Source organism: Jaculus jaculus, chromosome 20, assembly GCF_020740685.1.
Source record: "Jaculus jaculus isolate mJacJac1 chromosome 20, mJacJac1.mat.Y.cur, whole genome shotgun sequence".
Classification (NCBI taxonomy): domain Eukaryota; kingdom Metazoa; phylum Chordata; class Mammalia; order Rodentia; family Dipodidae; genus Jaculus; species Jaculus jaculus.
The window spans coordinates 16,648,021-16,720,109 of NC_059121.1; the positions used below are offsets into that span (position 1 = coordinate 16,648,021).

Consider the following 72,089-nt stretch of genomic DNA (forward strand, 5'->3'; position numbering starts at 1 on the left):
GCCCTTTCTCTAAACCAGAGTCGGGGCATTGACGTCTCACATGTGCGTGCTCTGGAGCCCATCGCGAGCCCAGGAGCCCTACGTGCGAGGGACTGCTTCAGGTGCCCCGTTCCCCACCTCCTACCCCAGAGGCAGCAGGGAAGAGATCATTGTTTGGGAAATAAAGCCAGACATGTATATCCATGCTGGCTGGGCAAAGTCCTCATCTGGTGGAGTTCCTGACCCAGCAGCGTAGCAAAGGAATCATACCACAGTCCCAGGTTAATGTCAGGGACTGTTCTTTTCTTTTTTTTTTTTTTTCTTTCTTTCTTTCTCTTTTAGTTACTCAAGGATCAAGGGGAAATTATTCAATAAAAAAAAACTTAGAGGGGACTTCTGTGCCCACATAAACCTTAATCAAAAACACTTGTTCGAAGGCACCTTCCCCTGACCTTGCTTTTTCATATCACCTTTCTAGTTCTTACACGCATTTGTGATTAAAATCAGGATTTTTTTCTCCATCACAATTCAGTGTTCCCCTCTCCTGGCTGACCAGAATTTCACAAAGGTGACATGACAGCTTGTTGCTAAGGAACGGAAGACAATGTCACAATGCTGGCATTCTGCTGATGAAGAGCATGTACATACTTCCTGGCGGACTGGGTGGTGGGTCTAAGCAAGCATCGAGTCGTGCACATGCGCGTGCGGTGGGGTACACCTGACAGCGAGGGGGAGCGCACGCGCGCCGACACTTCTGCAAAAGCTTCTCTTCAATAACCTTCAACCACGCGCGCACTTGAACTTTTCACTTGGGCTTGTTTTGCTCCTGTGCCTTCCCTCCGCGCAGTCAGAGATTGATCACGCCGTGACCTTCACCACATGCCCCTCTGAAAAGAGTCGAGCACAAACTTTACAAAGTCTCTCATATTCTAGGTGTTCAGCAGGGGAGACCGGAACATGAAATTCCTCCCACTTGAAGCACACCCACATTGAAGCTTTCTCTGAAATCACCAGATCTTAGTCACGACCTGTACGCATGAATAGAATGTGGTGAATGTTCCTTGTGTTCCTGTGCGCCTGAGCACTGCGTATAGTTAGAATTTTATACAGCTGCAATTTCTAGGGAGGACAGTCACTTCACAGTTTTTTTTAAGAACTGTTTGAGAAGCTGAACCATTTTCAAAATGTATCCTTTCTGTTTTGAACTATTATTTAAAAAAAAATCTTTGGTGGGGGGCTGGAGAGAGGGCTCAGCAGTTAAGGCACTTGCCTGCAAAGCCTAACAACCCAAGTTTGATTCCCCAGTACCCACGTAAAGCCAGATACATGGGGCAGTGCATGAGCTGGCGTCTATGTGCAGTGGCTGGAGGCCCTGGCATGCCCATTCTCTCTGTCTCTCTTCTATCTCTGCTTGCAAATAAATAAAAATATATTTTTTTAAAATCTTTGCATCTCAGATTCCCCAGCTGTTCATGTTGCTGATTTTATGGTTGTTAGATTAAATATAAATGAAAGATCTTACAGCAGATAACCTCAGAAATAAATGTTGCACACACAATATTAGATAAGCAATAAATGGTGCATATACAATAATAGATAAATGTGTATAAATAGAAGAGGAAATGGATATATGCAAAAGAGGAAGGAGAGGGCCTTTGAAAATGGAAGATAAGAGTTTAATTACTTGCATAGAAAAGCACAGGAAAATGTGATCTGAATTTGATTGAAGGAAAGTACGCTTCGTGGTCTAATCTTTGGACAATGGGCCAACATTTTTGCTTGAACTCTTGTCTGTCTCTACCGCAGCATGGGGAAACTTGGAGTAATGCTTGTTTATTCTGTCTAATTGAGGAGGTTGCACACTAATGAGTTTTCTGAACACTGCAAAGAAGAATGTTGCATATAAAAGGAGAGTCAAAGGGTATATGAAAATGGAGAGAGAAAAAAGAGAGAGAGAGAGAGACCTACTGGGAACATAGGAAAGCTCATTTTGGTGGGATGGGAGAAGTCCAAACAAAATTGGTTTCAGAAAGAGGTGATGTGGATTAAAAAGACACTCACCAGGCTGGTGCTTGCCTATGAAGCCTAAGGACCCCGGTTCAAGGCTCAATTCCACAGGACCCATATTAGCCAGATGCACAAGGGGGCACACGCATCTGGAGTTTGTTTGCAGTGGCTGGAGGCCCTGGCGCACCCATTCTCTCTCTCTCCCTCTTTCTCTCTCTGTCTGTCAATCTCAAATAAATAAAAAAATTTACAAAAGACACTCACCAAAGCTTAAACCGAACCACAGATGCATACTTTGCCTCTGGCCTCCCATAAATGATGTCAACATGGATTGACAAAGAAACATGTATGTTAAATTTGGTCCACAATGAAGTATATCAAAGATCTTTTTTCTTTGGTTTATGGCTTTGGGCTCTTCTGTTTTTGTTTCTCACACAAGATCTTGCTAAGTAATCCAAGATGGCCTTCACCTCACTAGGTAGCGCAGGCTGGTCTTGAATCTGTGGTCCTCTTGCTTCAGCCTCTCAAGATCTAGGACTACAGTTGCGTACCACCACAGGTGCTGTATGAAGTTCCTTCTTACGCTCCTTGAGATTATTTTTTCCCCAATTACCCTAAAAACATAAAACCTACACATGCACCCAATCTGAGAATAAAGTACTTCAAAATCGAAAATAACTGATCAGAAATGCATAACTGAAAACAAACCTTCTGCCAGTGCCAGGAATGCTGGGATGAACATTCAACTAAACCCAGTTTTATGGGAGGAAGGGATTTATTTCAAGCTTATAGATCCAGGAGAAGTTCCATCAATGATGGGGAATGCTGGTTTCCATTCATAAATCCAAGCAGAGAGAGACGCCACCACCACCAACCAGCAAACACAAATGAGCAGCAAGCATGAACCAGCAGCAAGCTGGACACCAAGATCTCAAACCAGTTCTCTGTGCACCTTTGGGCTGGAATTCAGATCTGCTCCCAGGGTCACCTCCCTGAGCCAGGCTACTGGAGGTCCAAGTTACAAATTCAATTTTAACACATGAGTCAACGGGGTTGGGGGGGGACATACATTCAAACTATCACAAGTAATAGGGTCTAAATTAGGAGCCTGGACACATGTTGAATCCCATCTTTCCAGGGATCTGCCAAGACCCCCCTCCCCGAAAAAAAAGAAGCAAAGAATAGGGTCTGCCCTTCTATTTTGCTCATAGTTTTTTCTTCCTTTGTAATTCTGGAGGGACTAAGCTGGGTGGTTTATCTTGGATCCACGAGTACAAAGTATGCAGTGGGCCTGAAGATGGCTTCTTCATTGATAAGTTTGAATGTTTAGAGCCTATACTTACTTACTTTCTCTCTCTCTCTTCTTTCTTCCCTCCCTCCACCCCCTGTCCCCTTCCTTCCTTTATCCTGTGGTGATTTGAAAGTAAAATGCTCCCAGTAGCATCATATGTTCATTATCAAGCCTCATCCTTAATCCCTGGCTGATGGAGCCTTGCTGGAGGATGTGCGTCACTATGGAGCAGACCTTGGGATTGTGTAATCGAGCCCTGATTGCCAGCAAACTACTTCTTGCTGCCTCCTCCCAGCTGCTGTGACAAGATGTGGAACCTGATGGTGAAACTTCCCCTCACAACTAATCTAAAAACAAACCCTTTCCTTGCACAAGCTGCTTCTGGTTGATGTTTTATCCCCACCGTGAGAAGCTAACTGCTATGCCTCCCATCTCCTCACTTGCTTCTCCTCTTTTTACATCCTCTCTCTATGCTCCATCACGTCTTTGGCTCCTGATAGCGTGGTAGCTTCATAATAGCTCAATTTCTTACTGGGCAGCTTAGGGTTCCAGGAGGATATTCCCAGGGTCGCAGGTAGAAGTTACAAGGCTTCCTGTGACCTATCCTTGGAAGAGCCAAACATCCCATTTAAGGTATTTTAACATTACAGCAGCAGATCACAGAGGTCAGCCCATATTCAAGTACAGCCCACCTTAAACCACCACAGGCAGCGATGAGGAAAGCAGAATTGGTTTTGGGGGCTGGAGAGAATATGGGTAGTCACAGCAATGGGGCAGAAGCTGAGAACAGCTTTTGAGAGTCAGGGTGAGGCCTTGTGGAACTACAAGAGTCAAGTACGGTGACCTTCCGGGGCTCCCAGGTGTTGAACCAGATGGACTGGTGAGAGCACATTCCCACTGTCATCTCCCTATGGTAGGAAACTTTTCCAGGCAAGGCACCAGTGATTTTGAAGAAGAGAAACTCACTCAAGCCAGTCTGGAAGAATCAGAGGACCATAAAAGCCAAGCAGAAGAGCATCTTAACCAGTAGGGGAGCTGCTGGGTCCCAGGAAATCTGATAAGCCTAACACTGTAGACCTCAGAGGCAGCGTTAACCCCGTACCTGATGGGAGCCTGAGGTCTCTGCCATCTCACTGACTTTGGTCTCTTGTTCTCTTCGCAGATGGGTTTTCTCCTCTGGCTCAACAACGAATACAAGTCTGAAAATGGCAGCCCCCGGCCTGTTGCAGCCTGATTCCCGCATGACTGATAGACTTTTCATTCCGGGCAGACAGTGTCTCTTGGCTTGATTTCTAGAGAAGAGGCATCTAGTGACATGAGACCAGCCTCTGAGCTGGTTTCCCTGGAGTCAGATGTTCATTCTCAAAGCAATCAGTGATGGCTGCAGGGTAGCTTAGACTATTTTTTAAGATCTTATGCATTTATTTGCAAGGAGAGAGAGAGAATAAATGAGTGAATGAATGAATGGGGGCTCCATGACCTCTTGCCACTGCAGATGGATTCCAGATACATGTGCCACTTTGTGCATCTGGCTTCATGTGGGTGCTTGGGAATCAAACCTGAGCCACCAGGCTTTGCAAGCAAGTGCCTTTAACTGCTCAGCCATCTCTTTAGCCCCAGATTTTCTTTGTAGGTTACCTAAACGTTACGTTTAAAGTAACTCGGCTTCTCCCGCCATCAGAGAGGAGGTATAGGCGAGGAGCAATATGATGGAAAGGGATAAGATGGCTAAGTTATAAAAATAAAAGAGCACATAAAGCTGGGAATGGTGGCGCATGCCTTTAATCCCAGCACTCAGGAGGCAGAGGTAGGAAGATCGCTGTGAGTTCAAGGCCACCTTGAGACTACAGGGTGAATTCCAGATCGGCCTGGACTAGGAGACCCTACCTCAAAAGACAAACAAAAAGACCACATGGGAAACAGGCCAGCCTGGCCCTGGAAACTCTGATAAGAAAAGCACAACTTGGTCCCCAAGCTAAACATTCACATTCCAGACCCCTTCCCTGATGGCATCAGACGCATTGAGCTCTGTCATGGTCGCCTTGATCATGGATGAAGCAGTAAGTAATGGAGGATATCAAAGAAAACCCTTTCTTATCTGGCTCTCACAGAGGATTTTAGTGCTGACAATAGTGTTTACTCGGGGACGTTGGCCCTCTTCCCCCTCATTATTCTCCAGCATGTAGCTCCATACCCACGTCACCAGGGAAAGATTGATGGCATAAGTGTAAGAGCTTTAGTCATTTCCATGAAAATTATTAAACCAAAAATGAATAAGAAAACAAATCCCAGTTGGAAAAAAAAAAGTATTAATGGGACTTCATACTGTCATAGAAAAATGCAAATAAGGATTTTCCTTTACCCTAATTAACACACATAAATCAGGATTAATTCTAAATTGATGAGCACTCTTTCAACACCAGAGAAAGAAGTTGACTTGCTTATGGTTAAATATAAATTACATTTTTAAAAAATCACTATTTTCTCAATAATCAAGTTAACCTTTATAGCAACTTTGGACTATGACATTCCTTCAGAAATGCTATCTGGTGGGCTGGAGAGATAGTTCAGTGGTTAAGGCACTTGCCTGCAAAGCCTGATGACCCTGGTTCTATTCCCCAGCACCCACATAAAGCCAGATGCGCAAAGTGGGGCATGTACCCAGAGTTTGTTTGCCTTAGCTAGAGACCCTGGTGTGCCTACTCTCTGTCTCTGTTTTTTGTCTCTCTCTGCCTGCAAATAATATTTTTTTTTAAGAAAATGCTGTCTGTTCAAAATTCTGCAAACGGCAGCACCGAATGGCATTCTGCTTGGGTAGGAGAAACGTGGCTGAGCAGTCAGAATCAATTTGCTCGTGTGATTGACACCAGGGACTGTGTCAGCCAAGCTCTCTCATACCATCTGTGCTGTGATTGTGATCAATAGGTATTTGTGATACATGCAGGAAGCGTGCCATTTGATTACTTTTACAATGGGAGGGGAGACAATAATGTCTCAACCCTAGAGTTTTCTGATGCAGAGGTAGAAGCCGGCTGATGAATTATTAGAATATAGAGTTTGCACTGATAAACTTTTGAACTTTCATTGAACTTGTAGATTAAGAATAGGCAAGGTTTTTTTTTTTTTTTCCCTCCAAGAGGAAAATTCACCAGACAACCAACAATTTTTCTTTCACATATTTAAGCGAGATGTTCGATCTGGTAAGGAAATAATAGTAATTTATGTCTTTGATAATTGAGAAGGATTATAGTTCTATACACAGAAAAAGCAACCATCACCCAGGCTCCTATGAGTCACAAACCCATTAAAGAATAAGCTTCCAGCTTAAAAGCAAATGCAACCTCCGGATCTGGAGGGCGGGTGTTTTCTAAGAGGGACTGGAGAGAGAGGAAAGAAATCCCCCGTGCTTGTCTGCCTTCCTCCCAAACAACCATAATGACAGTGATCAGATTCATTTTTCTATCTTGTACTAAAAGCGAAGCGTGCATATGCAAACCCGCTTCTCTAAGCGCGCATAGCTCACTTGCCCACACCACCATATCCACACGTGCATTGGCCCCTACTGACCCTCGCGGAAGGGTAACCCTCCAAACAACCAGCAGCCGTGACACTGCGTCCGTCAGTCCGCACAGACTTGTCATTCTGTGAACACAACTTGTCCTCTAAAATGTAGGGAAAGGCTGGAGTGGATTAAAGGTCAAGAGGGAAGATTTCTGTGCACCTGGAAACATGGGTTTGGTACAATGTGCTCACTAAATAAAGTTACTTTACAAGGGCTGGAGAGATGGCTCAGTGGTTGAGGCACTTGCCTGTAAAGCCTAATGATCCAGGTTTGATTTGCCCAGTACCCATACCAGCCAGATGCACAAGGTGGCACATGCATCTGGAGTTCATTTGCAGTGACTGGAGGCCCTGGCATGCCCATACTCTCCTTCTCTCTCTCTCTCTCTCTTTGCTTGCTAATAAATGAATAAAATATTTTGTAAAGTTATTTTAGTGTCAGCTGAGATCAGGTTCCTGAGAGATGCTCATTGCGAATTTTGCTATGACACTGAATAGCTTGTATTTAATACATATATATATACTGGCTTATGGCTCTTTGGTTTGGTCAGTACAATGCACCAGAGCCTTCAACTAAATGCTGGCCGCTCTACAGCTCAGTTGCCTTTATTGATGGCACAGACTTCCTTCCAAGATCTCTTCGCCTTGCTTACTTGGAATTCAATTTGCATCAGTCCTACTGTTATTTTTTTAATGGCTGGATTTTAAAAATATTTTATTTTTTATTTGCAAACAGATACACACATACATACATACCGAGAGGGGGGGGAGGGAGGGAGGGAGAGAAGGAAAGAAAGAAAGAAAGAAAGAAAGAAAGAAAGAAAGAAAGAAAGAAAGAAAGAAAGAAAGAGAGAGAGAGAAAGAGAGAAAGAAAGGGTGTACCAGGGCCTGTAGCCACTACAAATGAACTCCAGATACACATGCCACTTTGTACATCTGGCTTACGTGGGTATTGGGGAATTGAACCCTAGTCGATAGGTTTTGCAGTCAAGCGTCTTAACCACTGAGCAATCTCTCCAGCCCCCTACTATGCACTGTGCTAGATATTCAAAAACAAGAACACCATCTATTATGCTTTGCTAACATCACAGATGTTATTCTATAAGGCTGAGAAGCGAGCAATAAGGAAAAGGTTGCATTCTCACCAAAGAGGCTGAAAGGCAGAGGCAGCTCTATTTGGAGGGGATCCAAAGTAGACTATTTTAGTGGTGAGGAATGGAGACTTGTTTGAGTTTTCAAAAGTCATGGGGATTAGAAGATGTTATCACAGGGATGGAGAGATGGATCCGTGGTTAAAGGCACTTGTTTACAATGCCTAACAGCCCATGGTTCGATTCCCCAGTGCCCACGTAAAGCCAGATGCACAAGGTGGCAATGCGTCTGTAGTTCATTTGTTTGCAGTAGCTGGAGGCCCGGGCATGGCCATTCTCTCTCTTTGTCTGTTTCTTTCTCTCTATTTCAAGTAAATAAGATATTTTTTATCTAGAAATTTATTAAGAAACTTTATTTAGAGATTTAGAAAGAAAACGTTATTAGAGGAACATAGAATGTGGTAGAAGAAAGCGATCTGGAGTCGGTGCAGGTCTGGGGTCCTGGGGTTCTCCCCGACGCTTTCTCGAGCAGCACGTTCGCCACCTCAGCCTGCTCCCGGGCCTCCTGTTGTCACCAGCTTGGCTGACTCTCGGCTTCCTCCTCGTGGCAGTTCTCACATGGCCTCGCGATGACCTTGACTGCCTCCTCTGGTTCGGTTTTAGCCTTCACTGCTCACTGGCCTGTCTGAATTTCCAAATCAGAGAAAGAAGTAATTGACTGGCCAGTCACCAAATAGACTACTTGAAGTGCTGATTTCCCAATCTTGGACCAATCCTCTAAAGCCAAGAGGTCTAGGCTAAAGGGTACAAGTAAAGCTGTCCCTATGGGAAGGGCAGTTCAGCATAAAAAGGCCTCATGGGGCTGGAGAGATGGCTTACTGGGTTCCTGTGAAGCATAAAGTCCCAGGTTCGATTCTCCAATGCTCACATAAGCCAGATGCACGTGATGGCTCATGTGTCTGGAGTTCCTTGCAGTGGCTGGCATGCCCGTTCTCAATCTCTCTCCCTCTGTCTCTCTCTCTTTCTCCCCTTATAAATAAGTAGGTAAATAAATAAATCATATATACACGGCTTGTGGACATTTTAAAAGTTGGTGTCCCTGGTCCATTAGATAAATGGGGACATTTTCATGGAGGAGGTATCAGCTGAGATGATCATAAAAGGATCCTTGAATGGATAGGCAGATGTGGAAGAAAGATGAAGGGAACAGTATTGGCCAGAGCTAGGAAGAGCTAAGTCATAATTGTGTTTATATTTCTGTTTGACCAGAGCAGTACTTCTCAAACTTTTTGTGCCTGTGAATCATCGGAGAATATTGTTACAATATAGTTTTCTTTTTTAAAACGTTTATTCATTTATTTTCAACCGGGGGGTGGGAGTGGGGAGGAGACAGACGGAGAAAGAATGGGCTCACCCGGACCTCTTGCTGCTGCACACAACCTCCAGGGACATGTGCCGCTCTGTGCATCTGGCTTTGTGTGGGTCTTGGGGCATCAAACCCAGGCTATCAGGCACTGCAAACAAGCACCTTAACCACTTAGCAACCTCTCCAGCTCCACAATCCAGGCTCCTACTCCGCAGGGCCCAGGTGGGGCCGGGACATTCTGCATCTCTAACAAGTTCCCAGGAGGGTTCAGACGTGGAGTCACAGGGCTAGAACAAAAAGTCTGACAAAACAACAAACCTTGGGTGCCAGGCTCAGGAAGGGGCACTGACTTGACCTCAACAAGCGCTAAGAACTTTTGCAAAGCTGATAGGATCAGAGTGGTGTTAAGGGACAATTGATTTGACAGTGCTTTGTGGGGCAACTCAGAAGAAAATTGGAAGAGCAGCTAGTTAGCAATTATAAAGGCCAGGGGATGGATAGGGAGTAACTGAGGATGCCCACGGTAGAAGAGGAAAAGATAGCCAATTGGATGTGCCCTTTCCTCTGTCCTTACCCCGTTTTGCCATAGCTGGTTACAGGAACCTTCTACTGACATCATTGTGTGTCCTTTGGAGGATGTCTGCTTTTCATTTCAAATCGCATCTTAAGACCTATGTCCTCTCTTTCTACTCCTCACCCTTCATTTCATTCTCTCTGCCTAACTGCCTGGCTATTGTGTGCAACTTGCTGCATGATTTAACTATATTATAACCATGTAACTGCGTTATTTAGCTATTATTTCATTGTGTACCAGTAACCAAATTCAGCAAGGATATTTGTTCTGCTGGGGAGTTTAGCAGGAAGCGTATCTGAGGGGCACGGGCAATGAAGTCAAGTCTATTACTGCCTTATCACCATCACGAAAATGATCGGCTTGTTTGCGGTTCACTGAAGTACGCAGCAAGGAAATTGAAAGCGAACTCAGGGAGCGGCTGAAGGGAGTCCAGACATGGAGATCGATGGATGCTCGACTCACTATTATACTGTGATTCAAGCTTGCCCCTCAAAAAAAACAGCTAGTCCAATATACCCAGAGAAGTTTCCAGATCATATATGGACACGGGGAAAGAGAGAGGGCAGACAGACCTTATGTTGAAATTCAGGACCTCTGTTTTTAACCCTGGTTTGCTCAGTCCAGCTATACATTTAAACCAAGCCAAAGGTCAGCTTGGTGTTCAAGAAAAATCCCCACTGAAATTTTCTTAAGGCTAAAGGCTTCATAAGATCCTGAGATTATGGGTATAATGGGAGAAATATGTGTTCACCAATTGGATTGTTCATGTCATTTTGAGGGAGACTCTGCTGAACTTTACTTTCTTAAGACCCCCTGTGCATTAGGTTGTTTAAGCACCAAGCGAAACTTTAAATCCAGCCCCTTTTCTCCTAATTGGCTGGGATTTTTGTGCAGATGTGTATGCTCAGAGCTCAGAGCCCAGAGAGTTGTTGTTGATCAATCAATAAACAAAACAACAACTGGTGTGTACATCTGAAAAAGAAAAAAAAGAAGGAAGGAGAAAAAGGGCCTGTCCAGCCCTGGTGTCTAGAGCTGGATCGTACAAGAACACAATGGGGGGAATGTCCCCAGAGGAAATCAAGGGAAGATGCACATTTGAGCCTCTTCCTAGCACCAACCTCCCAAGCCCACAGGTCGCTTTGCTTGACAATGTCACATGGATTCACATTTCACCATGGGCTCTCAACTTCCAAAACTTTAATGCGCTGGCTGGAAGAGGCTGATCACAGTGTGTTCTTCAGACAGAGACGACCTCTGGAGATATCGTTGAGATGCCTTGTTAGTCTAGTGAGTAGACACTTAGGAAGAAAGAATACATGCATATGTATACATACATACATATATGTATATGTTTTACAATTGCTTTCTTATATTATCATATATTCATACATTTTTGTATGTGTATAGCTACTTATATAATATAAGTAAATATATATATATATATATATATTTACAATTGCTTTCTTATATTAGCATATATTCATACACCTTTTGTATAGCTACATATATGTGTGTCCATGTGTACAGGTGTGTGAAGCTGAGTGTGACATTTTTGTAGGGCACTGGAAAGCTATGCTTTGAAGAGGACATGCTTCTGGAAAAGGGTTCTAGGGTAAGAAGGACATGAGAGTGTCCTGCTCTCAGTGAAGGAGACCATAATGGATCAAATGCGTCGGCCTCGGAGGTAAAGTGACCTTCAGGCTGCTAGGCGTTGCAGGGAAAAAGGGAGGATTGTGGGGGAGTGGAAATGACCTGTGGGGGGGGGGGATTAAGCAGGAAAAGAAACCATGATATTGGCCGACCACTTTCTAGCCACTCCACGGTTCCACTGCGTGTTGAGGCTGAGGATCTGGGATACATTTCTGAGTGTCTTGAGGGGGAAATGATCAGAGTTAGTTTAAGTAGAACAGCCTGTTGTGCAGACAACCTGCACCATTTGGGGGCCACTTTCCTCAGTGGCCCCCCTGAAGGAGATACCCCGGAGCCATAAATGCTGCCTCCTGATTGTTTTCTGTCACTTCTGTCCCCAGACCCATCACACCAGAGGAACTGTTTTCATCTTGTGACGTCCTTCCCACAGAGAGGTTAAGTGACTGGGATCTGGTCACACAGCTATTAAGGGGCGATGACAGAAAGAAACCCAGACCCTTTGGTTCCAGATTACTGTGAACTCCTTCCTCCACTGCCTCAGTGGGTAATGTGGCTGTGCTGTGGACACTGAGCTCCTCCCAAGCTCGCAGATGACCACTGGGTGGACACCTCCTATAGACGGCTGAGCCTCCCCTGGCACTTACATGCCAACACTCTATTCTGTCACTCTCTGCAGTGGCATCTGCCAGTCCAGACATGATGGAACCAACTCCTCAGCCCCAGCATTAACTATAAATACCCATTGCCCCTACCAAGGGGCAAGAAGACTGAGACTTAGGTGTCCCAGCTAGATGTAAGTTAGAGTATATTTAACCTTATGAGAATGACAGTGTCGGTTCCTTGAGTTATATTCAGTCTGCCAATGTGCATTGGGAATAAAGCCTTAGAAAAGTACTGTGAAGGAGCCAGGCATGGTGGCACCTGCCTTTAATCCCAGCACTCGGGAGGCAGAGGTAGGAGGATGGCTGTGAGTTCGAGGCTGCCCTGAGACTACAGAGTGAATTCTAGGTCAGCCTGGGGTAGAGTGAGGCTCTACCTTGAAAAAGCAAACGAATAAACAACAACAACAACAAGAAGAAAGTGCAATGAAGGAATTAAAATAATGGTAAAGACTTGGGCGCTTGGGGGTCAGAATTCAGAGGTGGCACGGGGAGGTCTGTGGAGGGTTGGATGGACTCTGACCCCGTGGAAGTCTGCGAGGTGAAGGGGAGAAGATTCAGAGATATGCAAGGCAGGGGTGTTCTGGGGTGCAGGAAGATAAAAAGGGGGGGCTACACGAAGAGCTGTGCTGAGGCGGTGTGCATGCAGAGGCAGCCACCTTACCCAAAGCTAGCATGGGCCACAACTTGGCCAACTGTCAAGCAGAGGAGCCCTTCCCCTCGAGAACCCCAAACACAGGCTGTGCGGAAGGGATACGGAAGGAGCTGGGGACTAGCTTGCTCAGACCCCTTAACATGTGAGACAGGAATTTTGGGCTCCTTGTATGCCAGTGCACCAGTAATTTGGGGTGTTCCTGGACCCTCGACCTATGAATTCAAAGGACAAAATCCACAGACCAGAGGATGGGGTTCAGAAAGATTTTCCTACAGTTGAAAGCTTTAGGGGACAAGAGAAGGTGTCTTAAGCGCGGAACGTAGAGAAGGCAACAAGGTGGAGCGCTTGTCCAGGGAGGCGAGAGGGGCTTTAAGGAGCCCACCTGGAGACTCAGATCTGGGTTCTCGTGGGGAGTGACAATGTGAGGAAGCCCAGGTCAGCAGGTCACCGTGGAAACGACCAGATCTTAGAGCTTTGCCAGTCTTCTTAGGTAAGGATGAGAGTTCCTGTCCTCTAGGAAGGGTGCAGGCTCAATCGAGACACCTTCCCTGGAGGGTGTGGCATCCAGGTTTGCCTAAGCTCCCTGTCGTTTCCTGTTTTTAGCCAAGGAACCATTCACTTTTGGGGTCCTGTTACCCTGACTGCCCAGCAGACACCGTGGGCAATGAGACCCCAAGTTGCCCTTTTTTTCCTGCAGCTAGAGTCCTACCAGCCAAGAGCGCTTGCCCGAGTCCTCTGGGCAGGCTCAGGTGAGTGGGGAAAGACGTAGGGCGTGTCATCGCAGGCCCCGGGCCACAGCACGACAGGACGCTGCAGTGGTCAGGCGCTAACACTGTGTTCTAAGTCCCGGCAGAGATAGTTATTCCAGAACCGGGACTTGTCTCAGGATGTCCAACAGCGGCCAGCTTAGGGCCTCGCCTTTCCAAAATATCAGTGCGCCCATTAAACCCGCTTCTCCGTCCCCTCCTGTGCCCACAAGCGGCAGCGATTTCTGGCGTCTGAATTAGCGCAGGCAATGACCAGCGTCATGTACAGAACATCCCGAACTGATCATTTTTTGTTTCTTGGTTTCTTTTGAACACTCTCTTTTATGTGACAAGGTTATTTTCAGTGATGACTCTGTAATAATGAGTAATCATTCTTCTCAGGATTCACTCATTTGTTTTAAAAGAATACGTTTCAATTTGAAAGATAACATTCGAATCCAATCAATTATCTTATGTGTGGGCTAACAGCCGTACTTACAGAACTTTAACACAAATTAAAATTCTGAGTGGTCATAGGCAATGATAAAGTTAAGTCAGACTGTGTGTCTCGCCTTTTGGTGCCATCATTGATGATTGGATATCTAAATGCAGGCAAACCTGGTATGACCAGGCTGATGCCACCAACTGAGCCGGAAGCAGCCTGGACCAGTTTGAGCCATTCTTTTCCTCAGTGGAATTTCTCATAACGAACTTCTACATAGAATACAACATTTAGCTCTCTCTGGTCGCTTGGGAGCTTCTAGCTGTGGGTGAGGTTTGCCCCTCGGCTGGGCTTGGGCTGGCTCGGCCCAGGCCCAAGCTCAGCCAGGAGGGGCTCGGCCTAGGCTCTCGCCCAGGCCCAGTCAGGAGGCCCCTAGCCCTTACTCTCCGCCTAGGTTCCTCATCCCCTCCAGCTCCCCACATGGCAGGAGCTCCTTGAACTTACCTCTTTTCTTTCCACGCTATTTTTCCAGGCCCTCACTTGGGATCTCTCTAGCTACATGGGTGCCTTTCCTTGGCTCTGTACTTCCCTTAATAAATATAATAACTTAATAATTTTTAAAAAAGAAGCTGGGCGTGGTGGTGTGCACCTTTAATCCCAGCACTTGGGAGGCAGAGGTAGAAGGATGGCTGTGAGTTTGAGGCCACCCTGAGACTCCATGGTGAATTCCAGGTCAGTCTGGGCTAAAACAAAACCCTACCTCAAAAAAAAAAAAAAAAAAAAAAAAAAAAAAAAAAAAAAGAACCACAAAAGACCCACAATATTTATAAAGGATAAGGATTAGAATGGCATTTGCTAATTTGATGAGTACATGTATGTAGAAGCACATATGTAATTGATATCTGACAGTCACCCTGACAGTTGTTTACAACATGGGCCAACAAAGATTTAGGGAAAGGATTATTTTATCACTGACATAGTTTAGAATTGCTGGCCTGGGGATACTAAAAAGCAGACTGACTTACAGTCAATTTTATTATTGGTTTTATTTTATTTTTTTTATGAGAGAGAGGAAGAAAGAGAGAGAGAGAATTGGCGCACCCAGGCCTCCTGTGCAGACGTGGCCATGCACCATGAGCACCAGGGAAGATTATTCCCACTACCCAGGCCCTAATGCCACAGAGCCTAGGCAAGCTTGTGGGGCAGGGGCAGGAAGTGCTCAAATGCCCACACTGAGGGTTCTAGAAGATTCCTGGGTGGGGCCGGCCCAGGTCTTTGTCACCAGGCACCCGTGCTGCACGATCGGCTCTCTGAGTCCCTTGAGTCTGCCGAGATTCTCAAGGGCTCCTGAACCTCAACTCATAACCAAGGTGATGAGAAATCGAAACCCCAAAGCTGTAGAGACCCTGGTGCCCAGTTCTGAGTAGCGCAATGATTCGCCCATCCTGTGTGATGGAAATGCGGTGTGCTTTCACGCTGTTAAAAGTCACTTCGGGGCTGGAAGGGTGGCTCAGCGGTTAAGGCGTTTGCCTGCAAAGCCAAAGGACCCAGGTTCAATTCCCCAGGACCCACGTTAGCCAGATGCACAAGAGGGCACACGTGTCTGGAATTGGTTTGCAGTGGCTGGAGGCCCTGGCGCACCCACTCATTCTCTCTCTCTCTCTTTCTCTCTCCCTCCCTCCCTCCCTCCCTTCCTCCCTGTCAAATAAATAAATAAATAAATAAATAATTTTAAAAGTCACTTTGTGTCATGAAGACACACACAATTAAGTGACTCTGTAAGTATTAACTCTACCAATGCCAAAATTGCACATTCTGCCAGGTGTGGTGGTGCACGCCTTCAATCCCAGCTCTGGGAGGGGTCTGAGGTAGGAGGATGGCTGTGATTTTGAGGCCAGCCTGAGACTACATGGTGAAGTCCAGGTCAGCCTGGGCTAGAGCGAGATCCTACCTCGAAAAACCAAAAATAAATTAAAAATTGCACATTCACCTATGCCCGGGATTCTTCCTTTTGCCGGGAGGCGCACCAGTCGTCTGCAAGGCACAGCAGCCTGGTTGAGGCAGGTTAAATCCCTGCCCTAATCAGAGAGTCTCATGTCCACCCCTGTCCCCACAACACACCCAGTGCCAGCCACCCAGACAGATGTCCAACGTCTTTTTGAGAGCAGAGGCTATATTTATGTCCTGTGTCTTTCTGTGCAGTCAGCCCCATGCTGGTGGGACAACATCCAACCAGACAGTTTATCAGAGGAAAGGGTCCTTTTTCATAGATCCAAGCAGAGAGAAACCACCAAACAGCCAGAGCTCAAAACTGCTCCTCTGCACACCTTTGGGCTGGAATTCAGATCCACCTCTAAACACACCTTAGGGTTAGACTTTAAGATCTGCCCCGCCCCCCGCCCCCAGTGACATGGCCGCCTGCAGCAGGGATCTGCCTGCTAGGGGCTCAGGTAAGAAGTATAATCACAAGTGCCTGCAAAGCCAAAGGAGCCAGATTCAATTTCCCGGGACCCACGTTAGCCAGATGCACAAGGGGGCGCACGCATCTGAAGTTCCTTTGCTGCAGGTGGAGGCCCTGGCACGCCCATTCTCTCTCTCTCATTCTCTCTTAATCTCGCTCTCTCTCAATAGTATTTTTTAATGCCTCAGTCTATGGGGCCATACAAACGATGCCATCAAAACTACCACAGGGCAGGTCTTAGGAGGTCTAATTTCCCAGGTCTGGGAAGAGTTCAGTTTATTCTTTCTCCTCTAGACAAGGGGCCTCTGGCACAAAGGTAGAATGCACACAGGGCAGCTAAAAGCCCAGCCGAATTTGAAGACCCCATGAGCACCCAAGGGAAAGTATCTCCTTGGACAAACAGAAAGGCAGTTACCACTCAGGGCGGGTACTGCACATGGTGACAAGGTCTTTCTCCTCCTAGAGCAACAGGGCAACCGTCTCTCAGCAGGTCCCAAAGATGCGGGCATAGCAGCAGGGATTACATGCCAGCACGTTTACATGGCAGTGCCCAAGGTGCCCAGCACCTCACCCCATGAGGCTGTGGGTTTTGTCCTGCCCTTACACAGGGTCAAGGCAGTCCAGCATAGGGCTCAGGCCTAGTGCAGGTATCTGGGGGCAGAGCACTGGCCTCTGAACCCAGATGCCCATATTCCTGTCAAGTAGTCTTGTATCAAAGAGACTTAGGGCCTCAGTGCCTCCAAGGAACAGCCTGGCAGACAAACTTACAATACCTCCTTTGCTGAGCAGGCCTTTGTCCCAGTGAGGAGAACAGCCCCTGGCATCCCGTACCAGCCATCAGCTCAGCATAGAGATGTCAGTCAGGTATTTTCAGGTGTTGGGCACCTGGCTTTACATGGGTACTGGGGGATTGATCCCCTCTGGTTGTTAGGTTTTGAAGGCTTGTGCCTTAAATGCTGAGCTATCTCTCCAGTCCCTTAGTCAGATTTCTAATTGTTTTTTAATCTTTATTTTTTAGAGAGAGAGAGAGAATTGGCATGCCAGAGCCTCAGCCGCTGCAATGGAACTCCAGATGCTTGTGCCACCTAGTGGGCATGTGCCACCTTGCGCTCGCCTCACCTTTGTGTGGCTGGTTTACTTGGGATCTGGAGGGTTGAACATGGGTCCTTGGGCTTGGCAGGCAAGCGCCTTAAGCACTAAGCCATCTCTCCAGCCCAAGTCAGTTTTTCTTTTTTAAAGTTGTTGTTTCCTCTTCCCTATATCCAGCTTTTGCCATCATATCCTTTTATTTCTATGTTCCCAAGAAAAAGAAAAAAAAATGTTTTTCAGCGTCCAAACCAGTGGCAGGTGATCCAACTTCTCCTCATATACTTCCAGCCCTCTCCAGAGGCCTGCGGTGCAATGACTCAGGGTGACAAGGAAAAGAGCCTTCGGCTGCCCCTCGCCAAGCGCAGGTGCAGAGCTGAAGCAGGCTGCTAAGAGCCTGGCTCTGCGGCCCAGTCAGCATCCCCTCCCTGTGGGCGGGGAGCACGAGTGGCCTTCCCAGCCCACAGCTGCGACCTGGAGCAGGAAGGTCTGGCAGTCTGTCCGGGAGCAATCGCGGGTGGCCAGGTGCCCAGGGCAAGTCAAAGGCCTTCCAGCTCCTCCCTTCCTCTCGGTTGTCACCACCCCTTCCTCGCCTGGGGTTTGTCAACAGTCCATGCCCATTGCAGCGCGGAGACAATAGCAGTTTCAATAGCCAGAGGGACTTCAAAGGGGGTTGACTGTCCCCCAAGAGACTGGCATTTAACAGAGGCAGCCACCAGCTTAGCAAGTGGGATCCTGACCCACCTCTGAACGACAAGAGAGGAGTCAGCGCTGGTGGAAGTCAAAGAGGGAAGCCATGAGGAAATGAAATGAAGGCACGGCCAGCCCCACCCTACCAAGCTCCCCCTCAGCCCACCTCTGGCTTGCATCTACAGGACTGATTCATTTTTTTCTTTTTATTCTCTCTGTCACTTTTTCTATTTCTGTCTCTGTTTTTCTCTCTGTATCTGTCTTTCTTCCTCTCTCACGTGATTTTCTTGATTGTGTCATACAAAGGAAAGTGCTGGATTCAGCGAACAGGAGTGACGTGCAGAGAGCACAGACGGACTCGCCTGCCTCAATCCACTCACTGTCTTGCCTTTCCTGTAACCGCCACCTCCCTTACCCTATCAGAACACGCCCTGTCCGGGTTTGATCCAACACAGAGACACCAGCCCCCGATCTCCAGGACATCATTTCCTCCTTAAGTGCAGCTGCCACCCTGCAGCCCCCAAGCCCGATCTACAACAGCCATCTCTTCTCCCAGTGCAGACAGTGGCCCTCCCCAGAGCTGCGAGCGCAAGCTCTGTGAGATCTCCTCCAAGCTGCTGAATTGCCCACCAGACGTCTCTGCTCTGGATCTGTGGGACCCTCTGAGCAGCCAAGACTGGTCACCCCCACTTCTTGCCTTTGACTGCTCAGCCTTGCCTGGGGGGGGACGGGGGGATAGCTGTGTCCTTCACTTATTGTCTCTTGGATACCTCAGGCTTCCTTCTTTTCGCCTCTTGGTCTGCTAATACCAGTTTAATTAATTCCCTTTATTAGATTTTTTCTGGTAAAATAACCATCGTGACCAACCCCTTCTCGAAATAATGTTCACATGATCAAAAGACATTATGTAGTAGTATTAACTGTTTGGGTGTGCTTGATTACTTTTACTGTATTCAATTTAAATAAACATCTGCTGTATTTTTATTTGCTTTACTTTTATAATCATTAAATATATGGAAATTGATTTAATGGTTACATGATATGTTATGAATATATACATGTCTATACAGTGTTGTCCTGATTAGACTCCATATTAGTTATTTTATACCTTGCTGCAGCAAACTACCAGATAAAAGCAATTTAAGAGCTAAGGAGATTGCTCAGTAGATACAGCACTTGTCCCACAACTCTGTATACCTGAGTTAAAATCCCCAGACCCCACATAAAGGCCAGAAGCTGTGCTGGGCTTCTGTAAATCCATGAGAATTTCCCAGAAGCTATCAAATGGAGCAGGGAATGAGAAAACTTACCTCAAATAGAGTGGAAAGCAAGACCCAACCTCCTGAAAGTTATCCTCTGACCTCTCCACAGGCATACACACATACACGTTAAAAAAAATAAGTCAGGCGTGGTGGCGCACGCCTTTAATCCCAGCACTTGGGAGGCAGAGGTAGGAGGATTGCCATGAGTTCGAGGCCACCCTGAGACTACATAGTGAATTCCAAGTCAGCCTGAGCTAAAGTGAGACCCTACCTCGAAAAAACAAAAAGTTTTTAAAAAAGTTAAATTAATTATGAATAAATTGATTTAAAAATAATTATTTTTTAAAAAAGCATCTTCAGGAAGGACTTTTCTTGTCTCCCAGTTTAGGGTAGAGCCCACCATAGTGGGGAAGGAGGGCTTATGGCAGCTCTCACACGCACTCGGGAGCAGAGAGAAATGAAAGCTTATGCTCAGCTTGCTTTGTCTTGTTGGCTCTGCCCAGGATCCAGCCTATGCCATGGTGCCACCCACAGTTACATGGGTCTGCCCCTCCTAATTAACCAAATCTAGAAAGTCTCTCTTAGACGTGCCCAGAGCTTTATCTCTTAGGTGATTGTAGATCTCGTCAAGTTGACAATCAACGTTCACCGTCACAAACTCCTACCGTCATGGAAGAAGCGAGAGCAGATTTCTGGAGGTTTTGGTGGAGTGGTTCAATTCCTCCTCATCTAGGATGCTGGGGGAGCTGCTCATCTGCCATGGCCTTCGTAAGGCACTGTGATTAAGACCTCATTACAAGTTACCACCCACTAAGCTGTTGAAGCCATTGCCCGCTTCTTACTTAAATTTAGAAGGGTTTTAGGTACCATCAAGCAATGCGGGAACACGTGTCCTTTAAATAGCCAGACATTCTAGAAGAAAGGAAAGAAGGTCTGAGTAAAGGGCAAGAAGAGCCAACTGGAGAAGGGAATGCTACAAAGCTACACACAGAAGGAGTAAGTGTAAGGACCAAAGGGAGGCCATCACACCCGAGCTCGGGAAGAGGAGGACTATTAAAATCACAGGTGGTTGCAATAACCACACATTCATTCAGTGCTGAATTTCCAATCCCCATCTCCTTACTTTGGGAGCAATTAGTCTCGGGTGAAAAATTGCACTGGCAGCTAATTGCACCTGCAATTACCTACTTCCGGGTGCAATTAGCCACTTGAACCTAATTCTGAGTGTGCAAGTGTTTAATTGCCTATGCGAGGAGGTGATTCCAGACACAGTTAGTTGTGCCCTCAGTCTGTGCACCTGCAACTAATTGTGACTAATAAAACAAGTCTTCATACCAGTCAGGTTGAAGGCACACGCGGTGACTCTGTTTGGAAAGCCAAGGGTTGGATTGGTCGGGCTGATGGAAGCATCAGTGTAGCAATGGGAGGGGTTGTCATACTTCAGATGCATGGTGGCATTATCCGCGTCCCCTTCCGACAGTCATGAGCCCCTACACTATGGGATATCAAGTTAGCTGACTAAAGACAGGGACCTCGTCTTGGCTGGATGAAGTATTTGCAAAGATAGCCAGGGGCAGAAACAAAGGCGATGGCCCAGCCAGATCTCCATTGTGTGTGTGTGTGTGTGTGTGTGTGTGTGTGTGTGTGTGTGTGTTTAAGTCTAATAGCATTGTTCCAAACAGGCAATTGGCATTTGTTGAATATTTATGTAATATTATATATCCTTACTATGTACTAAATCATGTAGTAAAATCAGTGATTAAGAGACAAGGCTCTCACCTTCAATTGCATGCAGTTCTAGAAAAACTTTGTAAAATTATTTTTGGCATGTATGTGCATGTGTGTGTGCATGACTGCATGTGTGTGTACGTGTGTGTGACTGCTGCATGGCACATGTGAATGAAGGTCAGGTCAGAGGACAACTTTTGAGTCTGCCTCATTTTTTAAAATCTTTTTGTTGTTGTTGTTGTTTTTAAATTTACTTATTTGAGAGCGACAGACACAGAGAAAGAGGCAGATAGAGAGAAAGAGAGAGAATGGGTACGCCAGGGCCTCCAGCCACTGCAGATGAATTCCAGACGCATGTGCCCCCTTGTGCATCAGGCTAACATGGGTCCTGGGGAAATGAGCCTCGAACTGGGGTCTTTAGGCTTCACAGACAAGCACTTAACTGCTAAGCCATCTCTCCAGCCCGAGTCTGCCTCATTTTGAGGTAAGATCTCTCATTGTTGATCACTGCTCCTGTTGAGACCTTTTGGGAAACTTTCCTGCATGTGGAATTATCAAATATCCACTATCTCTTTGGTATGAAGTGCTCATAGACTTGTTGGAAAAAGTCCTTTATCCTGTCTTTCTACAAATACCTACTTAGCACACCCTTTTGGAACCTGCTTCAACTGGGGAAGGCGCATGTTAAATAACTATTTACACAATCAACGTCCTCATTAGAGACTCTGAGGATGTGTAGCCAGGGCCTGCCCTGCGTTGAGAAGCTCGGTCAGGGTTCTCCTAAGAGTTGACGTTGAGCTGAGGTTTAAAATATGACTAGAAAAGGGACAGGGCGAACCAGTGGAAAGAGGGCTCCAGGGAGAAGAAGCGGAGGTGTCGGGACACCCAGCCTAGGCAGTGGAAAGAAACGAAGGTGTCGGGACACCCCAGCCTAGGCAGTGGAACGAAGGACCAAGCGGTTGGAGGAGAGTGAGGCGAGGCGGCCTGTGAAACTTACACCACACGTAGGAAGAAGAGGTCCTTCGAAGTGCCCACAGAAGAACGGACGCCAGTCCACGCCACAGTGAAGGGCATTCTATGGTCTACAGCGCTAAATGGGAATGTTAGTATGAGATATTTTTAAAATTTTTAAAAATATTTTATTTTATTTATTTGACAGAAAAAGGGAGAGAGAGAGAGAGAGAGAGAGAGAATGGACACACCAAGCCCTCCAGCCACTGCAGACAAACTCCAGATGCGTGCGCCCCCTTGTGCCTCTGGCTAACATGGGTCCTGGGGAATCGAACCTGGGTCCTTTGGCTTTGCAGGCAAACGCCTTAACCGCTAACCCATCCCTCCAGCCATATATATATATATATGGCTGGGAAAAGTTTCAACTTCCTTGGCTGTGAGGGCAGTGAGATAAGAGAACCTGGACGTGGTGGTAATATTTACATTCATTCATTCACCACTTACTAATCAGGCAAGGATATGTTCCTTTTTTTTTTTTTTTTTGGTTTTTCAAGGTATTCAAGGTAGGGTATATATATATATATATATATATATATATATATATATATATATATATATATATATATATCCCTTGCCTCCTCTCCACTGGGAGAGCCAGTGACATGAGAGATAGGTCAAATTGCAACCCAATCCTCCCTTCCACTGCACAACCATGATCTTCACCTTCAATCCTGGAGCTTTTATTTGGAGGTGAGATTTAAGACACTTACCTGCAGAGCCTAACAACCAGGGGTTCAATTCCCCAGTTCCCACTAAAGCCAGCTGCACACATCTGGAGTTGGTTTGCGGTGGCTGAAGGCCCTGGCATGCTCATTTATTCTCTCTCTCTCTCTCTCCTTGCAAATAAATAAATAAAAATAATATTTGGGCATTAATGCCATTATTAAATTGAGACATTGGGAGTGTGGCAATAGTTAGAAGTAATCCAGAAAGCTATTGGATCTACATTACATGGAAAAGATGTATTTGAACACTACATAATAGAAACCCAGCGCTTTGTAGCTGCCCTCCCCACAGCCAGCCCGGTCAGTGAGCCAGGGGCACAGGGACTGACCTACATGACCCTTGCAGCGCTGAGGTCAGAGAAGGGAAGGAAGGTTCCACAAGACAAGAGAAGAGGGAGCAGGCATTGTTGAAAAATCCCTACAGTCTGGACTGGCTGAAGTGGGTGGTGTGAGGTGGGAGAAGCAGGGTTGGGTGGAGCATGTGCTAGGGACAGATGGGGGTGGCGGAAGCTTCTAGTGGCTGGCAACAGAGCTAGGAGCTGTGAGCATCAAATCGGCTTTCTCTCCACGCTTTTTTTTTTTTTTTTGACACAAAGAGAGAACAAAGAAGAGAGAATGGGCAGCGCCAGAGCATTTCAGCCTCAACCGCCCTCTTCAGCTCTTTCACTTTTTTTTTTTTTTCTCCAAGGCAGGGTCTCTCTCCAGCCCAGGCTGACCTGGGATTCACTATGTAGTCTCAGGGTGGCCTCGAACTCACTTTCATGGCAATCCTCCTACCTCTGCCTCTGGTGGGATTAAAGGCGTGTGCCACCACGCCCGGCTCAACCCTCTCACACTTTAAACAAGCAGTAGAATGGCTACAGTGAAGGATTCATACAAATGAGCTCCCTCCAGGGCTGGAACTGTGTCCTTCTCCTCAAAGAAGTCGGCATGGTGAGGACAGCCCCTTCTCTTCCCAGGCCCTTCACCAGTGCTCCTGGCCGAGATGGTACCTGATGAAGTCATCAAGGTTTGGGGAAGAGTAGAAGAATCCCACGTCTTCCACTGCTACCTGTCTTAGCTGGTCTCTTTCTGGAACGTTCTTCCTTCACCTTAGCTGGTTTTACCTCAACTAAAATGACCCTCTCTCAGAGGAGATTGCTGTGACACCCAACACACCGTAGCATTCATCGTCACAGTACGTCCCTTGTCCACCAGCAGGGCGGTTCTCAGTTCATGAGATGATGTTATCATTGATCTTGCTCCTCACTGGATAGCTACCGTGGGCAGGAGAACAAGGGTTTGCTATGCAAATTCTTCCTTTACTGTTGGTTCATACCCTTGCACCAGGCGAGGTGGCACATGCCTTTAATCCCAACACTCAGGAGGCAGAGATAGGATTGCTGTGAGTTTGAGGCCACCCTGAGACTACATGGTAAATTCCAGGTCAGCCTGGGCTAGAGTGAGACCCTACCTTGAAAAACCAAAAAAAAAAAGGAACATATCCTTGCCTGATTAGTAAGTGGTGAATGAATGAATGTAAATATTACCACCACGTCCAGGTTCTCTTATCTCACTGCCCTCACAGCCAAGGAAGTTGAAACTTTTCCCAGAAGAGAGGAAACAGGAAAGCCGGAGTGCTAAACTTGGACATGATTTATTCAAATGCAAACTCAGGGTGGGGGCGCTCCAGGTTGTTTTAGAGGGATCCATCAAGCGGGTGTCACTTTCACCTGGAGAGTTCAACCAACCTTTGAACTAATTTCAAATATTGTTCTTTAATGCAGATTTGACACATTTGAAATCTCTTACGCAAAGCCATTTTTCATCTAAGGGACGCCTTGGCTTGCACTACGGTTTAAGTTAAGAGCTTTTTAATAGGGTAGAACATTTCTACGAAATCATCAAAAATACCTTAAACTAAAGCTGCCTATAAGAAATTGATGAGTTTCAAGCATTGATTCAGTCCCTGAAAAACATTGGCCTCGCCATTGGCACCAAGGGCACTTCTAATAAAAGCAGTACAGAGGTGTGATGAATATCTAATGAACCAGTTTGTATGGCTGTATGGTTTCTTGACCTGGAAATAAATCAATGAACCTTACAAAAATGCATATTTTAGAGGTATATTCATAAACAAGAACCTGTTTTTCTATCATGACATCACTATTATTCTTTATTTTATTTATTTATAATTTTTTTTGGCTTTTCAAGGTAGGGTCTCACTTTAGCTCAGGCTGACCTGATGTTCACTCTGCATTCTCAGGGCGGCCTTGAACTCACGGCGATCCTCCTACCTCTGCCTCCCAAGTGCTGGGATTAAAGGTGTGCACCACCATGCCCAGCTCCACTATCATTCTTTTTATTACACAACTGCAAATTTCATTACCTTCTATGTATCCATAATCTGGAGCTCTGAGTGGGGGGGCATCCTAGCCCATGGATGACTTTGACAAAATCCTTGTATGTGAACCAGGGGGTGGGGCAGTGATAAGATAAACAACAGAACCCACCTTCTAATATCAAGCATTGGGCAGAAGAATAATAACTAGTTAAACAGTGTCTTGGAAACTTCCACTAAATTCAAGGCTAAGAGAACCCTTGACAGAACATGGTGGGCTAAATAAAAGAGAACAAGGGCCAGAGACATGGCTTAGCAGTTAAGACACCTGACTTGCCTGCAGAGCCTAAGGTACCTTGGGTTTGATTCCCAAATAGCTGTGTAAAGCCAGATATACTAGGTGGCCCAGGTGTCTGGAGTTCATTTGTGGTGGCTGGAGGCCCCAGTGCACCCATTCCCCCTCTCTCTCTACCTATCTGCCCCCCGCCCCAAATAAATAAAATATTTTTTTGCCGGGTGCGGTGGCTCACGCCTTTAATCCCAGTACTCAGAGGTAGGAGGATCTCTAAGAGTTCGAGGCCACCCTGAGACTACATGGTGGATTCCAGGTCAGCCTGAGCTAAAGTGAGGCCCTACCTTGAAAAACCAGAAATAAATAAATTAATTAAATATATTTTTAAGGCTTAATGCTGCTCCCTTGCCCCCAAGGCGAGGTGGTTTGGTCGCCCTTCAGGCTACATCAGCCAGTCACTTTGAACTGGAAACTCTCCCAGGGCATTGCATTCACCTGGCTCTGCCAAAGGGTCCCACGGTGCTGGCCCGCCCATTTCCCTCCCTGGGAAGGGGATAGCTGCTTTCCCTCCTGGTGGATCCGGCCCTCTGACCCCAGGCAGCCTCTGTATCTGGGCAACTTCCCTTCCAGAAGCCAAATATAACCGTGGCTTCACAAACATTCCAGTCAGACTGCTCGACAGCGACCGAGGGCCTCTCATCAGGCCAGCCCACAGCCCAAAATAACGGCCACTTGGTTAGCACAGGCTGCCATGCGTGGTTTTTTCCTTTTTTTCCCTGTTGTTGAGACTGTTAGAAGTTGTTTTTTTTTTTTTTCCTTGTTGTTTCATTTTAGATTTTGTTCTTTTTTGCCTTTGGAAAGTAAGGGCACTAACTGAAGGATTTGCTACATCGACCTCTCACAGTTGGCTTGTAGGGTTAGCCTAGCCATGGCAAATCATGACTAGACCCTGTCATGAACTCTTCCCCCGCCCCCCAGTCACCTACCAGAGGGAGAAAGAGGCAAGGAGGTGTTGGTTACGGCAAGACACAGCATGAAGTTTGGTTGTGTCTCCTCCTCTGTCAACCCCTGAAGAAAGGGCTGGAACAAGCTCTGCTGTGGGCTGAGTGGAACCTTTCCATGCCTATACCCATGATGCACCCGGGCCACAAACAGTCCTTGGGCTCCCTTAGCTGGTATTCCACAAGCACTAAGATAACTCAAATTATTAATTTATTTCTTTTTATGGCTTTAACTATATGTATATATGTATGTATGTATGTATATGTATATGTATGTATGTATATATGTGTATGTGTGTGTATATATATATATATATATGGAGAGAGAGAGAGAGAACAGGTACACCATGACCTCTAGCCACTGCAAACAAACTCCAGATGCACGCACCACCTTGTGCATCTGGCTTAGGTGGGTACTGGAGGATCGAACCAGGGTCCTTAGGCTTTGCAGGCCACTAAGCCATCTCTCCAGCCCAATTTATTTCTCTAAAAATACAGTGTTTAACAATAACCAAGCCCGTTTTTCATCTGCATTGTGATACACAAGGCTCTTATAAGCAGGGTTGGTTTTTTTTTTTTCTGCAGGCCAACAGACACATCTTATTAAGTCTTACCTAGCGGGTAACATTAAATTGAAGCAAGCGCAAGAGGTCTAGGCTGCAAAAGATGATTGCCTTTTCCATGCCCTGCTTCTGAAATGCAGTGAATAATAAGCAATTTTGCAAAACTATAACCTTCCATTGTTGAAAAATCTTTGCCCCTTTGTTCTTCAAAGACAGAATTGTTTTCTGGCATTATGTTTCCATCTAAGGCAAAAAACCAAAGTGAAACAAAACAAATCAAAAAAATCCCCATTCCCTCAATTTCTCCGTGTGTGAGCATAATACACCAATATATTTCATTTCTTGTCATGTTGGGTGCTGTCCTAGAACCAATAAATAATTGATGACTTAATGCATTTACCAGCGCTTGTGCAAATGTGTATATGCACGCATCTCCCATATGCTCCTGTCAAAGATGCCTTCTGCATGAACTGAAAACACGCGAGCTCTCAGGTGTTTCTCCACCACGAAATTAACGTTGCCTCTTGTCAATAAGGTGAGTGAGAAGCTTAGCAAGCAGACCCCTCTCCATTCTTTACAGGGAGCTAAGTGCTCGCCTAAGGCCCAGGAAGGACTTACAGTAAGAAGTTCACATTGCCGGCTGGAGAGATGGCTCAGTGCTTCCGGCACTTGCCTGCAAAACCCAACTACCTGAGTTCAATTCCCTAGTGCCTGTGTCAAGCCAGATGCACAAGGTGGCACGTGCACCTGGAGGTCTTGGTGTGCTCATTCTCATTCTCTCTCTCTTTCTGCAAATAAACCAATGAACATATATTAACTAAAATATTTTTAAAAGTCCACATGGCATACTTTCTGAAATTGCTCCTCTTTTTGTTTATATTTGGCCACGGAACGCCTTCAGTACCCCAGGGCCGCTTGCACTGAGGAAGGCACGCGGCTCCTGTTCTCAACTCGTTCTGTCCCATTGCCTGGCCTTTGCTTCCCCTCAGACTATCTATCAGTCGGTCATTGGGATGCTTCCGCACGTCGCGGTGCCAACCGTGGTACCAGGTGCATGTGTTTGGCAGGCCTCACCTCCACTGCTACCCACAGGCTCCAGTTTGGACTTCAACATGTCATCCTTCACACCTGTGCGGCAGCAGCATCTTGGGGTGCCACCACCGTGAACGACAAGGCAACAGGCAGGAGGAGGGCAGCAGCCGCTACAGGGAGAGGCGCGTGACTGCGCCTGGGCGGCGTTGGTCATTCCTCTTCACCACTGGGAAAGATTTTGTTTACTTTCATTTATTATTATTTGAGACACAGAGAGAAAGAGGCACAGAGAGAGAGAGAGAGAGAGAGAGGAGAGAGGAGAGAGAGAGGGAATGAGAATGGACATGCCATGGCCTCTAAGCCATCGCAAACAAACTCCAGACGTGTATGCCACCTTGTGCATCTGGCTTGTGTGGGTACTGGGGGATCAAATCTGGGTCCTTTGGCTTTGCAGGCAAGTGCCTTAGCCACTAAGCCATCTCTCCGGGCCCCATTTGGAAAGTTTTCATGTTACATGAGATCTCAGAAGAATTGCCAGGAAGACAGAATTTTAGAAAAAGGGATCTCAAAGACAATGTAGGCTAACCTGCCTCTTTTGAAAGATAAGGAAATGGAAATCTAGGGGAGTGGGCCGTTAAGTTCTTTGGCCAAGTTCACAAAAGTGGCTGTTGGCAGAGAAGAAACTGAATGTATTTTCTTAGCTGTCTTATTGACAATTTTAAGGCATGTTCATAACGTATTTTGATCATAATCAAGTACAAGTGACCTCATGTAGCAATGCTCTGTCGCTGGCTTCCCAACATTTGTCAGTACAATCCACACTGCAAAGTGAAGTTGATGCCCTGGTGCACATGCATGTAACTAACAAAAGTTTTCAGGGACTGGAGACATGGCTCAGTGGTTAAGGTGCCTGCCTGCAATGCCTAATGACCTGGGTTCAATTCCCCAGTACCCATGTAAAGCCCGATGCACAAAGTGGTGTCCTGGCCCACCCAAACCTCTCTTTCTCTTCACAAATAAATGAATGAAATATTTTTTAAATAAATAAATACTATGTCTTCCAAAACAATATCACCTTGTGATATTTCCTATTTCATTTTAAGACCTTCTTGAGCTTGCTTATTGGCATGCCCAGTAAAATTGTAACAATACAGAGAAGGTTTGCATAGCTCCTGCACAAAGATCTCACACCAACACACATTTCTTTTTTTTTTTTTTTTTTTTTTTTTTATTTGAGAGTGACAGACACAGAGAGAAAGACAGATAGAGGGAGAGAGAGAGAATGGGCGCGCCAGGGCTTCCAGCCTCTGCAAACAAACTCCAGACCCGTGTGCCCCCTTGTGCATCTGGCTAACGTGGGACCTGGGGAACCGAGCCTCGAACCGGAGTCCTTAGGCTTCACAGGCAAGCGCTTAACCACTAAGCCATCTCTTCAGCCCATCTTTTTAATTTAACTTTATTTTTTATATTGTTTAAGTCTAATAGCTTGTCTTAGTGAGGAGAGAATGTGGGACTAGGTTAGATTCTTGCTATAGCAAGCTCAAATTCTATCAGACAGTTTTATCATCTGCCACACAGTGTTACTTGCAACCTATTTCCTACATTTTTGTATATTTATCAAATAGTGCTTGTTTATAATTGCTCAGCCTGTGATTCGTATTTCTCCTAACTACATACATATACAGAATGTCTAAGGAGTGGTGGATTAGGAACTCACGGGGTCCCTAACAGCTTGTAGCTTGTCATCACTTGATGGGAAGCCATCTTACTGTCTACACTGTCCTCAGTGCTGAACAGAACGGACTGGAGGACAGAACTGGACTGAGCCAGGACTTGAACTTTGGTCCTGGCTTTCTCAACCACAAAATGTGCAAGTTTAAGCAAGTTTCCTCCAGCTTCTTTTAGCTCACCTGAGAGATCAGACTGCTGCTAATTAACAAAGTTCTGAAAAGGAATGAAATAATGCAAATTAAAGCAATAAAAAGCTCTATACACCAGACCTGTCCTGAAATAGCAATCATGTTAAATTCTCACATTTCAAAGAAATACGGTGTCTCAAGATGTTTCTGGATTCTCATCAAAACACCTGCATAATGTATTCCAAACCCATTTGCTAGAATGAAGAAAAGCTATACCCTGAAATTGGCTCATTTTTAAATGCTTTTTTGCAGGTGTTTGGAGAAGAGGGGTTGATGTTAAATTTTGAAAATGTTCAGCTACTCCAAAAGTAAAACTCCTTACGGCCAAAGAGGATGCTCTGTCTTTGAAAGAGAATGGTAATTAGTCTTGGTGGTTTCGCATGTATGTTTTTACGAGTGTGTGGTGTGCCTCTGCGTGTGAATGCATGCATGTTTGTGTGTATGTGTGCAGTGAGTATTCATGTGGGCTCCCAGAGGACAACTTCAGTGTCATCCTCAGATACACTGTCCACCTCTTTTTTAAATTTTATTTTAATTATTTATTTAAGAGAGAGAGGGGGGGGAAGGGAAGAATGGGTGCACCAGGGCCCCCAGCCACTGCAAAAGAACTCCACATGCACAAGACACCTTGTGCAACTGGCTTACGTGGGACCTGGGGAATTGAACGTGGGTCCTTATGCTTCAAGGCAAGCCCCTTAATCTCCAGTCTAAACATCTCTTTTTCAATACATCAGTTAAGCTAGATTGACTGGCTGTCCTGCCCCAGGGCTTGTTGGTGTCCACTTCCCCAGTTCTGGGCTTAGAAGCATATGCCTCCCTGCCTGGGTACTGGGGATTGACCTTAGGTCTTCATATGTATGAGACAAGCCCTTAACCAACTGAGCTATCTGCCCAGTCTTGTAGTGAGCCTTAAAATGAAAAACACATTCAGGGGATCACCATTTTGTATGAATGGTTGACCCCCCTCATGCTGGTTGATTCTGCAGAATAAATGCTCTTTGTTTTTACATACAAAAAAAAAAAAACTACATTCAAGGGGCTGGAGTGCTGGCTCAAAGGTTAAGGCACTTGCCTGTAAACCCGAACAACTTGGGTTTGATTCCCCAACACCACTGTAAAGCCAGATACACAAAGTGGTACATGCATTTGGAATTTGTTTTCAGTGTCTGGGGGCCATGGTGTGCCCATATTTATTCATACCCTCTCTCTCTCTTTCTCTCTCCTCTGTGTTTCTCTCTGCTTGAAAATGAATAAATAAAGCAAAAAAAAAAAAAAAAAACCCACACACATTCTAGAAAGACTGTTACTCGTGAGCAGAAAGCAGAAACCTGGAGTGGACATAGGGCAACAATCTCAGATGGCCTAGCAAGCTGGGGGTTAGTGGGACAAGCCAGGCCAAATGAAGGAAGAGACAAGGTCCCAGAGGCATTTAGTGCAACATGTTTAGAGAGATGGCTTAACGGTTAAGGCATTTGCCTGTAAAGCCAAAGGATCCCGGTTCAATTCTCCAGGACCCACACAAGCCAGATGCACAAGGGGGAGTATGTGTCTGAAGTTTGTTTGCAGTAGCTGGAGGCCGGGGGTTGTCCATTCTCTCCCTCTCTCTCTCTCTTTCTCTCTGCCTTTCTGTGTATCAAATAAATAAATAATTTTTTTTTTAAATAAAAGAAGCTCTCTTCCAAGGAAGAGATTGGGTTTACTAAGGACGTTCCAGCTTTAGCCTTGGCAAATCCAACTAATAAAGATCAAGGATTGGGGAGATAGCTCAATGGTTGGAGATGCTTCCTTGCAAAACCTGACGCCCTGGGTTCAATTCCCCAGTATCCCAGAACTTAGTTCTTAGGTCTTAATATTTATAAGACAAGTACTTAACCAACTAAGCTATCTTCCCAGTCTAGTAATGAGTCTGAAGTTGAAAGACACATTCAAAGGGCTGGAGTGGTGGCTCAGCAGTTAAGGAGCTTGCCTGCAAAGCCTTGGGACTTGGGTTCGATTTTTCAGTACCCACGTAAAGCCAAATGCATGAATTGGAGCGTGTATCTGGAGTTCATTTACAGCGGCACTGGGCCCTGGTATGGCCCATTCTCATTCTCTCACTCTCTCTCCTTGCAAATAAGTAAATGAAAAAAAATTTTTAAAGATCAATCATTTAAGGCATTCAATGTGTCTGCCGTGACCAAACAAACAAGGAAAGTTACCAGAGCCCTTGACCACTGAACACATCACAGCATGAGCCATGCCCATGCGTGGAGGTCTGTGGCTAAGGTCAGTGAGGCATCCTCAGCTCTAAGGTAGGAGTGGTTGCTGCTGCTACTGATGATGATGATGATAAAGATGCCACATTAGGGCTGGAGAGATGGCTTAGCAGTTAAGCACTTGCCTGTGAAGCCTAAGGACCCCGGTTCGAGGCTTGATTCCCCAGGACCCATGTTAGCCAGATGCACAAGGGGGCACATGCATCTGGAGTTGGTTTGCAGTGGCTGGAGGCCCTGGTGAGCCCATTCTCTCTCTCTGTGTCTGTCTCTTTCTCTCTGTTTGTCACTCTCAAATAAATAAATAAAAATAATTTTAAAAGATGCCACATTAAACAACATCCATTTAGATTGTGATCCTAAAAAGAAGGAACCCTGGCATGGATGGAATAAGTACAGGTGGCAAGGAAGCTGGCATGCCCTAATTCCTGAGACAGTGCGTGTTCACCCTTCATGCCGATTGCAGGAAGCTCAGAGCTGGGCTTTTCACCAGTCATCTCAGCCAAATCACCTGGAGTAGGCTGGAGAGATGGCTTTGTGGTTAAGGCACTTGCCTGTGAAGCCCAAGGACCCAGCTTCGATTCTCCAGGACCCACGTAGGCTGGATGCACAAGGTGGTGCATGAGTCTGCAGTCTGTGGTGGCTGGAGGCCCTGGTGCATCCATTTTCTCTCTCTCTCTCTCAATCTCTCTCTAGCTAATAAATAAAATTAAAAAAAAAAAACTTTAAAAATCACTTGGAGAAAGAAGGCAAGGTTATGGGTTTCAGATGATGAAATCTGTGTCGGTGTATGATGAAATCTGTGACGGTATATGGCCATCACCATCCACATCAACAGATAATTTGTGTGTGTTTGAATTAAAAGGCATTTTATATACTTTCTTTTCTTGTTCTTTATTTTCAAGGCAGGTTCTCACTTTTAGCCCAGGCTGACCAGGAATTCACTGTGTTGTCTCAGGGTGGCCTCGAACCCATGGCGATCTTCTCACCTCTGCCTCCCAGGTGCTGGATCAGAGGTGTGCGCCGCCCTGACCAGCAACATTTCATATTCTTTATTGATTAAAAACAACTCATCACTTCTGTCCCCAGGTGCACGCCTTCCTTACCTGCTCCCTGCCCTGGGATGACGCGTGCGGTGCTGGGACAGCCTGGGAGAAGGAAACCCACAGCGACCAGGGGCACCGGATTGTCCCCGTCCACAAGCCACCTGTGGGATCCCTTGTGACATTCCCACTTTCCCAGCACCGTGGCTGAGGCCTCTCTGGAACTATCAGAGCATCACAGAACAGCCTTGTGTTTGGCGATTTGGAGAAGCCTCAGTTTACCCCCATGGAGCACAGGGTTGGGGTTGAGTTGGGGGGTCAGTGTGGAGGAAGCAGCAGAGGTTCCTGGGGAGAGGCTGTTTGAGAAGGGAAGGGCAGAAGAATAGGGACTTCCCCCCATTCCAGCGGCCCCTTCATTCTGTAACCATCCAGTGCAATAAAAAATAAATAAATAAGACTTCCCCAAGCCAGGCAAAAAAAAAACCCAAAAAACCAAAACTCATCACACTCACAAAGTCGATTCCACGGTCTTCCAAGCACAGCCGTGAAAACAGCGAGCCCGTGGTAGCAGAGGGTGTTGAGGGCAGCCCCGCCCCCCCTTTCCCAGTTCCCACACAGCAGCGGCCTTCATCTCCTCCTCTACCTCCTCCATCGGGCCTTCTCTTTCCCAGAGCCTTCGGGGACCCCACTGCACGGTGAACAACTCTCGTCCACCGTTGGAGGGGCAAAGTGTCCATATGGCAGAGCCCGACCCGCCCCGTCCACCCTGGTGGGCGCACCTCACCCTCTCACGACCTGCCAACGCCCCCCTGTTCCTCCTTAGGCCGTCCTCATGCACAAGCAACACACTGAGGTTGAATTAGGGGTCCCCCATAAACTCATGCGCTCTGAATGCTGGCGCCCCAGCCGATGACAGTTTGGGAAGTGACACTGTGGGAGCAGGTGTGTCTGGGCCTGGGGCCGGGCTTTGCGGCAGCTCCCTCTGGCCAGAGCAGTTCGCTCTCCTGCGCTGTCGTCCACCTGCGATGGCAGCCTCTGCTCAAGCCATACTTTCCCCGGCCATCATGAAGCTTCTCCTCTCCCCCCACCAAGATGGTAACCAAAACATAAATAAATAAATAAACAGGAATAAAATCTTTCCTCCCATGAGCCGTTTTTGGATGGGTGACTACAACACACTTGCTCTCCATCCTCCTCGCTCCCTTGTTGGGAATCATCCCGACCCGAGTTACTCTCAGGCTTTTTCTTTGCTGTCTAATCACAGCCTTCTCTCCCCAAGTCCGCTGAACCTGATTTACAATCCCCTCGAGCTTTTCTGCCCCCCTTCTGCCAGGCTTTCCATGTTCCCCCTGAAGAACCAATCTGGGTCTTCGGACCTCGCAGACAAGTGCCTTAACCACGAGCCCATGTCTCCAGCCCCTCAAGTACACTATTGCAACCCCCAAACCAGTGATCTCTGTATGAAGCTGCCGCATGTTGCACATTCAGCAGTGAAGAATGGAAAATTACTGAGCGGATATTCCCAGCACTTTTCATTCCTTCATTTTGCCAACAGACCAACATCTCCCCAATTTGATAAATATACAACAGAAATGGCAAAGCATAAAGGATAGATACCCCCTTAAAACGTCTCTGCCATTTCTGTGGAAGCGTCTTACACGATTCTTGGTGGCTTGCACGTCGGCCCACGTTCCAGCACTCTCTTCTGCTCGGGTAACAGCTGTCCTGCAACGTCACCCCTGGACTGATCTTGTCACAAGTGCCTTGTTCTCTGCCAAGTGGCTGGAAGATGTCCGAAGAACTCTGTCCCAAACGACGCAATGACTTACTTTTCCAGTTCAGGGCAAGGAGGGCAGTGTTGGCCCTCCAGGATCAGAAGTCAAGGCAACGTGCAAGACAGTCTCTTCCGTCTGTGCCCAACCATGCCTAGCTCTTGCCTGTGACCATACATGTGCATTAAGTGGGCTTGGGTGCACTCCCACGGTCTCCGTGATGCTGGCACCCGGGCTGTAAGGCTCAGTACAGAGATCTCAATAGACCAGGAAGTCCCAGATGGGCCTGGTCGAGCTCTGAAGCTATGGGAAGGTCACTTACCCTCCCAGTACCCCTTTCGGCCCATTGTGACCCAAACAATAGAACTGGCCTACAGTGGAATGCGGTACCTGGCAGGGAATGTGGAAGCACCTCCCCCCTGTGGGTTCCACCTCACATTGGGTGCCTCAGGGAATTTAGTTAGGGCCTTTTCAGCCTTTATTATTCCAAGGGATTCCTGTGGACGTGGAAAATAAAACCCCTCCAGATAATCCTTTCACCTGAATACTTGGAGAGGCCTTGGCTTCCGGGCATAGCTGCACTCCCATTTCTTTCACATTTGTCCTTAAAGAAAGATTCAGCTATTAGAAAGAAAGAGACGGTCTCAGATAGAGATAGTACAGACCAGGATTTACGCCTGGCCTCCAAGGTCAGTGCTTAGGAGAGGTGCTGGTGAAAAGCGAAGGGGATGTGCCTGTCACTAAACTGCCCTCTCAGGCCACTGTGGGGGCACCTCCTCTTGCCTGTGCATGCATACAAGCACATAACACCCCCACACACACACACACACAGTACGTACATTGGCCACCAGGATATGCAACAGTCTACAGAAAGGCTCGTGACTGCAACAGTACTTTCTTGGAGCATAAAGGCAAAATTCTCTCACTTCCCATCAGTCTTTCCATCCCCTCTTTTCTTTCTCCCCTTCCTTGTTGACTAGCAGTGAGTCATAACAGACTGGCCTAGGGCCCTCAGCCTCTTTGTTTTGTTTTGTTTTGTTTTGTTTTGTTTTGTTTTGTTTTGTTTTGTTTTGTTTTGTTTTGTTTTCTGAGGTAGGGTCTCACTCTAGCCCAGGCTGACCCAGAAATCACTACATAGTCTCAGGGTGGCCTCGAACTCACAGCGGTCCTCCTACCTCTGCCTCCCGAGTGCTGGGATTAAAGGCATGTGCCACCACACCCTGCTCCCTGAGCCTCTTTGTATCAGAGTCACTTAAGACACGTGTGCCCCCTTGTGCATTTGGCTAACATGGGACCTGGGGAATCAAACCGAGATCCTTTGGCTTTGCAGGCAAAAGCCTTAATGGCTAAGACATCCTTCCATCCCCCACGTTGTATTTTCAATCTGTGGCCTCTGATCTTGTGGCCACATCCCCCTCCACTTTCCACTCCTGAGGCCAACATGATGCAGCCAATGGAGACTCAAAATAAGGACCTAAACAGGAATAAGAATACCAGGGCTTTTCACCATCCTGGGCTGACCAAGAGCTCTTCCCTTTAGTCGATGATATCTCCTCACATCGTCTTCTTAGAAGGGGCCCTGCTGAATTCAGTTTGGCCTATACACCATGCTCGCCAGGCCTGGGAATGTACTGTGTTGAATTCAGCTCAACCGCCCAGAGGAAATACAGTAAATCAGGTACCTGGCATGTGATCTGCTGTTGATCTAAGTTTAACTGAAGCCACCACCTAGTCACAGATGTCTACAAAAAGGCTTGCAAAGACAGAGACCTTAACGCTAAATGAGAGATGCGAATATTAAAGACCTTTTCCCTTGTGCTTAGTGCCCAAGGATGGAGTGTGAATGGGAGAAACCTCTCACTCACCCTGAAACACCCTAACATCAGATAAGATTCTCTGAACCAATGTTCCATGAACAAAACTTCTGCTGCCACAGCGCCTTTTGCTACTTAAATAAGTGAGCTTGTGTGAGAGCAAAGTAGAGTTATTGTTGCCTCTGCTCTGAATCAAAGATAGAAAGAAAGAAATAAAGAAGGAAGGAAGGAAGGAAAGAAAGAAAGAAAGAAAGAAAGAAAGAAAGAAAGAAAGAAAGAAAGAAAGAAAGAAAGAAAGAAAAGGTGAGAGGCAGGAGAACAGGAGAAAAACGGGATGATGAAGAAATGTATGACAGCAAGAAAAATCACAGATGGACAGAAAAGAAGCAGATGCTTGCACCCAAAATGAAGTCACCAGTCTTGCTGTTTGTGAGCTAACATCGCCATATGAGACCCCTCAGCAGTCATGGTAACGAGTCCCTCTCTGTAGTGGTTTAAAACTAAAACGTCCCCATAGACTCGTACTCAGTTGGTGGCTTTAACAATGACGTTTTCATGGCTGGGACAAAACACCTGACCAGAAGCAGCTTGTGGGAGGAAAGGGTTTATTTCTAGCTAACAGTTTTGAGGGGGAAATTTTAATTATGGTGAAGAAGACATGACAGGCCTGGGCAAGAATCCTGGATCACATCTTTTCATCAGCAGGGAGGCAGGAGAGAGAAAGAGAGCAAATTAAAGTAAAGACAGAGGGGTCTAGACACTCCAAGGCCAACCCCAGCAACACTTCTCCACAGATGCTCATCCCTTCTGAAGGTTCCATCAGCTGGGGTGTAAAGTGTGAGCCTTAACCATAAACGCAAAAGACCACAGGACACATTTTGCATTCAAACCATCACAGTGGAATTTTTCAGGAAGATTGTAGAACTTTTTGGAGTAGAGTCTGCCTGGAGGAAGTGTGTCTCTGGGGGTGGGCCTTAAGGTTTTACAGCCCAGCCCCTCTGGCCATAGGTTGCTCTTCCTACTTCCTCCCTGCTGATGTAACTATGCCACACTGTTTGGCTGCTCCTGTCATGCATTCCCTGCCCCAGTGGACTTCCCCTGGAAACTGTCAGAGACCATGACCTGACCGCCCTAGGACAAAAGAACTAACAGCCTTCATATGTCCCCTCACTGCCCTGAGGACAAAAAAGAACTAGCCGCCCTCATGCAGCCCCTCCCCTGAGAACAAACAGCTGCTCTGGGAGACGTCACAAGAGAGATTCCAAGAAGATGCTCCAGAAGATTACGGCCAGGTGGCCCTACTTCCTCCTTCCTTGTACCCCTCCCCCTTTTTCCCCCCTTATTGCCCTACCTGCTGGTTGATTATAAAAGAGCTAAAAAATCCAACATTAAACGAGACCTTGACAAAACCTCCGCTTGGTCTCCTTCTTTTCCGCCCGTTCTTTCAGGTTGCAGCCCTCCTCGACCACCCCGCGTAACATTGGCCCTGCAGGTCGGGGGCAGGAAACCTTAAGATTGTTCTGGTCTGATATTTTGTTGTAGAAATAAGAAAGTAAACAGGTACACTTCCTGTGAATTTTCACAGGAGGGACTAAGACAACATAATGTATGTGAAAGCATTTTTTTAAAAATTATTTATTTATTAGAGAGAGAAAGAGACAGAGAGAGAGAGAGAGAGAATAAGTGCACCAAGGAGGGCCTCTAGCTACTGCAATTGAACTCCAGATACATGCTCCATCTTGTGCATCTGGCTTATGCAGGTACTAGGGAAGTGAACCTGGATCCTTGGGCTTTACAGGCAGGCGCCTTAACTGTGAAGCCATCTCTCCAACCCTGTGAAAGCATTTTTAAAATGGTGATGTGGGCTAGAGAGATGGCTTAGTGGTTAAGGCGTTTGCCTGCAAAGCCAAAGGACCCAGGTTTGATTCCCCAGGACCCACGTAAGCCAGATGTATTGGGGGGGGTTGCAGTAGCCGGAAGCTCTGGCATGCTCATTCTCTTGCCCTGCCTCTCTCTCTCTCCCTCTCCCTCTCTCTCTCTCTCTCTCTCTTTCAAGTAAATAAATAAATAAATAAATATTTTTTTAAATGGTAATGTGTCAATTCCCTATTCATGGGAACAAATACCCATTTCCAATGCCTCACCCAAAGTGTTTGGACAGGACAAACCTAAAGACAGATTAAATAGCAAACCCTTTTCTGTCAGTGGACACAAAGGGACGAGGAGAATCAAACATGGGACTTTCTCTTAGGTCTTGGACACTACTTCAGGCACTTAATAAGGGTGCTGTTTTAGTAAGAAGCCAAAAATGAGAAAAGATTATGCTCTCAAGCACACTGCATACCTGTTTGAATAAATGCCCTGACAAAGTGTTGCGCATACGTGTTAAAATGCATAAGCATATTTGTTTTCATACCTCAGAGTCTAAGCTACTGTAGTAGACAGCTCCATGCTGCTGTGATGAACTTCCAAACCAGTCACAGTTTCTGGGAGGAAGGGGTTTATTTCAAGGTTACAGAACCAGGGTGGAAGCTCCACTAATGGTAGAAAAAGCTAGCTCCCTTTCATAGATCCAAGCAGACAAACAGCCAGTAAATACCCAAAAGCCAGCAAGCACAAAGCTACAGCAAGCAGGACCCCCAGAGCTCAGAACTAGGCACACCTTAGGACTGGAGTTCAGATCTGCCCCAAACATTTTTTTGGGCTGGACCCCAGGATCCATTGCCAGTGACATCTCCTCCAACCAGGCCGCTGGAGTCCCAAGTTACAAGCTTTAGTAAAACACCTGAGTCTATGAGGGAAACATACGTTCTAACTACCCACACCTCCCTTCCTGCATTCTGCTTGAACAATGTGAGAGATTTGCGAGACTCACCAGGCTCTCTCTGGGACTCTCCTTCTCAGCTAAATCTAAGACTAGACCTTTGGCTATCACTTCCTTCAACTGCTTGACTCCGTCTGCTACTATGGTAGTTTGAATAGGTGGCCCACCATATATTTAGTGTTTTATTAGTTTGTAGTTTGCATCTGCAGCCACCTGGCTGGAGGTGGTGTCACTGGGCAGATCTTAAGATGTGGTGGTGGGTTTGAGATTCCAGTGTAAAGATACACAAAGTGTACCTAGCTGGAGTTCCTGAAGTGTGCTGTGCTGTGTGGCTTTTAGGCTTGTGCTTCACTCTGTGATTGATCCTGTGAAGGCAGGCCAGCTTCTTCTGCCATTATGGAACTTCCCCTGGATCTGTAAGCTTCAATAAACATCCCTTCCTCCATAACTGTGCCTGGTCTGGATGTCCATCTCAGCGAACCTGAAGCTGTCTGCTATAGCTACCAAGCAGGCCTTGACAAGGTGGCTTTGTCATTAGAACCTGATGGCTAGAGGAAGCCAGGGAGGAACAAGGGCTGAACAGTTCCTCAAAATGCCCAGCCTCACCAGACATCTCCCTGCTCCAGCCCAGACACTGCCAGGCCTGTGACCATTTACCAGTCCTTTGAGATAAACGCCTTACCTATCTTCACTGCACAGTTCCTTGGTAAGTTCTTATTTTCTACTGCATCAAGTTTGGATAAAAAACAAAACAATTAATTTAAAAAGCATCTCACAAGAATCTAAACATTATTTATGTCTCTAATTATCTCATTCTAGTGGGTATTTTAGTCCCTGTCTGGTCAGGACATTAATTATCTTCATAACTACAGCAAAAGTTAAATAATAAGCACCCAAGGCTATAGCAGTACTGTGATGTGCAAGCTTAAATGAACTTATAAATTTTATTAATGGATGCTTTATACAACTCCATATATTATAAATCAAACAAGAAACCTATTTCTATCTTTTAAGGGTACAGTGAAAAAGCTCTAACATTATTGAGAATAATTTTTATTAAGTTTAAAACTCTCTTTTTTTCAGTAATGAGACTGTTATGAGGATAATTTAATCTAGTTTGTCATGAGGCACCCTGGCTTGTTAAATAAGTTAATAAATGACTGTGCATTAATCAAAGTGACAAAGCTATGAAGAGCTGGGGGTGGGAGACAATTCTGGTGATAGTATTAATTAGTATTTAATTAGAAACTTAGGGCCCATAAATAAAAAAAATCATGGTAGAGACATTTATGCAAATTGCTTGGAGCCTGCAGTGGAGTTAGCTCTGCTTTAAAGAAACATGCTTTTTTTCGTCACATACTGTACACAGCAGCCCTGTGGCCACATCACGTGGCTGAGACAAGCTCTTCTTTTGTTTCCAATTTGTTCCAATTACAGGCCTGTAAATTCAAATCATTCTTTTGGCTGTCTTGATTGAATATAGAGTTTCCACAATTTTAGTTCTTTCTTCTTTTTTTAGTAAGTAAAGAGAAAAAGAAATATTTTTAAGACATAAAGGAAGAATTTCAGGTCCTTCTTCTTACTTTTAATTAAGATATATGCCACCATTTCTAAAGAACAATTGGGGATTCCATTTGGTGCACACAGTGCCTCCTTTTTTTAACCTGGTGAGCTGGAACCGGGTTTTGGTATTGTGATATTATACCAAAGATTATATAGACTCAACTGCCATCATTTTTATGATAATCATAGGACATCTACCTTTTTTCTCAATAACATATTTTGATAAATGGGCAATTTTTGATGGTCCAAAAGGATAATAACTATTTGCTTCTAAACGTCACCGCCTTTCTAAGGTACATGTCTCCCCCGCCCCCACCACCCTTCCAAGCTTTATTATTTATTGCATTTATTCAAGTAAGGTTAGCCACAGTAAAACCGCTTTTTTTTTTCCCTATTCAACAGTCTATCTCTGTCATGGTTCATTTATGTGTGAGCATGACAGACTGAAACCCGTATTATCCACGGCTGACAGGTGTCAGGGCGACAGTTCAATCAGCCCTTGCTCGAGATGATGCCCAGGGCCCCGTGTTTGAAGTCGGACAATGACGCAGTGACACAATGCATGTAAAGAGGGTTCTGCCTAATAACACACTGTGAGGGGCTCTGTGTACCCCCCCCCACCTCCAAACACATTAGTCCTTAAACAGTGACTTGGCCCCTAAACAAGATCTGTGACTGACGTGAAAATGCTGAAGTCTTAACACGGTTGGTTTTTCCATAACCTCATGGGGGCTGCTCTGTTCACAACTGCTTTTGTCAAAGTCAGAAAAAATAATGTATTCAGCGTCTGATCACTTTTAGGGAATTGTTTGAATTGGGATTTTTAAGTCCGGCATCCTGATGTTGACATGGAGATCATTTTCTTGTCCTTTTATTTCACGTTTGTGGAATGGATCATTTGCATCAGCTAATAAAATTAAAGTTCAGAAAAAAAAACACGCACACAAAAGCTAGCTCCCCTCAGCAATACTCCTTAATTTCCTCTACCAGACTAGTGAGTAGACATCCTGGGCCTGTTTGCTCTACGTGTGGTATTTCTGTAGAGCGCAGAATATGTTGCAGACACATCTGCAAAATTAGGGCTGCCTCAGCCTCGGAGCCCTTAGACACAGGCATGTATTGAAGCATTGCACTACAAATCCTGACAAAGAGCCACAGTCGATAAAATGGTAATAACCCGCGGGCTGCTCCTTGGAGGGATTGGAATAGTGTTGCTCCTCCTCTTTTCCAGCCTTTGGATGACAGTGGGAAAGGGAAGCTTGCTCTCTTCCTTAGAAAGAGCCAGAGTACTAAGTGCCTCACTAGGGAAGGAGCCCAAGTCTCTTTCCGTCAAGCACCACGAAATGTTCAAGCCAGGAGACACCACAGAGAACAGCCTTTGTCCTTGACAGATAAGGCCCAGGCACTTTTGAGACCTTAAAGGTCAAAGGACTTTGTGTGACGCTGGAGAGACAAAGTTAGCAACAAGAGAAAGCGCTGCGTCTTGCTTCTCTTGCTCTGGCTGCAGTAGCCAGTAGAGTCGAGTCAGTGGACAAGGGTCTGGTGGAAAACAGAAGGGAGAGTAGATGGCGAGCATTGGTACCTGGAGCTCCGAAACAATTTCCTTTGGGGCAGTCCTGGGAATTTAAGTGGCATGTACATCGTATGTTGGTTATTTTCCATCTTCACAGCCCTGTCCCTGACTATCTACTGACCCACGTCTTCTGGCCCACTCTCACCCTGCCTTCTATATATGCAGGCCCTCTGAGCGCTGACAATCAACCCAAATGGGCCTTCCTTCCTCGCCCGTGCTTTCAGTCCTCAGCTACCGGGCAGCCGCAACCTCCAACACCCTGCTTGTACTGAGTGGCCACTCTCCTATGGCCCAGCTGTCCAGTTTCCTTCCCCTAGCCCCGCAACCCTAGCATCTAATAGCCCCACTACCACCACAGAATCTCCCCATGTCTTCTCGGCTTGCCTAACCCTGCTGGCTTCTGAAGGTGGTTCCTTCTTTGAAGTCTCCAACAGGACGCTCTCAGACAAATTCCCTTTCATGTTGGGACACTGACAGAGCTCCGCTTCACTTCGATTTCTAGACTAGACTTCAGTCAGGTCTAATTCTTAAAATGTTGTGGGACCTCGTAGGGAATCCCATGAAAGCTATAGGCTCTCTCCACAGAAAGAAATTCACTAGGCACATATGTTTTATGTAGTGGCCAAGTGTCCCTCAAGGTCTCCTCAGGGCTGTTTGCAAATTCCCTAAGGTACTCCCAAATTATCAACATCACTACTAAATGAGATTAGTGATACCACCATTAGGGACGTGTTCCATTTGCCCATAACATTGTCATGGGGTGCTCTGGGTTCAGGAAAGTTCTTGAACACTAAACTCCAGGTATGTGTCTACTTTTAATCAAAGAGTTGAATAAAAAGACTGGGGAAGATAATTATTAAAGTATTCTATTTATTGAGGGGAGTACAGAGCAGAGGAAAGGCACACACCTGGCTGGAGATCCCACGTGGAGGACCTGGGAAAACCATGGAAAAAAAAGGAAGAAAAGGAAGTTCAGAACTTCTTGCCATGTGGGGAGCTTTTGTTTTCTAGCAAGTCCTGGCCTGTTTTTGTTTTTTTACTTTCAGGGATCATCCTAACTTTCTAAAAGAGCTGCCTGACTCCCTCTAACCATATTCCTGTGGAACATCTCAACCAGACCAGGCCCATGGAGTAGCATGTCCTGCCGCCCATGACAGGGTCCTACTAACAAAAGAGATGAAGGGGAGGAATTTAATGCAGAGGTGTTGCTATAAAGGGGTTGAGGGAGATGAAAGGGCAAAAGGGAGGGGAAGATAATCCAAAGATTAGCACCAGTAAGAAGTTGGTACTTAAGGCTAGAGGGACAATGACAAGAAGTGTGGTCACTGGCACCCAGGGTCTGGGGTTGCCCTGCCCCTGCAGGAGATGTTACCCATTGCAGAAAGAATCGGTCAGGACTATCCCCTATAGGCCGTACTACTCAGAAGCTGGCTGGTAGGAGGAAGATGGTAAATGGACTTTAACTAAAAGAGGTGAATAAGGGGCTAGAGAGATGGCTTAGCCATTAAAGCACTTGCCTGTGAAGCCTAAGGACCCATGTTCAACTCTCCAGATCCCACATAAGCCAGATGCACAAAGGTGAGGCAAGCGTAAGGTCGCACATGCCCACTAGGTGGTGCAAGCATCTGGAGTGTGATTTCAGTGGCTGAGGCCCTGGCAGTTCTCTCTCTCTCTCTTAAAAAAAAAAAAAAAAAAGAGAGAGGTGAATAAGTCCCACAGACTTCCATGACCTGGCCTTCTCTTATTTGGGAAATCAGAAGGACTGATTGCTCCTCAATTGTGACTGTACACCAATTTTGTTTGGGTCTCCATATCCTCCCTGCTCAGGAAGACTGGTGACTTACCAGGGGGCCAGTGTACAAGTGTCCCATCATCTCCAGTGGTCTCATGACCTGGGAGCACAGGCCAAAATATTGATGCCTTTTGCTCCGATGAGTCCAATTGGTTTTGGCTGCTACATAGGTGATAAACACACTCAGAAAGGAAGTTACACCAACCTGGATGTATGTACATATGGAGCACATTTGATTACTGACATAGATTTAGTTAAAGAATGGCACAAGAGCTTCTAAAATCATTTCATCCAATCTTAAATTTTTGTTGTGCTGTGGCAACATAAGCCTTATATATGAGGTATAGAAAATAGGCACATCCTACACTTTGAATATCTAACATTTATAAATATAGGCAGAACCTGTTACCAGTCTTGAAAACAGTACCAATTGATTTACAAACTAATTAATTTAATCTAGAAATTGTTAGAAAAAGACAAATAAGACAGTATAAAGTCTTAGCATGCATGTTTGAAAACATCATTGATTAGTTCAGATACCTGTGTGGGTACCAATTACCCAGAGAACATTGGAAATGGAACCACAGAGCTTGATTATTTCTTTTCAGATGAGGACCATTGTTTGATCATGGGGCTGTGCCCTACAGTAGGGAATGTGTCTTAAGAGTTAATTTTGTTATAAGCACTGGGCTTAATTAATACAGTTATTTAATATGCAATAGAGCAGAATCTGTTTTTTTTTTTTTTTTTTTGTTTTTGTTTTTTTTTTTTGAGCCCAAACAGCTAGGTAAATTCTAAATAACCCTTGATAAATCTTTTTGGAAAGAAAAGACACCATTTGACAACAAACGATTTTTGGCTTAATCTTGATAGCTGTTGATTTTATGTACCATAGAAAATTTTATTAACATAAAACAATTTTATGTTTTATTTATGACTTAAATTTGATAAAGTTTACACAAGCTATCCCAACATATTTTAGCCTGAAAATTAGCTATTTTGTTCCTTAACAGTTTGTAAACAGTTGAAAAAAATCTCTTTTAGGCATGGTGTTTAGGTTTAGCCTGAAAATTTCTTTCTACATCTGCACAGCTTTATCCACATACTTTAACATTCTGATCTAAGTACCACTCAAAAAGCATTTTAAACAAGCATTCTATGACCCGACATTGAAGAATTCCTAGAAATGGTTCTCTAGAAGAGAAAGAGGTGTCACCTGTGTCTGTCTCATTTCTTTAGTCACAATCACAAACATAGCACAACTGACAAGTACAATGAACTCACAGAGAAAAGGAACAAATTCTCCTGACCACTGGAGGCAAAACTGAAAGTGAGAGGTCAGTGTCTCGCCATACCACGGGAGTGACCCGCATTGTCTCTGCAAATCCACTAAGGGATTGAATCCCCTCCGGGTGGACCTGGGTACCCAGGACCACTGCCCAGGCAGGGTGGTCGCCAGTGGCACATCTGCCAGACTGGGGGTGGGGGAGGCAGGGGACAAACTCAGAAATACAGGTTGGGCCACTTCTCTGCTGGCTTGAGAGACAGACAACAAAAAGTACAGACACTTACCAGCTGGTGATTCAGCTCAACATGTCTGGGGTCTCAGGAGTCTTGGGAATCCCAGATGAGCCCCCAAATGTTATGGCCAAATCACAGAGTCCCCAAAGACCACCAAGAGAGTTGGACATGAATGCAGCAGCAAAGAGCTTTATTTTGGGCTTAAGCTCGGGCTCCAGACTTTACCAACGTGGTGGGTCCACCCAAGAGCCCCGAATGGCATCCAGGAGAAGCTTTTGTTGGGTTCAAACAAAGAATGGGGGAATTTCCAACACGGCAGTTACATGATTGGTTGACGTTTAGCAACAGTATACATGTTTCAAGCTGATTGGTTACACAGTAGCTGAGGCACATTAAGCAAACTTATCTATAGCCACCAGAACCACAGGAATGTATAACATCTACTTGGTCCTTTTTGATTGGCCCTTTACAGGGATTATTTTGTGTACTGAGCAGTTTCTGGTTTTTTTTCCCAGTAACTAAAAAGTGCTATGCCAGTAATTTGGGCCTTACAGGGAAACAGAAACTTAGGCCTATTAATATATTTAAAGCCTGTCATGGCATTACTTTGGTTTGGGCACTTCAGCACTAGCTCCAGGAGAAATTAAAAATCAGTGAATCCCACCTGAGTCATAAATAAATATACAAGGTTACTCAGGAGCCATAGATTGCTACTAGAAAACTTTCAGTGCTAGGGATGGGATACCTTCCAGTCAGTTGTTGGCCAGGGAGGCCCCTGATGCCCCCAAAACATTACAAGCCATTGCCAAGGCCCTTGGTTTCCCACCAAGAATAGATGGTAAGACCCTACTTCTGAAGACTCCACATACTTTGGCTGCAAGGACACTGAGAAATCATGCTGGAACTGAGCTGAAAACCTCCTTCTTGTAGACCAGCTGACAGAAAGCTGGAAGAAGCCATTCTGCATGCAGTTCAATGGGAGAGAGAGAAATCACCAGTGAAGATACTCAACAGTGGACACTGCAAATCTTATATTTGGCCAGCCAGGCCAAATGAGTCAATGGGTGCAATAGTGGCACATCTGTCATGGTGGAAACCAACTGCCCTCTAATTGGACTGGATTCCTTCTCCATGGGAGGGTATATATACCTGATACTGAAAACCTACAACAGGGGTAGTCATGAGCCCTAGGGGTGTAACGTCTGTTGCTGTCTGGCTAAATGTATACACTATGCTCATCAAACTGTACAGTAAACACTTCTCTTAATTTTCATACCCACATATTAATGCTACTCTCACTTTTGGTAGAGAACCTTCTCTTTTCAGATGGCAGTGACTTTGCAATGTCTCAGAAGGAATCATGGTGCTGTGAAGAAGTGACAGAGGAGTGCTCAGCACTGCAATATCTCTATCATACCAAAACTCAGGGTCCATTGCAGAAGAGGTGGAGGATAGAATGTAAGAACCAAAGGAAAAGTAGGACTCCTTATAATGTGCTCCTCCAGATACAAAATGGCGTGAATATCCATGACCCCACAGTGCCTGATACTACCTACACAAGACCATCATAATAGGATATAAAAGATCATCATATCAAAATAAAAGAGAGACTGATTGAGAGGGGGAGGGGATATGATGGAGAGTGGTATTTCAAAGGGGAAAATGGGGGGACGGAGGGAATTACCATGGGATATTGTTTACAATTATGGAAGTTGTCAATAAAAAATAAATAAATTTTTAAAAAAAGACGTGCACCACCACACCTGGCAAAATAAATAAATAAACAAGATTAAAGCTGTGAGTTGCTCCGGTAGAAAAGCACTGAAGGTGGTTAGTTATAGCGAGGGACCAAGGAACGCTGGACCAGGCTTGTAGGGCAGGGATAGCTCCAATAACACAAAGTCAGGGACCGACAACTAGGACAGACAGGGAGAAACTTACATGGCTCAGAGACTTCTGAAAGTGAAGAGGAATGAAAGGTGATGGACAGATGTGAAAGAAACCCAGGCAACCATAGCTGGATATGCTGTTTTTGAGGTCCCCCATGCACTGAGAGCAGAGATTGGAAACTGGAATCCCCTAGGGAAGATTTGGAAAAAATTTAAATGCAGGATCCTGCCCAGTGACATACTAGAATCAGTTCTTAGTACACACACACACACACACACACACACACACACACACACAAGTGCCTATAGTTGCAGCATTTTTTGAGTTGGTTGTTAAACTTGGAGATTACTAAAAAACTAGTTGAGTTTATAATCAAATGCTTTGCCCAAAATGCAGAGATCAGGACAAGAGAGATGACTCAGTGGTTAAGGCACTTGCCTGTAAAACCTAAAGACCCAGGTTCGATTCCCCAGGACCCACATAAGCCAGATGCACAAGGTGGTGCATGCATCTGGAGTTTGCAGTGGCTAAAGCCCCTGGCACAATCGCTTCTCTCTCCCCTTCTGTCAAATAAATAAATAAATGGAACCAATATCCAAAACTTCCCATTTTGCAGTTATTTCACTATCCCCAGGCTGTTAGATTTTTTTATTGCATTGAATGGTGAAAACAGTTTATAATAAAGTGCATGTCTTTCCAACTCCACGGCCAGTGCCATCTCATCGAGAGCTCATAGAATATTTACATCACAAAAGTTAACAAATACTGTAGATCAACCCTTGAGTGGCTACATCAGAGTCAGCAAACTTCAGCACCTGTATCAAGTTTAGCTGGTTCTCTCTCTTTGGATGACCCACAGGGTGTGTGTGTGTGTGTGTGTGTGTGTGTGTGTGTGTGTGTGTGATGTATGCACGTGCATGTGTTGTGCATTCACCTATGGTAGCTAGAGCTTGTGACGGAGTCTCGGACTAACTCTGGAACTTCCGCTCAGGGCTTAATGCAAATTAAAGTGTGTCACATCTGTAATGGTTACGGTGTGGATATGACAAAAAAAAAAAAAAAAAAAAGATCAGGGGAAGGTACTTTGAGCGGTATTGCTCAATTGGCACAGAAGTTTCTTCATTACTGATGAGCAAATTAAGGTCCAGCATGTAGCGTCATTGTTTCGCTCTCATCTTATATGCTATTGGAAAAGTTAACCCGCATGCATATTTGGACTACACTTGTGGATCAGCACTGAGCTCGGACAGCAGCCAAACATCCACGTGTAGTGGGTTTTCTCAAAGCAAGGTGGAACTGCCGTCATAGGTTAAGGACAGACACAAGAGTCCAGCAAAACATGAAGTGGGGATCATCTGACTGAAGAGCTGCAGCAACAGACAATGGACCTGCCTGTGTATCTTATTAGCTGTGTGAGTTGTGTGTTCTTCATTCTTTCTGTCAGTAAATTGATAATAAATGTATACACAAAAACACATGGCTACTTATCTTATTAGATAGCTAATTATTACACTTGTTCATGAATTTGGATTGTGTGGTCTGGAAGGTGACTTCAGAAACCAAGGTTTTGCTTGTTTGTTTGTTTGGTTGGTTGGTTGGTTTTGGTTTTAGTTTTTTCAGGTAGGGTCTCACTCTAGCCCAGGCTGACCTGGATTTCACTATGGAGTCTCAGGGTGGCTTCGAACTCACAGCAATCCTCCTACCGCTGCCTCCCAAGTGCTGGGATTAAAGGCGTGTACCACCACGAACCAAGGTTTTGAAAATTTCTCTTCACCTATTCCTCCGAAATGACAACGTCAAGAAATCCCTGACTGGGGAAAGTTCAAGGAGTGGAGAGCAGAATTCTGCTAAATTTAATCATCACTGATTAGAAAGAGAACTAAAGTCTGACCAAAGTGGCCTTAATCTTAGGCATGGGTGGATGTGATGGTGTACTTTCCTGAAAGATTCTTTCTCTGACTTCTCTCAGCAAAAGTTTCAAGAGAGCCGGGCATGGTGGCACATGCCTTAGATCCCAGTACTCGGGAGGCAGAGGTAGGAGGATCACCGTGAGTTCAAGGCCACCCTGAGACTCCATAGTGAATTCCAGGTCAGCCTGGGCGAGAGAGAGACCCTACCTCGAAAAAACAACAACAACAAAAAATTTTCAGGATAAATGTTTGGTCAGTCTCCAAGACTCACTGCTCCTGTGTTCTCTCCACTGGACCTTCTCCTAGATACACTGCTCCTGTGTTCTCTCCACTGGACCTTCTCCTAGACCCACTGCTCCTGTGTCCTCTCCACTGGACCTTCTCCTAGATACACTGCTCCTGTGTTCTCTCCACTGGACCTTCTCCTAGACCCACTGCTCCTGTGTCCTCTCCACTGGACCTTCTCCTAGATACACTGCTCCTGTGTTCTCTCCACTGGACCTTCTCCTAGACCCACTGCTCCTGTGTTCTCTCCACTGCACCTTCTCCTAGACCCACTGCTCCTGTGTTCTCTCCACTGGACCTTCTCCTAGACCCACTGCTCCTGTGTCCTCTCCACTGGACCTTCTCCTAGATACACTGCTCCTGTGTTCTCTCCACTGGACCTTCTCCTAGACCCACTGCTCCTGTGTTCTCTCCACTGCACCTTCTCCTAGACCCACTGCTCCTGTGTTCTCTCCACTGGACCTTCTCCTAGACCCACTGCTCCTGTGTCCTCTCCACTGGACCTTCTCCTAGATACACTGCTCCTGTGTTCTCTCCACTGCACCTTCTCCTAGACCCACTGCTCCTGTGTTATCTCCACTGGACCTTCTCCTAGACCCACTGCTCCTGTGTTCTCTCCACTGGACCTTCTCCTAGATCCACTGCTCCTGTGTTCTCTCCACTGGACCTTCTCCTAGATACACTGCTCCTGTGTTCTCTCCACTGGACCTTCTCCTAGACCCACTGCTCCTGTGTCCTCTCCACTGGACCTTCTCCTAGACCCACTGCTCCTGTGTTCTCTCCACTGGACCTTCTCCTAGACCCACTGCTCCTGTGTTCTCTCCACTGCACCTTCTCCTAGACTCACTGCTCCTGTGTTCTCTCCACTGGACCTTCTCCTAGACCCACTGCTCCTGTGTCCTCTCCACTGGACCTTCTCCAAGACTCACTGCTCCTGTGTTCTCTCCACTGGACCTTCTCCTAGACCCACTGCTCCTGTGTTCTCTCCACTGGACCTTCTCCTAGATCCACTGCTCCTGTGTCCTCTCCACTGGACCTTCTCCTAGACCCACTGCTCCTGTGTTCTCTCCACTGGACCTTCTCCTAGATCCACTGCTACTGTGTCCTCTCCACTGTACCTTCTCCTAGATCCACTGCTCCTGTGTTCTCTCCACTGGACCTTCTCCCAGATCCACTGCTCCTATGTCCTCTCCACTGGACCTTCTCCTAGACCCACTGCTCCTGTGTTCTCTCCACTGGACCTTCTCCTAGACCCACTGCTCCTGTGTTCTCTCCACTGGACCTTCTCCCAGATCCACTGCTCCTGTGTCCTCTCCACTGGACCTTCTCCTAGACTCACTGCTCCTGTGTTCTCTCCACTGGACCTTCTCCCAGATCCACTGCTCCTGTGTCCTCTCCACTGGACCTTCTCCTAGATACACTGCTCCTGTGTTCTCTCCACTGGACCTTCTCCTAGACCCACTGCTCCTGTGTTCTCTCCACTGGACCTTCTCCCAGACCCACTGCTCCTGTGTTCTCTCCACTGGACCTTCTCCCAGATCCACTGCTCCTGTGTTCTCTCCACTGGACCTTCTCCTAGACCCACTGCTCCTGTGTTCTCTCCACTGGACCTTCTCCCAGATCCACTGCTCCTGTGTTCTCTCCACTGCACCTTCTCCTAGACTCACTGCTCCTGTGTCCTCTCCACTGGACCTTCTCCTAGACCCACTGCTCCTGTGTTCTCTCCACTGGACCTTCTCCCAGACTCACTGCTCCTGTGTTCTCTCCACTGGACCTTCTCCCAGACCCACTGCTCCTGTGCTCTCTCCACTGGACCTTCTCCTAGACCCACTGCTCCTGTGTTCTCTCCACTGGACCTTCTCCTCGACCCACTGCTCCTGTGTCCTCTCCACTGGACCTTCTCCTCGATACACTGCTCCTGTGTTCTCTCCACTGGACCTTCTCCTAGATACACTACTCCTGTGTTCTCTCCACTGGACCTTCTCCTAGATCCACTGCTCTGTGTTCTCTCCACTGGACCTTCTCCTAGATACACTGCTCCTGTGTTCTTTCTACTCTACCTTCTCCTAGACACACGGCTACTAAGTTGTCTCCACTGTAGCTTCTATATATACTGTTCCTATGTTCTCTCCACTGTAATTTCTTCTAGACACATGGCTACTCTGTTGTCTCCACTGCAGCTTCTTCTAGACACACTGCTACTCTCATGTTCTTTATCAGTGTAACTTCCCCAGAGGTCTCTTTGTTCTCCTGTTTCCTACCTATATATTACACATTCCTCACACTGCTGATTTGAAAGTGCTTTTCTATCAAACCTTACCCATTTGTGACTCTGGAATTCATTTGTCCCTTGCTAACCATACTCTGATTGCTTAGGATACCACTGGGCTCTTGACTACTGCTTTGAGACTTCTCTGGCAGTCAGGTGTGGCTGATGTGATTGTCTTAGCTGCTGAGTCCTGAGCTGAAGACCAATGGAAGCCAGAAACAGAGCTCCCCTCCATGATGGATGTGTTAGATGTGACTAAGGCTTGCCTCTTCCACCCCTCTTAGGCCACCATTTCCAGAGCAAGGGGAAGCCATGCAACATGCGGAGGATAGATAAGATTTTTTTCTAAAAAAATATTTTATTTATTTATTTTAGTCAGAGAGAGAGAGAGAGAGAGAGAGCAGGTTCATGCCAGGGTCTCTAGCCAGTGCAAACAAACTCCAGACACATGTGTCACTTTTTGCATCTGGCTTATATGGGCATTGGAGAATCTAACCTGGGTCCTTAGGCTCTGCAGTGAAGCATCTTAACCTCTGAGCCATCTCTCCAGTGCCAGGATAGAGAAGTTTTCTTGTTTTTTCTTTTCTTTCTTTCTCTCTTTTTATTTTTTTTGACAAAGAAGCTGGGATTTGGTGCTATCAGACTGAGGCATCAAGCTCCTCACTTTCTGCCTTTGGAAGTCTTGCTCTGTAAGAAGACAATCCCTCAATTGGTCAGGCCACTGTTTTAGATTGAATGTTCAGACACAGTCCCAGTAGAAAAGTTAGCCCAACAATGTCACAGTGAGTGTCTTCCTGGAACACTATACTCCACACTTATCCTGAAGCATCAATGTACAATGGGAGTGTCCTGTATATTTAACCATTAACCATTCATTTCAAATTTGGCTATACTTCTCTATAAGACTGAGCAATTCCAGAAAGCCTTGAGCAAAGGCTTACAATGGTTTGTCAATCAACTTCTGAAATATTTCAAGCGATCCAAAGTGAAATTTAAGCAGACCTGGGTTCATGTAGCTTCATTAAGGAGTTAGGTCTCTAACAGTTCCTTGTAAATACACCAAATAGGGCAAGGAACAGTTCCCAAGGATTTGGCTTTTTCCCACAACTTACTTTTGAAGGAGGAGGGATGCTGTAGGTGCAGCCTAGACATGTGTGCTTGAAGGAGCATGCAAAGAGCAAGGAGCACTCAAAGGCCACGTCTGAGTCGTGCAGGACAGCGGAGTTTGCAACAGCTGTGCGCTGAGCCTGACAGACCACATTGGAAATAACTTACGTACGCAGGCGCCTTCTATTTCTGTATCTCATTAGCGGATATATTATTGGTAATTGTCCTTAATAGAATGACAAGAACAAAAGATGGAAATAAAACATGGTATGATGGAATGCTGCCCCTTCGCCATCGATCACTATATAACAAGCCTGTCCAGTCACTATGTAAAACCCTACACAACTTTGGCAATGAGGCAGACCAAAATGAGGAGATAAACAAAACTGGTTTCCCAGCTCAATGTGGAGCCTAAGTTTTAAGATATTTTGCTGAAGTTTTAAACTGATTGTCAATTAGTCAGTGAGCTATGGCAGACAGTGTATTTCTGGGTAATTAGTGTGTGTCTTAGGGGGGTTATTTGGCATGAGGCTGAGGGCAAAGTAATTTGTATCTCCCAGGAAGTGCAATTATTGCCTCAAGCTGAACTGCTTAGAAAGTGTATTAATTCTATTAGGAAACATTTATGTTATTTTATATGGCATCCTGTATATTCATGAAGTATCTTCATAAGTCATGAATTATTCATTTCAGGGGTGTTACCATATGAATATTATATTGATGATAACCAAGAATAAAGGGTAGGAATTGTTTTATAGCTGAAAAACTCATGCGCTGTCAGGAAAGATACATGCTGTGTTATGAAATTCATCTTACTAAAACATCACTGTGGGCTGGAGAGATGGATCAGAGGTTAACGTACTTGCCTGCGAGACCTAATGTCCTGAGTTTGATCCTCCAGTACCCATGTAAAACCAGATCCACAAAATGGCCCCTGCATCTGGAGTTTGTTTGCAGCAGTTAGAGGACCTGATGTGCCCATTCTCGCTCTGCTTCTCTCCCTCTCTCTCTGTGTCTCTGTCTCTGCTTGCAAATATACAAATAAAGAAATATTTAAAACATCACTGGATCCTAGCAGAAGAGAGGAGCTCTTGGAAAGTCAGATCAAAGGTCAATCCATGTGCTTAAAACTAACTTCTCAGGATGATGGAGAGATGGCTCGGTTTGCAGAGTACCTTCTGTGGAAGAAGAACTGAGTAAGGAGCTCCAGTTGCCGTGTGAAAGTGAGGCATGGAAGCACATGCCTGAACCCAGGGTTGGGAAGGCAGAGAAAGGAACATCCCTGGGCCTTGCTGACTTGCTAGTCTGGCTAAATTTGTGAACTCTAGGCTCAGTGAGAGAACCTGTCTCATAAAACTAAGGTGGAGGGCTGGAGAGATAGCTTGGTGGTTAAACTGCTTGCCTGCGAAGCCTAAGAACCCAGGTTCAATTCTCCAGGATCCATATAAGCCAGATGCACAATGTGGTGCATGCTTCTGCAGTTCATTTGCAGTGGCTAGAGGCTTGCCTCGCCCATTCTCTCTCTCTCCCTCTCTCTTTCTTTTTTTTTTCTCTCTCAAAGACATAAATAAATAAAATTTTTAAAAAACTTAGGTGGGGAACTATTGAGGAAGACACTTGGAATGCATACCACATACAAAATTTTAAAAATAAACAAACAAAAAAGAAAATACTGGGCTGGAAAGATGGCTTAGCGGTTGAGCGCTTGCCTGTGAAGCTTAAGGACTCCGGTTTGAGGCTCGGTTTCCCAGGTCCTATATTAGCCAGATGCACAAGGGGGCGCACGCGTCTGGAGTTCATTTGCAGAGACTGGAAGCCCTGGCGTGCCCATTCTCTCTCTCTCCCTCTATCTGTCTTTCTCTCTGTGTCTGTTGCTCTCAAAATAAATAAATAAATAATTTTTTAAAAAAAGAAAACTCCTAGGCTTCTCAGGAAGCCAACAGGCATTCTGTTGGGTTCACTATGTGGCCTGCCACAGGTGAGAGCTAGAGAGTAGCCGTGATCTTGACATTTGGGGCACTTGCTACCTTCCCCATCCCTGCCTGGGAGGTTCAGGGTATGATAAAAATCAGTCATTCGCTCATTCAACCAATGTTTATGGGTGGATGCTAGAGGCCTTGGAGTGCCCATTCTCTCTTTCTCTCTCTCTCTCTCTCTCTCTCTCTCTCTCTCTCTCTCTCTCTCTCTCAAATAAAAATAAAATATAAAAAGGAGGAGCTGGAGAGATGGCTTAGCAGTTAAGACATTTGCCTACAAAGCCTAAGGACCAGGGTTCAATTCCCCAGTACCCACGTAAGTCAGAAGCACAAGGTGTCACGTGCGTCTGAACATCATTTGCAGTGGCTAGAGGCCTATTCTCTCGAAAAAAAATATATATATATATAAAAATAAAGCATAGGTGAATGCTGAGATCCATTGTGGTATAAAAAATTACCCCAACTTAGCACATACAGCCACACTCATTGTCTCACAGGCTCTATGGGGTGGGATCAGAAATCCCACTGGTGTTAGCTGGGTCCTCTGTCTCACAGTCTCTCCCAAGGCCACATCAATGGGTCAGCCCAGAGCTTGTGGGTCCCTCACAAGACTCATCTGGGGATATCTACTTCCAACTCAGTTCTCAGATTCTTGTGGGCCATTATACTGAGGGACTAAATGCCTTGATGGATGGTGACTAGGTCATTGTCCCATGGATTCCTTCCCTAACGAAACTTGTTTCACCAAAGTGAGAAAGCTGAGATTTGTAACAGACTCTCTGCTAACACGAAGGTCATAATCATAGGACACTAATAGAGAAGTGACACCCTATCACCTTGACCATTGGCTACCGATTCCAAGCAGTCTGGTGGATGCTGGTGACACTGAAGCAAAGGGGATCACACCACAGCACGTGAAGCAAAGGGGATCACACCACAGCACGTGAAGCAAAGGGGATCACACCCACAGCACGTGAAGCAAAGGGGATCACACCCACAGCACGTGAAGCAAAGGGGATCACACCACAGCACGTGGGAGCCCTCAGTGGGCGTGTCACCAACCTCCCACCCTGGCCAGCCTCAGCCATCACGGCTTTCCATCCACCAGTGGCTCTGGAGCCTGGAAAGGAGCTACAGAGAGACTTCCTTCAAGCAGAGTGACTAGAGGGAAACCTCTATAAGCAAGTGACATTGAATCTGAAGACCTGATACTGAAGAAACGTTCATTAGCTACAGGGCCAGCGGAAGGGCATGTCCTAATGGCGGAACCGAAAACCGACCCCAGTGGCAGAGACCAAATATGCATGAGGGGTCGGAGAGGGGGCCGTGATAGGGTCGGATGGGGGGTCGTGATAGGGTCGGAGGGGGGGTCGTGATAGGGTTGGAGGGGGGGCCGTGATAGGGTCGGATGGGGGGCCGTGATAGGGTCGGATGGGGGGCCGTGATAGGGTCGGAGGGGGGGTCGTGATAGGGTCGGAGGGGGGGTCGTGATAGGGTCGGAGTGGGGGCAGGGGCTGGGTCAAGTGGGTTGGAGGTCAGGCTGAGAAGTTAAATTTTAATCTGCACGCCAGTGAAGAGCCACTGGAGGGTTTCAGTGCCGAGTGACATGATCCAATTTGCATTTCTAAAACATCACCCTGCTGCTGCATAGAAAATGAACCAGAAGCACAGAGACCAGTTACAAGCCAGTGGTGGTGATGCCTACAGTGGGAATGGTACAGAGAAATGGATGCACAAAGAGACGCTTCATGAAGTTAGCAAGCCACTAGTTCTCCTTACCCACTCTCCTCTTTGTCCCTTTTTTTAAAATTTATTTATTTATTTATTTGAGAGCAACAGACACAGAGAGAAAGACAGATAGAGGGAGAGAGAGAATGGGCGCGCCAGGGCTTCCAGCCTCTGCAAACGAACTCCAGACGCGTGCGCCCCCTTGTGCATCTGGTAACGTGGGACCTGGGGAAGCGAGCCTCGAACCGGGGTCCTTAGGCTTCACAGGCAAGCGCTTAACCGCTAAGCCATCTCTCCAGCCCCTCTTTGTCCCTTTTAAAAAACTATTTTTATTTGTTTGTAAGCAAAGAGAGAGAGAGAGAGAGAGAGAGAGAGAGAGAGGAAGGGAGAATGGGCACACCAGGGCCTCCAGCTGCTGCACACGAACTCCAGACGTGTGTGCCACTGTGCATCTGGCTTTGTGTGGGTATTTTAGGGAATCAAACCCAGGTTGTTAGGCTTTGCAGGCAATAGCTTTAACCTCTGAGCCATCTCTCCAGCCCCTCTTTGACTCTTGGGGATCCACAGGTCATAGTGGGAAAAGAGGCAGGTGGACAGAATAAGATGGCTAAGCATAAGAGGAGAGGCTGCTGCATGACGCAGAGTGGTTTGGGGGGATGAGGACCCATCTACGTTCCCCAGAGCACTTTGGAGACAATGGCTCAGTTCCGTGCTTGGCTTGCTCTTCTGTGAATGCATCAGCCTTTCAGAATCATTGCAAGGATGGAATTAAACAACAACCTCGTGGGAATCCTACATGTCGTCTTCCCGGGGCACTGACATCCAGTTGAGACCTCTGTGACGTTGCTGTGACCTCCCTGGGGAAGATGGCGCAAGGTAGCCCCTCCTCTTCTTAAGCCCATTACCCCACTCCAGCCCGTTCTCTAGAACTTTCCACCACCTCTGTGGCTTTGGGGACTCTGCAGCCAGGTTTGCACTGCTGGAAGAAGTCACCCAACCAAGAGCAGCTGGTGGGAAAAAGAGGCTTATGTTGGCTTACAGACTCAAGGGGAAGCTCCATGATGGCAGCAAAAATGATGACATGAGCAGAGGGTGGACATCACTCCCTGGCCAACGTCAGGTGGACAACAGAGAGTGTGCCAAACACTGGCACAGGGAAACTAGCCATAACACCCATCAGCCCACCCACAACAATACACTGGCCGTAGGAGGCGTTAGTTCCCAATTCTCCATCAGCTGGGGACCTAACATTCAGAACACCTAAGTTTACGGGAGACACCTGAATCCAACCCCCACAGGGACCCTTTCTTCTCAGAGCCTGGAAAAAAATCCCTACGAGCAACATTTGCTGGGTGTTGACTTGTACTTGCTGTACAAGGAAGGTCATCCTATCGTAGCTATCCCCAGTGGGGCACAGACAATGTTCAGGAAGCTTCTTGGGACACAAAACCCTTCACGGATCTGAGGATACCTTGTATAGGACTTGATGCTTCACAGAGACCCTCACTTGGCCCTGTCTTTCACTATGCTGCGAGCTGGTCTCTGAGATGTCTCCATGGACAGATGAGGAAATGAAAGGTAAAAGGTATTAATAGACCTCAAAAAAAAAAAAAAAAAAAGCCAGCATTCTGGAATACTGGAATGCAAGGCCAGGGCCCTACTCGAACATGAACTCGCTTCCCAACTGAGCAGAAGTATAAATGCTCCTCCCGACTCCCCGTCAGGCATGGTGGTGTGCATCCACTGGATCCCCTCTCTTCGCCCCCAAGTCCTCGACAGCTCTCCCTGCACATCCCCATCTTTTACTCTAAGTAGCAGATAACGTGCAGCCACCGGGTGTGATATACCCAGCTATACCTGCCAGACGTGCTGGAAGTCAGGCAGCTGGCATAGGCTGGGCAGCCAACTTCTCCAGCTCCAGACATGTGGTCACAATAAAGAACTGCCCAGTGTCCTACAGGACTTCAAAGTCACACGAGACATGAGCATAGCTGAAACCCTATTTGTCTTTTTAAAATTTTTATTATTTAAAATATTTATTTGCAAGGAGAGAAAGAAAGAGTTTGAGAAAGAAATTGAGCATGCTAGGGCCTCTAGCCGCTGTAAACGAACTCCAGACACATGCGCCACTCTGTGCATCTGGCTTCACATGGGCACTGGGGAATTGAACCCAGGTCATCAGGCTTTGCAGGCCTCTCAGGTTTGCTGAGCCATCTCTCCAGCCCCTGTTTCTCTTTTTCTGAGACTATAGCCTAATTATGTTTTGCATCTAATCAGAATAGTTTTTCACAATGTCAATGAATTTATACAATAATGACACAACAGTAAAAATTATGGGAGAAGCCGGGCGTGGTGGCGCACGCCTTTAATCCCAGCACTCGGGAGGCAGAGGTAGGAGGATCACCATGAGTTCAAGGCCACCCTGAGATGACAGTTAATTCCAGGTCAGCCTGGACCAGAGTGAGACCCTACCTAGAAAAACAAAACAAAACAAAAAATTATGGGAGATATACTTTGTTTCCTTTAAGACTTTCCCCAGGGTTTGTCATGATTTCCCAAAGCCATAGCATGGTATATGAGTCACCAATAGGATGCATCTTTGGAAATGTCCCACACTCCATGATTATGTATATATGTCTTATTTCAAATCACCAGTGCTAAAGAAAGTGTCATCAATATTCAGTTGAGGCTGGAGAGCTTGCCCAGTGGTTAAGGCACTTGCCTGCAAAGCCTAAGGACCCAGGTTCAATTCTCCAGGTCCCACGTAAGCCAGATGCATGTGGTGGGGCATGCGGATGGAATTCATCTGCAGTGGCTAGAAGCCTTGGTGTGCCCATTCTCTCTTTCCCTCTCTGTCTCTTCCTCTCCCTCTCTTTGTGTCTAATAAATAAACTAAAAACATCTAGCTGAATCTATTTTACTCACCGGGGAAATGGCTCAATGGTTAAAGACAATTGCTTGCAAAGCCTCCCAGTGCAAGTTCAATTCTCCAGCCACCTGTGTAAAACGGGACAGTCATTCACTTGTAGCAAGCAGCAACACACACACACACACACACACACACACACACACACACACACACACACACTTTACTGCTCTGAAATCCAAAGACATTCATCATCAGAAGAAAGCATCATGTGCTTTGTTCCTCAGCCTGGTTTCTTGCTCCTAGAGAGTGGTCCACAGACCAGCATCCATTGTGTCTTCATCGTGGGAGGGTCTCTGTGTCCAACCAGAGCCACGGATGCTCCGTCTGCGTTTGCACATGTCCTCTGGATGATGTACATGCTCCTAAACATTTCAGATGCTCTTGTCCAGGCTTGGTAGACATGGGCATTGCGGAAAAGTATTCCTTTGTTCTAAATTATGTAATTATTGTAGAGTCTAGGTAAATGTATCATTTACATACAAAAAATGAATGGGGGATGGGAGACATGGCTTAGCAGTTAAGATGCTTGCCTGCAAAGCTAAAAAAAAAAAAAAAAAAAACCAGGTTCAATTTCCCAGGACCCACATAAGCCAGATGTGCAAGGTGGTGCATGCATCTGGAGTTCATTTGCAGTGGCTGGAGGCCCTGGCTCGCTCGCTCTCTCTCTCTCTCTTTCTCTCTCTCTCTGTCTGTCTCCCTCCCTCCCTCCCATCTGTCTGGATTCAGTCTTGAGTGTGTGACACACAGTTCAAGGCGAGTGCACATGCCCTCGATAGGGTCCAATCCCAAGCCTGACCTGTCTCAAGATGACACCACGTTCTTCGTCTTTCTTTCTCAGAGACTTCTCTCCAGGGCAAAACTGATTGCCAGATTTATAAAAATACCACTGAAACACACACACACAGACACATGTCACAACAACTCCAAGCTCAGAGAGAATGAGGAGACAAGAACAGAGTCCATGGTTCAAGATTGCGTGACAGAGGAAGGAGCCAGCCACACACCCCAAGAAAGCCTCAAACAAGGACACGGTCGGATGAGAAGTGTCAAGTCAACGAGTGGAAGACTGAGAAAGCAAGAAGTCAAGACTCAGCAGGGGTGACCTGCCTCAGGAGGTGCCTTCCAGGAAGAGACTATGAGGACAGAGGAGCTCTCTTCAAGTGTGTGACTATCTATAAAGTAGAACCCAGAAAAGGAGAGAAAACTACTAAGAGCTAATGGTAGAAACGTCTCAAAAAAAGCAGCTTGTAACTGATGATACAGGACAGTGACCAAAAAATCAAAAAAAAAACAAAAAAAAAACCCAACACTTGCTGAGGAGATCAATGTACACACAAGGATGGGGAACAAAGAGGAAGAAAGTATTACCTTTAATATAAAATCTGCAAAGTCATGATTCAATCTGCAGTGGGAGAGGGGGCAGTGTTTTTAAAAAAATATTTAGTTTTATTTATTTATTTGAAAGAGGCAGAAAGAGAGAGGGGGAAAGAGAGAGAGAATGGGTGCACCAGGGCCTCTAGCCACTGGAAACAAACTCCAGATGCATGCGCCCCCTTGTGCATCTGGCTTATGTGGGTCCTGTGAAACTGAACCTGGGTCCTTAGGTTTTGCAACAAGTGCTTTAACCACTAAGCCATCCTTCCAGCCTGAGACAGCTTTTTTTAACTATCTCTAAGCAAAGGGAAATTATTTCAAGTTCTTGTTCAATAAATGCTCCTTTTGATCATGTGAAGTGAACTCAGCACTAGAGGGGACCTAAAAAACAAGGAATTTCAAATGCCTCCCTTGGAATTGTGCTAGGGAGAAAAAACAACCACATGTTAGAAGTCAAGTCACACAATACAGGCAATGGGATAAGGTGAACCACCCTAGAATGCCCAACCCAGTGGCCCTTAAAATCCTGGGAGCTCAGGGTCCTTGGGTATGGAGTCATCCCAGATGTAGATGATGCCAGGGTCCTACCCAGGAGATCACATTCGCCAGTCCTGCACCTTGGCTAAGCTGCTATGTAATTCTTTCACAGGTGGTTCTCAGGGCATCTATGATGATCCCTCCTCCAGCCAGCAGTTCTGATGTCCAGAGCCAAAGGAAAGCCCATTGGGCAGGCCAGAGAGAGAGAGAAAGCTATTTTTGTGTTTAAACCTTTCAAAGCTGAAAAGGAATCATTTTCATCCCTCCCTGCACGGTTGAGCGCCTTGAAGAGGAGCCAACACCTCGCCATTAGGCAGAGAATGTACAACTGGCACTCAGAATTAAAAAAGGATGCATCCAGCTGGGTCTAAATGTGATGAAACCCGTTTATCTGAATCTGATTCCAGGGCCTTTGGAAGCTGAAAGGTAGTGTTATGACTCACTGCAGTGTTCATATCTATTGTTTTTCTTTTCCTGGGTGGCTTTGCCAAAGACCTTACAGATATCATTATTTTCAGATTACTGTTATTACAGACATTCTTCTTAAATAAAATACTACTCTATTTTTAATCTCCAGAGAAGAAGACCAAGTTTCAGTTGTTTTCTTATCTTTTCAATGCAAAACAAGCACTGCGGTGAGGCCTCAGATGGGAAGAAAGAAAAAATAAGTGAACGCTGTGGGTGGAGATGTCTGGATTGAAGACGATCTCTCAGTTTCCATCACCAGGCGTAGCTGTGGGTGGAGATGTCTGTATTGAAGAGAGTCTCTCAGTTTCCATCACCAGGTGTAGATGTGGGTGGAGATGCCTGGATTGAAGATACTCTCTCAGTTTCCATCACCAGGCATAGCTGTGGGTAGGGATGTCAGGATTGAAGACGATCTCTCAGTTTCCATCACCAGGTGCAGCTGTGGGTGGAGATGTCTGGATTGAAGACACTCTCTCAGTTTTCATCACCAGGTGTAGCTGTGGGTAGAGATGCCTGGATTCAAGACAATCTCTAAGTTTCCATCACCAGGCATAGATGTGGGTAGAGATGTCTGGATTGAAGACAGTCTCTCAGTTTCCATCACCAGGCATAGATGTGGGTAGAGATGTCTGGATTGAAGACAGTCTCTCAGTTTCCATCACCAGGCATAGATGTGGGTAGAGATGTCTGGATTGAAGACGATCTCTCAGTTTCCATCACCAGGCGTAGCTGTAGATAGAGATGTCTGGATTGAAGATGATCTCTCAGTTTCCATCACCAGTCATATAGGGTGGGACCTACTCCCCAGCCACACGCCAGGAGCTGGACAAGCCAGGTGGGCACGGTGATGCATGCCTTTAATGCCACACTAATCCCAGAGGCAAGAGGATGGCCATGAGTTCAAGGCCACCCTGAGACTACACAGTGAATTCCAGGTCAGCTTGGATTAGAGCAAGACCCTACCTTAAAAAAAAAAGAAAGAAAGAAAGAAAGAGAGAGAGAGAGAGAGAGAGAGAGAGAGAGAGAGAGAGAAGATAAAGAAATAAGGAAGGAAGAAAAGAAAGAAGGAAGGAAGGAAGGAGAGAAAGAAAGAAAGAAAGAAAGAAAGAAAGAAAGAAAGAAAGAAAGAAAGAAAGAAAGAAAGAAAGAAAGAAAGAAAGAAAGGGAAAGGAAAGGAAAGGAAAGGAAAAGGAAAAGGAAAAGGAAAAGGAAAAGGAAAAGGAAAAGGAAAAGGAAAAGGAAAAGGAAAGGAAAGGAAAGGAAAGGAAAGGAAAGGAAAGGAAAGGAAAGGAAAGGAAAGGAAAGGAAAGGAAAGGAAAGGAAAGGAAAGGAAAGGAAAGGAAAGGAAAGGGAGAAAGAGAAGCTGGGTTTAAGGCGCACCATGAGTAAATAGTGTTATTTTAAAGCAGATGAGTTTCTGCAATTTAGCAGGAAGGAGTGATTGATGAGCAACTCTGTTTAGAAACTGATGGAATGTCAAACCTGCCTGCTCCCCCAGGGTCGCTTTAGCCATAGAATTTCCAGCTCTGGGAGAGTAGAGCCATTGCTGTCTCCCTCCGCGGATTCCTTTCTCTACAGAGAGCTCAAAGAAGACAGAAATGCCTCCAGAGCTGTTTGAAAGCCACTGGCAAACTATGGGATCTTGTCTCTTGTGCCGATGTGGGGCTCCATCTCTGTCCACAGCTCCGGCTAGGTGCAGTTATTTGTGACTCGTCAGTGAATGCGCTTTGAGGAGTGAATTACAAACTACCACTCAGAGGTTATTTGATGGCCAGTGACCTGTTGACTTGGGATCTGGCCTGAAAAAAACTAGACCCTTGGCTGAGATCAAGCCATGTGGAGGCAATTTCCTGATCTGCTGTAGTCTGGAACCTGGGCTCCCATAGAAGGACAGAGTTAGCCAGTCAAGTGCAGCCATGTCCAGGTAAATTTAAATTTCCTCAACAATAACAAATAAGTTTTCAATGTGTGTCCTTTGCAGTGTTTGGGAGCTATGTATATGAAATTGTATTTGTAATCATTCTGAAATTCAAATTTAACCCAGAAAATCGTGGTTGGATTTGCAGTTGTGGCAATTCTACTCTGTAATGGTGTTTAGGTACCACTGTGGTTTAAACTATAAAGCACCCCCCCACACACACACACACACAAGGGTCTTATGTTGAAGGCTTCATCCCCCAGTCGGCAGCTCTATTGAAAGGTGACTGGAGGGCTGGAGAGATGGCTTAGCAGTTAAGTCATTTGCCTGCGAAGCCAAAGGACCCAGGTTCAATTCCCCAGGACCCATGTAAGCCAGATGCACAAGGGGGTGCATGCATCTGGAGTTCGTTTGCAGTGGCTGGAGGCCCTGGCATGCCCATTCTTTCTCTATCTGTCTCTCTTCTCTCTCTCTCTCTCTCTCTCTCTCTCCTAAATGAATTTTTTTTTAAAGATATTTAAAATAAAGAAAGGCAACTGGATCCTGAGAGTGCTAACTGCATCAGTGGGATTTTAAGAAGTGCGGCCTGGTTGGATAAGCAGGTCAGTAAGGGGAGGTCTCTGAGGAATTCATATTCCCCCAGCCCCTTCCTTTCACACACACTCTCTCTCTCTCTCTCTCTCTCTCTCTCTGCCCGCTATGATGTGTTGCCTTGCCCCAAGCCCAGAAAAACAGAGCAAATTAACCATGCTCAGAGACCCCCCAAAATTATGAGCAAAGATAAATCATTTTCCCCTTTTACCTAATTACTTTTTTTTCTGACTTAAGGTCTCATTCTGGCCCACGCTGACCTGGAATTCATCATGTAGTCTCAGGCTGGGCTCAAACCGCAGCGATCCTCCTACCCGCACCTCCCTAGAGCTGGAATTAAGAGACATACGCCACCACACCAGGCCCTCTTATCTAATTTCTCACAGCCACAGAAAGTTCAGTAACACAGCTAGCATGCTCCCTTAGCTCTAATGCATCGCAGAGCCTGTACTAGGCTTCTCAGAGTGGGGTTCCTAAAAGATCAGACGTCCTCATAGATGTCATTGGGGGTGGAGAGAGGTGTGGTACAAGATGGAGATCCCACGGCCAGTTATCCATGCGTCTACCCAGCCATGGAAGAATGCAGATGGAGGCACAGCGATTCCCCTTCTGCGAGGAAGTTGCTCCTTTGGTGGAGCTCTGAAACGGTGGATGGTTCCAAAACCCATATGAACTATATTTGTCCTGTACCCTCTATTTAGACATAGTTACTGATTATCAACAATAACTAACAAGAAAACAAACAATCATAATGTGTCGTGATAAGATGGTGTTCTTACCGGGCATGGTGGCGCACACCTTTAGCCCCAGCATGCTGGAGGCAGAGGTAGGAGGATCACTGAATTTGAGGCCAGCCTGAGACTACATAGTGAATCCCAGGTTAGTCTGGGCATGAGACCCTACCTCAAAAAAAAAAAAACAAATGTGTTCACTATCTCTCATTCTGGAAAAATATTTTCGTGGAAGCACTTTTGCACTTCTTACCGGTGCACTCGGATTTCCAACATTGCTTGCTCTCGTGTCTAGGGACAGCCTTCAGTAACATAAGGATTCCTTGAACATCCTCACCACACGTCCCGACTGTCTCATAACCAAGAGCGCTAAGTGACGGATGGGCAGTTAATGCGTACGGCACAGATATGTTGGACAAAGTGATGGTAATTCATGTCCCAAATGGGACTCAGATAGGATGGTGTAAGAGCTCATCATGCTACACCAAAGTGTACAATTTAAAATTTGCAAATTCTGGTTTTAGAATTTTTTTTGGTTTGGTTTCCTTTTCTAAAGCATTTTTTTATTAAGTAGAAATTTTGTATAGACACATCATGTGTGGGTACCATCATTTCCCTCCTCCCTACCCCCCACTCCACTGAGGGCCCTCCTCAGTGGGATTGCTGATATTCGCCATGGGGTTGTAGGTCATGAGTTGTGAGAGTGCAGTCAGTCATTGTGGGGGGCAATGCCTGGGGCAGCCCCTCCCACCCTGTGGCTCTTGCATCCCCTCTGCCCCCTGTTCTGCAACATTCCCAACAATAACAAATAATTTTTCAATGTGTGTCCTCTGCAGTGTTTGGAAGCTATATATATATAATTGTATTTGTAATCGTTCTGAGATTCAAATTTAACTCAGAAAATTGTGGTTGGATTTGCAATTGTGGCAATTCTACTCTGTAACGGTGTTTAGGTACCACTGTGGTTTAAACTATAAAGCATCGCCCCCATCACCACACACACACACACACAAGGGTCTTATGTTGAAGGCTTCATCCCCTAGTCAGCAGCTCTAGTGAAAGGTGACTGGAGGGCTGGAGAGATGGCTTGGTGGTTAAGGCATTTGCCTGCGAATTAACTCACCTCAGCCAGCCTGATGCTCAAATCCCACCACTCACTCTGTCCAGAAAACAGACGTAACATGAAGGCTATACTACGTCTGTCTGTTCATACCATGTCCTGGAACCATGAATTCTACACTCTGGTCACATGTTTCATAAATAATGCTTCCACCTTTGGGTCCAAAAGTTCATTAGGGGCTGGAGAGATGACTTAGCAGTTAAGGCACTTTCCAGCAAAGCCAAATGACCCAAGTTCTATTCCCCAGTACCCACGTAAAGCCAGATGCACAAGATGGCACTTGTGTCTGGAGTTCACTTGCAGTAGCTGGAGGCCCTGGTGTGCGCATTCTCTCTCTCTCTGTCTCTTTCTCTCTAATAAATAAATAAATGAATAAATTTATAAATGTCCTTAGTCGGGACCGTGCAGATGGCTCAGCAGTTAAGAGTACTTGTTTGCAAAGCTTTCTGGCCTGGCTTGGATTCCCCAGTACCCACATAAAGCCAGGCACACAAAGTGGCACATCCACTTAGAGTTAGTCTGCAGTTACAAGAGGTCCCGGTCTACCTATTCTCTCTCTCTTAAATAAGTAAATACATAAGATTTGTTTTTTTAACAAGTTCCTTGGTCAAGTTCAACCTCCATGTGTTGCTAATGCAGAACTGGGGGAGCACTCTGCATTTCCATGGCTTCCTGTTGGCCTTTGCCAGCCAAGGTCTGCCAGACAGATGCAAACGCAGAATTCAGACTCCTCTTCTGCAGTTCCTCCGACATGAATGACATTCCACCTAATAGCCCATCCTCCTGACATTCTCTCTCTCTCTTTCCCTCTCATTTAGGGTAATTAGGTAAAAGTGCAATAGAAGATTCAACTTTATACTTTGAATGTAATAAATAGCATTTAATCAGATGTTCCACACCTCACTCATTAGCAACAACACAACAAATAATCCACAGGCCATTTCAGAGCAGTTAACGTGTGCTAGCCATGGTCATCCATCAAGGTGATTATTTATCATCGGGCTCCAGGGGTCTTTTCTCTGGACCACCTCTCACCCTACGCTCTGGACACAACGCCCCCAGCACTATTAGAGATTCCTCGGGCAGCTTGCACTAACATGGGGTAAAGGCTATTTTCTGCCTTATTATCCTGAAAAGGCCTAAACCTGCCAACTGAGGGGACTGGGAGGCCCTTCCGAGCACACAGTGCTTCTCCCCTGACCCAGTTCCTTGGCAGAATCGCGGAGTGTCTGTCAGAGTTAACTTTCTAGGTCTGAAGCCACCAGTGTGCTGCTGATCGGACCCTTGCTTATTAGGCAATCGTTTCTCTCGCCGCACAGGTCTGTCACCGAGGAGAATGCTCAAAGTGGCGCTGCACTGGCGATGTAGAAAGAAGCCTTTGGTACCCCAGCCCCTCCTGGCAGCCCTCTCCCAATTATTCTGCAGGCTTCTTTGCCCCGAGGGCAGTTTTTGGCTCCAGGGGACTGAAATTGGCTTTAAGGAAAAAAAAAATTCTTTCCTCTCTGTGCCCCATGTGAGGGCGTATTGTGTGCGCTCTAAATAATAAGCCTGGCTTTGTGTGACCTAACTGGACAGCGTCCGCGGAGAGAGAGATTTTCCAGTTGCAGAGAGCAGTCAGCTGCACCCCAGGAAACCAAGAAGTTTCCAGAACAAGGAGAAAAGTCAGGGCGGCAAGATGTGTTTTCCATAATTTGTATCGTGACCTAATTTCTCTCTCACTCGCTCTCTTCCTCTCTCTCTCTCTCTCTTTCTCTCTCTTCCCCTCTCTCACACATACCAGTGTTTTGAATAATTAGGTAAAAGTGCAACCGAAGAATCCAACTTTAGACTTTGAACATAATAAATAGCATTTAATCAGATGCTCTGCACCTCTCATTACCACCAAAATAACAAATAATCCACAAACCATTTGAGAGCAGTTACGGTGTGCTAGCTATTGTCATTGATCAAGGTAATTATTTATTAGGTTTATTGATTTCCTATAGGAAGTCAGCAACAGCTAGAAACTGAAGTGTTAGGAAAAAGGAGAAACCATAGAATCTTTGGCTTCCAGCTTACAGTCCACTCATAAACTACCTCTACTGTGCCAGGCAAGGTGCTGGACACTTATGTTTATAAATTACCCATTAAATCCTTCAATAGGGCTGGAGAAATGGCTCAGGGGTTAAGGCACTTGCCTCCAAAGCCTAAAGACCTCAGTTCAATTCCCCAGTACTCATCTAAAGCCAGATACACAAAGTGATGCATGCATGTGGAGTTGCAATGGTTAGACGCCATGGCACGTCTATTCTGTTTGTCTTTCTTCTACCTCTCTCTGCTTGCAAATAAATAAATAAAAATAGGGCTGGAGAGATGGCTTAGCTGTTAAGCACTTAGCTGTGAAGCCTAAGGGCCCTGGTTCAAGGCTTGATTCCCCAGTACCCATGTAAGCCAGATGCACAAGGTGGCACATGCATCTGGAGTTCGTTTGCAATGGCTGGCGGCCCTGGAGTGCCCATTCTCTCTCTCTCTCTCTTTCTCTCTCTCCCTCTGTTTGCCTCTTTCTGTCTCTGTCTGTCGCTCTCAAATAAATAAACAAATAGATAAATAAATAATAAAAGTATTCTTTTTAAAAAGTCCTTCAATAGCTCTGTGCAGAAGATAGTCATTCTCCTTTGTCCAAGAGTGGAACTAGGTCCCCAAAGTAGACGTGTGTGTGCACATGTATTACAATGAGGTCCCAGCAATCTTTATTTTTAGAAATACTTTAATTCAAATGGCAGAAAGAGGTGATTAAAAATATGGCAGTGAGCTGGGTGGTGTGGTGCATGCCTTTAATCCCAGTACTTGGGAGGCAGAGGTAGGAGAATCGCTGTGAGTTTGAGGCCACCCTGAGACTACATAGTGAATTCCAGGTCAGCCTGGCCCAGAGTGAAACCCTACCTCAAAAAAAAAAAAAAGATAAATGCACACACACACACACACACACACACATATGGAAAGAGAAAAAGGGCCCAACAGAATCTTAGGGTTCCATAGGAACAGCAGAGTCCAAGTGACAGAGATATGATAATAGGAACAGGATTGGGGTGATGCAGCCAAAAAGCCAGAAATAGATTCTCACAATGGAGCCTCCAGAAAAGATCCAGGGTTCTGATGTACTGTGAGCATCTGACCTACAGAACTGCACATTTGGGTTATTTTAATCGACTGAATTTGTTGCAGCAGTAACAAAAAATGAACCTAGCTACTCACACCTACCCAAACCACATTCGAAGGTGGATTTAAGCTCCTCGAGACACTTCGAAGTAAGAGAGCTGTGCATGGCTGCTGTATTGTCTAAGTGGTCTCAGGAGCTCATAGGGTAGAGACCACAGAACAGGATCCAGGTCAGTCAGTGTGGCCTTGAAACCCATGTCATTTTTTTTTTCCTTTGCTAATTTGCTCCCTAAAGATAAATTTTAGGGACAAAAAACAGAGGTAATAGTAGAAAATATTCCATAGCATATCATGTTTGACAAATAAGAAATTCAAGAGTAAGTTCTATGGGGCTGGAGAGATGGCTCAGTGATTGAGGCACTTGCCTGCGAAGCCTGACGACCAAGGGTCGATTCCCCAGGACCCCATGTAAGCCAGATGGACAAGTTGGCACGTGCGTCTGGAGTTTGTTTGCAGTGGCTGGAGGCCCTGGCACAACCATTCTCTCTCTAACTCTATCTGCCTCTGTCAAAAAAAATTAATTAATGGAGCGTATTAAAAACAACAAATTGCTACGTTTCTCATTTCTAAAGAAAAACATAAAGAGTAAGTTGTAGGCGTTACGAGTGTGTGACACAGTGACCGGAAAAGCCTTGGGTGCAGCAGGCGCACCTTAGCCTGCGCGTCACAGCACAGGCAGGCCGGAGGGGGTGCTGGGGCCCCCGAAGGCCATGCACACAGGAGATGGCTTGGCGTGAGACACGCCTCTGCCATCAGAAAGGACAAACTGCCTTCCTCTTCCAAACTCCTCCTACCCCCTGCAGCCTATCCTCCCCCCCCCCCCATTAACCCTCTAAGCCATTAAGTCTTCCAACCAAAGGCTTACAGACGGCAAATTTTGACCCCAAATGCTATAACTTGCTTTCTTGCCCGCAATTACCCAGCAGATCAAGTCTCCCAGTGCACTGTCCCCTGGTCATCAGGAAAAGGGTGTTTTCCATTCTTCAAAGTCAAGGGCCATACTCCTTGTGAAGGTGGCCAGTTTGACTCAACGTGTCCAATGAAGCAAAATTGAGATTACAGTTCCAGACATCCACAGTGAGGCAACGTTGTTAAATACAAAGTAGTCCTTTCCAGCCACCTTTAATCTATAATTTAATGCATTGTGAGAAAGGCAGCATATGGCAAGAAAGACCGTGGAGGACAAAAACCCACCTCCTCTCCATGGCGGGCTGTTGTCACCCCTTGCAACATGACCGTAGCCAGCACAGTCTGTGAACTGAGAACAGCTTTCCTATGCAGGCTCGCTGGCCAAATTGCTGCCTGATAGGAAGACAATTTTGACTTTGGGGGGCTGGGAAGATGGTTAGTGGACAAAACACCTGCTGCTCAAGTACCCAGGTTTGGATCCACAGACCCCCTCCCCCCGGAAAAAGCCTGAAGCCCTGGCTGGCATCTAGAATCCCAGCACACTGACGGTGAGATGGAATGCACACACAGGAGAATTTCCCAGAAGCTCTTGGGCCAGCGAACCCGGAAAGAAGTGAGTATAGCACTAAAAAAAGGAAAAATAACAACTAGAGGGCTGGAGAGACAGCGCAATGGTAAAGGCACTTGCGTGCAGAGCCTGAGGGCTGGGGCTCCATTCCCAGGATCCACGTAAAGCCAGATGCACAAGGCGGCGCATGTGTCTGGAGCTTGTTTGCAAAGGCTAGAGGCCCTGGGTCACCCATTCACCCCCACCTCTCTCTCTCCCTCTCTCCCTCTCAAATAAATAAAATATTTTTCAAAAAATAACTAGAATGAGGGCTGGA

General features: G+C 46.0%; 1 non-coding gene and 1 pseudogene across 1 annotated transcript; one reads left to right on the top strand and one right to left on the bottom strand.

Annotated features, from left to right (window-relative positions):
- Positions 1-29,307: 29,307 nt before the first annotated feature.
- Positions 29,308-29,409, top strand: LOC123456342. Its single transcript, XR_006634477.1, has one exon. It is a non-coding gene; the product is annotated as a U6 spliceosomal RNA (small nuclear RNA).
- A 250-nt stretch (positions 29,410-29,659) lies between these two features.
- On the bottom strand, positions 29,660-29,778 carry LOC123456349 (annotated as a pseudogene).
- Positions 29,779-72,089: the final 42,311 nt, after the last annotated feature.